This window comes from Oncorhynchus masou, chromosome 24 (assembly GCF_036934945.1).
Source record: "Oncorhynchus masou masou isolate Uvic2021 chromosome 24, UVic_Omas_1.1, whole genome shotgun sequence".
NCBI classification, from domain to species: domain Eukaryota; kingdom Metazoa; phylum Chordata; class Actinopteri; order Salmoniformes; family Salmonidae; genus Oncorhynchus; species Oncorhynchus masou.
The window spans coordinates 113,212,897-113,284,985 of NC_088235.1; the positions used below are offsets into that span (position 1 = coordinate 113,212,897).

At 45.4% G+C, this 72,089-nt stretch overlaps 1 protein-coding gene across 1 annotated transcript; it reads left to right on the forward strand.

Annotated features, from left to right (window-relative positions):
• The first annotated feature begins 2,093 nt into the window (after positions 1–2,093).
• On the forward strand, positions 2,094–47,356 carry LOC135511779 (espin-like protein). Its single transcript, XM_064933247.1, has 15 exons — positions 2,094–2,393; positions 4,016–4,206; positions 12,675–12,861; positions 14,267–14,449; positions 14,698–14,829; positions 27,949–27,958; positions 35,987–36,147; positions 41,610–41,736; positions 42,243–42,266; positions 43,281–43,306; positions 44,006–44,128; positions 44,976–45,140; positions 45,374–45,640; positions 45,802–46,533; positions 46,627–47,356. The coding sequence occupies exons 1-15, from the start codon at positions 2,094–2,096 to the stop codon at positions 47,107–47,109; spliced, it is 3,111 nt and encodes a 1,036-aa protein (XP_064789319.1). The 3' UTR covers positions 47,110–47,356.
• Positions 47,357–72,089: the final 24,733 nt, after the last annotated feature.

Sequence of the window (72,089 nt, forward strand, 5' to 3'; positions counted from 1 at the left end):
TGTAAATACAATCTACCTCTGTATGTACTGTAAATACAATCTACCTCTGTATATAGTGTAAATACAATCTACCTCTGTATATAGTGTAAATACAATCTACCTCTGTATGTACTGTAAATACAATCTACCTCTGTATGTACTGTAAATACAATCTACCTCTGTATGTACTGTAAATACAATCTACCTCTGTAGAGTGCACTACATATGGAATAAGGGTGCCATTTGGGGCTCGATCCCCTGTCTTCAGTGAAGCATGGGAGCGTGTGGCATGTGTTCAGCTCAGCACAAAGGGAAGTGCTAGGCTGTGAAAGGTGGACCTTTGTTCCTTCTCCCTGTCTTTCATGATCTTTTTAGGTCTCTGGGCTGTTATGACCCTCTCCCCTAACTCCCTGGGCCACTATGACCCTCTGTCCCTCCCTCCCTGGGCCGTTATGACCCTCTCCCCTAACTCCCTGGGCCACTATGACCATCTGTCCCTCCCTCCCTCCCTGGGCCGTTATGACCCTCTGTCCCTCCCTCCCTTCCACTCTCTCTCCCTCGGCCACTATATGTCCCTCCCTCCCTCCCTGGGCCACTATATGTCCCTCCCTCCTTGGGCCACTATGACCCTCTGTCCCTCCCTCCCTGGGCCACTATGACCCTCTGTCCCTCCCTCCCTGGGCCACTATGACCCTCTGTCCCTCCCTCCCTGGGTCACTATGACCCTTTGTCCCTCCCTCCCTCCCTCGGCCACTATGACCCTCTGTCCCTCCCTCCCTCCCTGGGCCACTATGACCCTCTGTCCCTCCCTCCCTGGGCCACTATGACCCTCTGTCCCTCCCTCCCTCCCTGGGCCACTATGACCCTCTGTCCCTCCCTCCCTCCCTGGGCCACTATGACCCTCTGTCCCTCCCTCCCTGGGCCACTATGACCCTCTGTCCCCCCTCCCTACCTTCCTGGGCCACTATGACCCTCTGTCCCCCCCTCCCTCCCTCCCTCGGCCACTATGACCCTCTGTCCCTCCCTCCCTCCCTGGGCCACTATGACCCTCTGTCCCTCCCTCCCTGGGCCACTATGACCCTCTGTCCCTCCCTCCCTCCCTGGGCCACTATGACCCTCTGTCCCTCCCTCCCTCCCTGGGCCACTATGACCCTCTGTCCCTCCCTCCCTGGGCCACTATGACCCTCTGTCCCCCCCTCCCTACCTTCCTGGGCCACTATGACCCTCTGTCCCCCCTCCCTCCCTCCCTGGGCCACTATGACCCTCTGTCCCTCCCTCCCTCCCTCCCTCCCTGGGCCACTATGACCCTCTGTCCCCCTCCCCTCCCTCCCTCCCTGGGCCACTATGACCCTCTGTCCCTCCGTCCCTGGGCCACTATGACCCTCTGTCCCTCCCTCCCTCCCTGGGCCACTATGACCCTCTGTCCCTCCCTCCCTGGGCCACTATGACCCTCTGTCCCCCCTCCCTACCTTCCTGGGCCACTATGACCCTCTGTCCCCCCCCTCCCTCCCTTCCTGGGCCACTATTACCCTCTGTCCCCCCCTCCCTCCCTCCCTGGGCCACTATGACCCTCTGTCCCTCCCTCCCTCCCTCCCTCCCTGGGCCACTATGACCCTCTGTCCCCCTCCCCTCCCTCCCTCACTGGGCCGCTATGACCCCCTCCCTCCCTCTCCCAGCCCTGCCTGCTGGCCAGCTGGCTGCTCCCATGGTGTCACTTTCCCGTGGGCTCCTGGCTGGGAGGAGGCTTGGTGTGTGTGTGTGTGTGATCGAGTGTGCCTATGTGTGTATTCATGTGTGGCTGTATGTGTGTTTGTATGCGGCTGTGAGTGTGTGTGTGTTCGAGTGTGGCCTTTGTGTTTGTGTGTGTGTGTGTGTGTGTGTGTGTGTGTGTGAGCAGGCTAAGTTGACATGATCAGGAGAGAACTCCAGCTCCAGCCTACCTTTGCACCACAGCCACCCAGCAGAGCCAGAAAGACACCCGACGACAGAGACAGACTAGCGTAGGCCAGGCAACAGGGTCCAGGTCCATCTTATTTGTGTAACAGCCACCTGTCAGAGCCAGAATAGGCGATAAGACTATCGTGGGCCAGCCATCAGCCAGGTGTGTATGTATGATGGTGCTGCACCGGGTGATCCAGGCAGCCCGTGCAGGCGATCTCTCAGCCCTGAGGAAGCTGTCCTCCTCTGGGTGCCTCACGGTCTCAGCCTCCATCGCAGACGCCCAGGGGGCAGGCCCGGTGCACCACGCCGCTCGCTGCGGCCGCCTGGAATGTCTGCGCTACCTGGTGGTGGAGGTGGGGCTGGCGGCCGACGCCCGGGCCCTGAACAGAGCCACGCCCGCCCACGACGCTGCTGCTACAGGCCACGCCCGGGAACTGCAGTGGCTAGTGGACCAAGGGGGCTGCAATGTGGAGGTGAGGCTGGAATATCATTCCTCCTGTGTTACTGAGGGTAGACCAAGGAGTCACAACATGATGCTGAGGCTGGTTGAGCCACTGATGTGGCTGGAGAGAGATGGAGATAACTTGGTGTAGTTGTTGTCCTCATATGTGGCTGTTGACTCCTCCTCCCCCCCTTCCTCCCTCTCCTCCCCCTCCCTGCCTCCCTCCCCCCCCCCCCCATTTAGCCAGCAGCCATGTATCAGGGCAAGAGCACTTGGTTTATACGGAGCAGCGTGAAGAGCATTTTAGAATGAGTTCATGTTATCTGGACTTCCCAGGGGTCTTGTCTCATTCACTACACATGATGTGGCGTTTAACCATCAGACTGTAGTGCATGTAACCCAAAGTCACCTGGCTTCTGACTCAATTCAAGGGGCATTATTGGCATGGGAAACATGTGTTAACCTTGACAAAGCAAGTGAGGTTGATAATATACAAAAGTGAAATAAACAATAAAAATTAACAGTAAACATTACACATACAGAAGTTTCAAAACAATAAAGACATTACAAATGTCATATTACGTATATATGCAGACTCTTACGTGTATATATACAGACTATACGATATACAGACTATTATATACAGTCTCTCTCGCTTTCTTGCTCTCGCTCGCTGTCTCTCGACGTGTGCTTTATGAAAGGTGAAGTTGACATATGAAGAGTCCCTAGCTGGTGTGTTGTCATTACTCATGCCCATTTCTTTGTTGTCCTGTCGAATTCTATAATGACTAGGATAATGGGTTATCTTTCTCTCTCGCTCTCTCTCTTTCTCTCGCTCTCTCCCCGTCACTTTCTCTCGCTCTCTTTCTCTCGCTCTCTCCCCCGTCTCTCGCTCCCTCCTAAAAAAAAAACTTGTTTGTTCACGTAGGTTGTAATTCAGTTCTTTCTCACTCTAACTCAAACCGGCCCGTCTCTCAACCTCAACGACCTGTTGATCTCATTTAAATACAGCTGCTCCAAGTTAAAGACCAGGTTCAGAGTTCCTTGTTATCGTTCAGACCAGTGATAACATTTTTCTAAATTGGTAGTCTTTCCAACAGAGGGAACCTGTACGTGCTCCAGCTTATTGTGCTTCATAAAGCAAGGTGAAAAGGGCAATAAGAATATTTAATTAACATTCCCTCAAATGATTGTAAGATGTATTCATCAGATTGTCCTGTACTCAACTCCCAGGGGTGTGAGTAAGTGATCTGTGAGGTTTTTATTTTATTTTTTAGGTTTTTAATTTAACTTAACCTTTAGTTAACCAGGCAAGTCAGTTAAGAACAAATTCTTATTTTCAATGACGGCCTAGGAACAGTGGGTTAACTGCCACTAACTGTCAGGGGCAGAACGACAGATTTGTACCTTGTCAGCTCGGGGGTTTGAACTCGCAACCTTCCGGTTACCAGTCCAACGCTCTAACCACTAGGCTACCCTGCCGCCTATGGTTGTATGCGTAGATGTACAAGTTAAAAAGAACTTGGTAACACTGTACTTAAAGGTGTATACTGCATTCTAATGCCTTTTATAACACAGTATACGACTGCCATGATAACGTATGTCTTTTAATGGTCTAATACCGATCCTGATTTAATGATGCCTGTTTTGTAGGACCAGGATGTAGCCGGGGCAACAGCGCTCCATCTCGCAGCTCGGTTCGGACGGGTGGAGGTCGTCCATTGGCTGCTGTTGGTTGGTAGCGTCGCCGAGGAGACGACAGACTGTGGGGCCGTCCCCGCCCATTACGCTGCAGCCAAGGGAGACCTCACCTGTCTGAAACTACTGGTCCACCATGCACCTGGGTAGGACCAAAGATGAACAACGTGTATGGACTGTTACCTTTACACCTCAATCCAGTCAGTATGCTGATGGTTGTCACTGCTTGTCTTACGGTGGTCATAGTGGAGAATAATGTGCTCATTTTATTACAGTGGTCATAGTGGAGAATAATGTCCTCATTGACTTATAGTGGAGAATATAGTCCTCATTTTATTACAGTGGTCATAGTGGAGAATATAGTCCTCATTGTTTTACAGTGGTCATAGTGGAGAATAATGTCCTCATTACAGTGGAGAATAATGTCCTCATTGACTTATAGTGGAGAATATAGTCCTCATTGTTTTACAGTGGTCATAGTGGAGAATAATGTCCTCATTGACTTATAGTGGAGAATATAGTCCTCATTGTTTTACAGTGGTCATAGTGGAGAATATAGTCCTCATTGTTTTACAGCGGTCACAGTGGAGAATATAGTCCTCATTTGATTTACAATGGTCATAGTGGAGAATAATGTCCTCATTGACTTATAGTGGAGAATAATGTCCTCATTTTATTACAGTGGTCAGGGTGGAGAATATAGTCCTCATTGACTTACAGTGGTCATAGTGGAGAATATAGTCCTCATTGTCTTACAGTGGAGTATAATATCCTAATTGACTCAGTGGTCATAGTGGAGAATATAGTCCTAATTGACTCAGTGGTCATAGTGGAGAATACAGTCCTCATTTTATTACAGTGGTCATAGTGGAGAATATAGTCCTCATTGACTTACAGTGGTCATAGTGGAGAATAATGTCCTCATTGTCTTATAGTGGAGAATATTGTCCTCATTGACTTATAGTGGAGAATAATGTCCTCATTGACTCAGTGGTCATAGTGGAGAATACAGTCCTCATTGACTCAGTGGTCATAGTGGAGAATATAGTCCTCATTGTCTTACAGTGGAGTATAATATCCTAATTGACTCAGTGGTCATAGTGGAGAGTACATTCCTCATTGACTCAGTGGTCATAGTGGAGAATATAGTCCTAATTGACTCAGTGGTCATAGTGGAGAATACAGTCCTCATTGACTCAGTGGTCATAGTGGAGAGTACATTCCTCATTGACTCAGTGGTCATAGTGGAGAATAATGTCCTCCTTGATTTACAGTGGTCATAGTGGAGAATATTGTAGTCCTCATTTTATTACAATGGTCATAGTGGAGAATAATGTCCTCAGTGTCTTATAGTGGAGAATATAGTCCTCATTTTATTACAGTGGTCAGGGTGGAGAATATAGTCCTCATTGACTTACAGTGGTCATAGTGGAGAATAATGTCCTCATTGTCTTACAGTGGAGTATAATATCCTAATTGACTCAGTGGTCATAGTGGAGAATACAGTCCTCATTGACTCAGTGGTCATAGTGGAGAATACAGTCCTCATTGACTCAGTGGTCATAGTGGAGAATACAGTCCTCATTGACTCAGTGGTCATAGTGGAGAATATAGTCCTCATTTTATTACAGTGGTCATAGTGGAGAATATAGTCCTCATTTTATTACAATGGTCATAGTGGAGAATAATGTCCTCATTGTCTCATAGTGGAGAATATAGTCCTCATTTTATTACGGTGGTCATAGTGGAGAATAATGTCCTCATTGACTCAGTGGTCATAGTGGAGAATACAGTCCTCATTGTCTCAGTGGTCATAGTGGAGAATACAGTCCTCATTGACTCAGTGGTCATAGTGGAGAATACAGTCCTCATTGACTCAGTGGTCATAGTGGAGAATACAGTCCTCATTGACTCAGTGGTCATAGTGGAGAATACAGTCCTCATTGACTCAGTGGTCATAGTGGAGAATACAGTCCTCATTGACTCAGTGGTCATAGTGGAGAATACAGTCCTCATTGACTCAGTGGTCATAGTGGAGAATACAGTCCTCATTGTCTCAGTGGTCATAGTGGAGAATACAGTCCTCATTCCTTACTAATATCTGTTCAGAGGTGATGGATGTTCATGCTTAGTTTATCCTTTTAGTTGTAGTTTTTTTATTTCATCTTTATTTAGCCGGGTAGTCTCGTTGAGAACAAGTTCTCATTTGCAACTGCGACCTGGCCAAGATAAAGCAAAGCAATTCGACACATATAACAACACAGAGTTACACATGGAATGAACAAAACATACAGTCAATAATACAGTAGAAAAAAGAAAAGAAAAATCTATATACAGTGAGTGGAAATGAGGTAAGTTAAGGAAATAAATAGGCCATGGTGGCGAAGTAATTACAATATAGCAATTAAAAAAACACTGGAATGGTAGATCGGCAGAAGATGAATGTGGAAGTAGAGATACTGGGGTGCAAAGGAGCAAGATAAATAAATACAGTATGGGGATGAGGTAGATAGATGGGCTGTTGACCAGTGAGCTGAGATAAGGTGGGGCTTTACCTAGCAAGGTCTTGTAGATGACCTGGAGCCAGTGGGTTTGGCGACGAGTATGAAGCGAGGGCCAGCCTATGAGAGCGTACAGGTCGCAGTGGTGGGTAGTATATGGGGCTTTGGTGACAAAACGGATGGCACTGTGATAGACTGCATCCAATTGGTTGAGTAGAGTGTTGGGGGGTATTTTATAGATGACATCGCCGAAGTCGAGGATCAGTAGGATAGTCAGTTTTACGAGGGTATGTTTGGCAGCATGAGTGAAGGGTGCTTTGTTTGCGAAATAGGAAGCCGATTCTAGATTTAATTTTGGATTGGAGATGCTTAATGTGAGTCTGGAAGGAGAGTTTACAGTCTAACCAGACACCTAGGTATTTGTAGTTGTCCACGTATTCTAAGTCAGAGCCGTCCAGAGAAGTGATTCTGGACGTGCGGGCAATGATCGATTGAATAGCATGCATTTAGTTTTACTTGCATTTAAGAGCAGTTGTAGGCCACGGAAGGAGAGTTGTATGGCATTGAAGCTCGTCTGGAGGTTAGATAACACAGTGTCCAAAGAGGGGCCAGAAGTATACACAATGGTGTCGTCTGCGTAGGGGTGGATCAGAGACTCACCAGCAGCAAGAGCGACATCATTGATGTATACAGAGGAAATAGTCGGCCCGAGGGGAATCCTGTGGCACCCCCATATAGACTGCCAGAGGTCCGGACAACAGGCCCTACGATTTGACACACTGAACTCTTATCAGAGAAGTAGTTGGTGAACCAGACGAGGCAATCATTTGAGAAACCAAGGCTATCGAGTCTGCCGATGAGGTGATTGACAGAGTCGAAAGCCTTGGCCAGGTCGATGAATACGGCTGCACAGTAATGTCTCTTATCGATGGAGGTTATGATGTCGTTTAGGACCTTGACCATGGCTGAAGTGCACCCATGACCAGCTCTGAAACCAGATTGCATTGCGGAGAAGGTACGGTGGGATTCAAAATGGTCGGTGATCTGTTTGTTAACTTGGCTTTTGAAGATCTTAGAAAGACAGGGTAGGATAGATATAGGTCTGTAGCAGTTTGGGCGTAGAGTGTCTCCCCCTGATGGGTGTTCATGCTTAGTTTATCCTTTTAGAGCACACGGGTGATTGTTGACCCTTGGAGCTTCATGTACATTTCCAGCGTGTATTTGTTGATTGAACAGGAAGCAGTGGTGGTAAGACGTGATGAGCCCTAAGATGTGATGAACCTGACCCAGAGAGATAACCCTAACTTTAACCTGACCCAGAGAGGTAACCCTGACTCTAAAACCTTAACCTGACCCAGAGAGAGAACCCTAACCTTAACCTGACCCAGAGAGAGAACCCTAACCTTAACCTGACCCAGAGAGAGAACCCTGACCCTAACCTTAACCTGACCCAGAGAGGTAACCCTAACCCTGATCCTAACCTTAACCTGACCTAAAGAGATAACCCTGACCCTAACCTTAACCTGACTCAGAGAGGTAACCCTAACCTTAACCTGACCCAGAGAGGTAACCCTGACCCTAACCTTAACCTGACCCAGAGAGGTAACCGTAACCCTGACCCGACCCAGAGAGATAACCCTAACCCTGACTCGAACCTGCCTCTCCTGACCCAGAGAGGTAACCTTAACCCTGACCCTAACCTTACCCTGACCCAGAGAGGTAACCCTAACCCTGACCCTACCCTTAACCTGACCCAGAGAGGAAAAACCCTAACCTTAACCTGACCCAGAGAGGTAACCCTGACCCTAACTGTAACCTGACCCAGAGAGGTAACCCTAACCCTAACCTTACCCTGACCCAGAGAGGTAACCCTAACCCTGACCCTACCCTTAACCTGACCCAGAGAGGAAAAACCCTAACCTTAACCTGACCCAGAGAGGTAACCCTGACCCTAACTGTAACCTGACCCAGAGAGGTAACCTTAACCTGACTCAGAGAGCATCCCTGACCTTAAACTTAACCTGACTCAGAGAGATAACCCTGACCCTAACCTTAACCTGACCCAGAGAGTTAACCCTGACCCGACCCAGAGAGGTAACCCAAACCTTAACCTGACCCAGAAAGGTAACCCTGACCCTAACCTTAACCTGACCCAGAGAGGTAACCCTGACCCGACCCAGAGAGGTAACCCTAACCCTGACTCTAAACTGCCTCTCCTGACCCAGAGAGGTAACCTTAACCCTGACCCTAACCTTAACCTGACCCAGAGAGGTAACCCTGACCCTACCCTTAACCTGACCCAGAGAGGTAACCCTAACCCTGACCCTACCCTTAACCTGACCCAGAGAGGTAACCTTAACCCTGACCCTAACCTTAACCTGACCCAGAGAGGTAACCCTAACCCCGACCCTACCCTTAACCTGACCTAGAGAGGTAACCTTAACCTGACCCAGAGAGGTAACCCTAACCTTAACCTGACCCAGAGAGGTAACCCTAACCTTAACCTGACCCAGAGAGGTAACCCTGACCCTACCCTTAACCTGACCCAGAGAGGTAACCCTGATCTTAACCTGACCCAGAGAGGTAACCCTAACCTTAACCTGACCCAGAGAGGTAACCCTGACCTTAACCTTACCCAGAGAGGTAACCCTAACTCTGACCCTGACCCTAACCTGACCCAGAGAGGTAACCCTGACCCTAACCTGACCCAGATAGTTAACCCTGACCCTAACCTTAACCTGACCCATAGAGGTAACCCTAACCTTGACCCTAACCTTAATCTGGCCCAGAGAGGTAACCCTAACCCTGACCCTGCCTCTCCTGACCCAGAGAGGTAACCACAGGGTATCCCATGACTCCTCTCACTCTACCCCGCTGACATGTGATCGCCAGGGCAACGGGACCCATCCAGGTCAGCCACCTGGAAACCCCACAGAGATTCACACACGATGGGTGATGGCACCATGACAATCATACCACTCTACTTTGTTTCATTCAGGGGGTGAGGTTAGGGCCAGGTGAGGTTAGGGCCAGGTTAGGTGAGTTTAAGGCCAGGTTAGGTGGGTTTAGGGCCAGGTTAGGTGAGGTTAAGTCCAGGTTGGGTGAGGTTAGGGCCAGGTTGGGTGAGATTTGGGCCAGGTTAGGTGGGTTTAGGGCCAGGTTAGGTGAGGTTAAGGCCAGGTTGGGTGAGGTTAGTACCAGGATAGGTGAGTTTAGGGCCAGGTTGGGTGAGATTAGGGCCAGGTTGGGTGAGGTTAGGGCCAGGTTGGGTGAGGTTAGGGCCAGGTTAGGTGAGGTTAAGGCCAGGTTGGGTGAGGTTAGGGCCAGGTTGGGTGAGGTTAGGGCCAGGTTGGGTGAGGTTAGGGCCAGGTTGGATGAGGTTAGGGCCAGGTTGGGTGAGGTTAAGGCCAGGTTGGATGAGGTTAGGGCCAGGTTGGGTGAGGTTAGGGCCAGGTTAGGTGAGGTTAAGGCCAGGTTGGGTGAGATTAGGGCCAGGTTGGATGAGGTTAGGGCCAGGTTAGTTGAGTTTACGGCCAGGTTAGTTGAGTTTAGGGCCAGGTTAGGTGAGTTTAGGGCCAGGTTAGGTTAGTGCCAGGTGATGTTAGGGCCTGGTTAGGTGAGGTTAGTGCCAGTTTAGTTGAGGTTAGTACCAGGTTAGGTGAGTTTAGGGCCAGGTTAGGTTAGGTTAAGGCCAGGTTGGGTGAGATTAGGGCCAGGTTGGGTGAGGTTAGTGCCAGGTTAGGTTAGTGCCAGGTGTGGTTAGGGCCTGGTTGGGTGAGGTTAGTGCCAGTTTAGTTGAGGTTAGTGCCAGGTTAGGTGAGGTTAGGGCCAGGTTGGGTGAGGTTAGGGCCAGGTTGGGTGAGGTTAGGGCCAGGTTAGGTGAGGTTAGGGCCAGGTTGGGTGAGGTTAGGGCCAGGTTGGGTGAGGTTAGGGCCAGGTTGGGTGAGGTTATGGCCAGGTTGGGTTAGGTTAGGGCCAGATTAGGGGAGGTTAAGGCCAGGTTGGTGAGGTTAGGGCCAGGTTGGGTGAGGTTAGGGACAGGTTGGGTTAGGGCCAGGTTTGGGCAGTTTAGGGTTAACCTGTCCCTACCCTAACCTGAACCTAACATTATCATTACTTTAGAACTGTAGCATACTGTATTATCAGCCACTAACATCACTGTGTAACTATAGTTGTATAATGTAACTATAGTTGTATAATGTAACTATAGTTGTATAATGTAGTATCAGCCACTAACATCACTGTGTAACTGTAGTTGTATAATGTAACTATAGTAGTATAATGTAACTATAGTTGTATAATGTAACTATAGTTGTATAATGTAGTATCAGCCACTAACATCACTGTGTAACTATAGTTGTATAATGTAGTATCAGCCACTAACATCACTGTGTAACTGTAGTTGTATAATGTAGTATCAGCCACTAACATCACTGTGTAACTGTAGTTGTATAATGTAACTATAGTTGTATAATGTAACTATAGTTGTATAATGTAGTATCAGCCACTAACATCACTGTGTAACTATAGTTGTATAATGTAGTATCAGCCACTAACATTACTGTGTAACTATAGTTGTATAATGTAGTATCAGCCACTAACATCACTGTGTAACTGTAGTTGTATAATGTAACTATAGTTGTATAATGTAACTATAGTTGTATAATGTAACTATAGTTGTATAATGTAGTATCAGCCACTAACATCACTGTGTAACTATAGTTGTATAATGTAGTATCAGCCACTAACATCACTGTGTAACTGTAGTTGTATAATGTAACTATAGTTGTATAATGTAACTATAGTTGTATAATGTAACTATAGTTGTATAATGTAACTATAGTTGTATAATGTAGTATCAGCCACTAACATCACTGTGTAACTGTAGTTGTATACTGTAGTATCAGCCACTAACATCACTGTGTAACTATAGTTGTATAATGTAACTAGTTGTATAATGTAACTATAGTTGTATAATGTAACTGTAACTAGTATCAGCTACTAACATTAATGTGTAACTGTAGTTGTATCAGCCACTAACATCACTGTGTAACTATAGTTGTATACTGTAGTATCAGCCACTAACATCACTGTGTAACTATAGTTGTATAATGTAACTAGTTGTATAATGTAACTATAGTTGTATAATGTAACTGTAACTAGTATCAGCTACTAACATTAATGTGTAACTATAGTTGTATCAGCTACTAACATCACTGTGTAACTATAGTTGTATCAGCCACTAACATTACTGTGTAACTGTAGTTGTATAATGTAACTATAGTTGTATAATGTAACTATAGTTGTATAATGTAACTATAGTTGTATAATGTAGTATCAGCCACTAACATCACTGTGTAACTATAGTTGTATAATGTAACTATAGTTGTATACTGTAACTATAGTTGTATAATGTAGTATCAGCCACTAACATCACTGTGTAACTGTAGTTGTATACTGTAACTATAGTTGTATACTGTAACTATAGTTGTATAATGTAGTATCAGCCACTAACATCACTGTGTAACTGTAGTTGTATACTGTAACTATAGTTGTATACTGTAACTATAGTTGTATAATGTAGTATCAGCCACTAACATCACTGTGTAACTATAGTTGTATAATGTAGTATCAGCCACTAACATCACTGTGTAACTATAGTTGTATAATGTAGTATCAGCCACTAACATTACTGTGTAACTGTAGTTGTATCAGCCACTAACATCACTGTGTAACTATAGTTGTATAATGTAGTATCAGCCACTAACATCACTGTGTAACTATAGTTGTATAATGTAACTAGTTGTATAATGTAACTATAGTTGTATAATGTAACTGTAACTAGTATCAGCTACTAACATTAATGTGTAACTATAGTTGTATCAGCTACTAACATCACTGTGTAACTATAGTTGTATCAGCTACTAACATTAATGTGTAACTATAGTTGTATCAGCTACTAACATCACTGTGTAACTATAGTTGTATCAGCCACTAACATTACTGTGTAACTGTAGTTGTATCAGCCACTAACATCACTGTGTAACTGTAGTTGTATACTGTACATTTTGGAGTCCTCTTTACGATGCCTCCCTGTTTGTTTCTTCCACCAGGTGTGTGAACCGTCAGACTGGCATCGGTGCCACCCCTCTGTACCTGGCATGTCAGGAGGGCCACCTGCACGTAGTGGAGTACCTGGTGAAGGACTGTGGGTCAGATGTCCACCTCAGGGCCCATGATGGCATGACCGGCCTGCACGCTGCTGCACACATGGGGCACCATGCCCTGGTCATCTGGCTGGTCAGTGGACTGGATGCCAATATGCTGTAGAACCGTTGTTTCCCAACCACTTGCACTTATTTGATATTTTCCAGCACACCTGGGAAACAGGGTCTGCAGGGTAAATTTGATTTGTTTAACACTATATTGTTTTTGTTTTTTATATATTTTATTTTACTAGGCAAGTCAGTTAAGAACAAATTCTTATTTTCAATGACGGCCTAGGAACAGTGGGTTAACTGCCTGTTCAGGGGCAGAACGACAGATTTTGTACCTTGTCAGCTCAGGGATTTGAACTTGCAACCTTTCGGTTACTAGTCCAATGCTCTAACCACTAGGCTACACTGCCGCCCCAGACATGATTCAATGTGTGTTTTTTCATAGTTTTGATGTCTTCACTATTATTCTACATTGTAGAAAATAGTACAAATTAAAAATAAAATAAAATGTCTTTCTCTGAATCCCATTCAGTTTCATTTATATTTTGCCATATATATTTTTTTAACTGTGCTGTTTCGCCAGATTTCTGAACCTATATACATTTTACGGACACAGTATATTTTACATTAGTTATCTTGTTTTTTCCCACCCTTCAGATCCACCACAGATGGTATCAGTTTACTATGTTGAGTTATAAGTTGCTGCGACAGACAAGCTTCACTTCCAGGGGCTGTTCTTGTTCAGACCAGAATGTTAAGGTGGCCTGCGAGGGACAAATGTAAGACCAGGATGTTAAGGTGGCCTGCAAGGGACAAATGTAAGACCAGGATGTTAAGGTGGCCTGAGAGGGACAATTGACAACAGACCAGAATATTAAGGTGGCCTGTAAGGGACAAAGACAGAGGAGGAGAAGGTTTCAACATAAGAAAGTAATCCTTCTGAGGCAGCTGACATTTGTCCCTTGCAGGCCACCTTAACAATCTGGTCTTACATTTGTCCCTCACAGGCCACCTTAACAACCTGGTCTTACATTTTTCCCTTGCAGGCCACCTTAACATCCTGGTCTTACATTTGTCCCTTGCAGGCCACCTTAACATCCTGGTCTTACATTTGTCCCATGCAGGCCACCTTAACAACCTGGTCTTACATTTGTCCCTTGCAGGACACCTTAACATCCTGGTCTTACATTTGTCCCTTGCAGGCCACCTTAACATCCTGGTCTTACATTTGTCCCTTGCAGGCCACCTTAACATTCTGGTCTGTTGTCATTTGTCCCTTGCAGGCCACCTTAACATCCTGGTCTTACATTTGTCCCTTGCAGGCCACCTTAACATCCTGGTCTTACATTTGTCCCTTGCAGGCCACCTTAACATTCTGGTCTGTTGTCATTTGTCCCTTGCAGGCCACCTTAACATTCTGGTCTGTTGACATTTGTCCCTTGCAGGCCACCTTAACATTCTGGTCTGTTGACATTTGTTCCTCGCAGGCCACCTTCACAGACCTTAGCCTGCAGTGCCAGGACAGGGAGGGAGCGACTGCTCTTCACTTTGCGGCCAGTGGAGGGCACCATCGCATCCTGGAGAGGCTGCTCCGCATGGGGGCAAAGGTCATCAGAGACGACTGGGGGGGCACCCCTCTTCATGATGCTGCTGAGAATGGAGAGCTGGAGGTGAGAGATATGACAAGATCGTGGGGCTGTATTTTATTTCAGAGTTTCAGAGCGGGAGTGCTGATCTAGGATCTGGTGCCCCTTTGTCCATGTGATCTTATTCACAGTGGTCTAAAAGGTTTTAAAACTGATCTTAAATCAGAACTCCTAAGTATCTACAGTATATTAAAGTCATGTTAAGTCATAGTAACAGAGGTTTCTTAATTCATTCTGTTTGCTACCTGTTACCCCCCCCCCCCCCTTTCTAGTGCTGCAGGATCCTGTTAGCCAATCAGGTGAGCCCATCGGAGCAGGACATAGATGGGTTCACAGCAGCAGACCTTGCGGAGTACAACGGACACTACGACTGTGCCGGCTACCTCCGAGCCGTGGAGACACGCGTAAGACCCAAAACCTCCGGCTACCTCCGAGCTGTGGAGACATGCGTAAGACCCAAAACCTCCGGCTACCTCCGAGCCGTGGAGACATGCGTAAGACCCAAAACCTCCGGCTACCTCCGAGCTGTGGAGACATGCGTAAGACCCAAAACCTCCGGCTACCTCCGAGCCGTGGAGACATGCGTAAGACCCAAAACCTCCGGCTACCTCCGAGCCGTGGAGACATGCGTAAGACCCAAAACCTCCGGCTACCTCCGAGCTGTGGAGACACGCGTAAGACCCAAAACCTCCGGCTACCTCCGAGCCGTGGAGACATGCGTAAGACCCAAAACCTCCGGCTACCTCCGAGCCGTGGAGACATGCGTAAGACCCAAAACCTCCGGCTACCTCCGAGCCGTGGAGACATGCGTAAGACCCAAAACCTCCGGCTACCTCTGAGCCGTGGAGACATGCGTAAGACCCAAAACCTCCGGCTACCTCCGAGCCATGGAGACATGCGTAAGACCCAAAACCTCCGGCTACCTCCGAGCCGTGGAGACATGCGTAAGACCCAAAACCTCCGGCTACCTCCGAGCTGTGGAGACACGCGTAAGACCCAAAACCTCCGGCTACCTCCGAGCCGTGGAGACATGCATGAGACCCAAAACCTCCGGCTACCTCCGAGCCGTGGAGTCATGCGTAAGACCCAAAACCTCCGGCTACCTCCGAGCCGTGAAGACATGCGTAAGACCCAAAACCTCCGGCTACCTCCGAGCCGTGGAGACATGCGTAAGACCCAAAACCTCCGGCTACCTCCGAGCCGTGGAGACATGCGTAAGACCCAAAACCTCCGGCTACCTCCAAGCCGTGGAGTCATGCGCAAGACCCAAAACCTCCGGCTACCTCCGAGCCGTGGAGACATGCGTAAGACCCAAAACCTCCGGCTACCTCCGAGCCGTGGAGACATGCGTAAGACCCAAAACCTCCGGCTACCTCCGAGCTGTGGAGACACGCGTAAGACCCAAAACCTCCGGCTACCTCCGAGCTGTGGAGACATGCGTAAGACCCAAAACCTCCGGCTACCGAGCCGTGGAGACATGCGTAAGACCCAAAACCTCCGGCTACCTCCGAGCTGTGGAGACATGCGTAAGACCCAAAACCTCCGGCTACCGAGCCGTGGAGACATGCGTAAGACCCAAAACCTCCGGCTACCTCCGAGCCGTGGAGACATGCATGAGACCCAAAACCTCCGGCTACCTCCGAGCCGTGGAGACATGCGTAAGACCCAAAACCTCCGGCTACCTCCGAGCCGTGGAGACATGCGTAAGACCCAAAACCTCCGGCTACCTCCGAGCCGTGGAGACATGCGTAAGACCCAAAACCTCCGGCTACCTCCGAGCCGTGGAGACATGCGTAAGACCCAAAACCTCCGGCTACCTCCGAGCCGTGGAGACATGCGTAAGACCCAAAACCTCCGGCTACCGAGCCGTAGAGACATGCGTAAGACCCAAAACCTCCGGCTACCTCCGAGCCGTGGAGACATGCGTAAGACCCAAAACCTCCGGCTACCTCCGAGCCGTGGAGACATGCGTAAGACCCAAAACCTCTGGCTACCTCCGAGCCGTGGAGTCATGAGTAAGACCCAAAACCTCCGGCTACCTCCGAGCCGTGGAGACATTAATGAGACCCAAAACCTCCGGCTACCTCCGAGCCGTGGAGACATGCATGAGACCCAAAACCTCCGGCTACCTCCGAGCCGTGGAGACATGCATGAGACCCAAAACCTCCAGCTACCTCCAAGCCGTGGAGACATGAGTAAGACCCTGTTACGAATACCTTTTGGTCCGACAGTCTAGGGGGGATGGTAATGAGACCCGTAACATAACTCATGCAAATTATAATAGTGACAAAGTAAAAGTGTGAACGAAATAACCACGACAACTGAAATCTACCGTCAAACTCAAGCTTTATTTGAAAACACACGGTAATGGGGTGGGTGGGGGGGGGGCAGGAAAAGGGTCTGAGCTTGACCCAAGGAAAGACACAATAAGTATTCAAAAACACCCTAACCCTAAGCTAGACTAGCCTACTTTAACAACAGCTAACTAACTAACCAAAAATACAGTGGGTGGTCCGCCCAGTTCTAACTAGTGTATTTAACAAAGTTTACCTACGGGTAGTGTATGCCCATGGGCGACTTGTCTTGGTTCCCCCTTTTCCCACCAGCAGACAAACACAAACACCATAACCAAAAACAATACTCACAGGTGAGGACAAAGTGCTATGGAGGTGCTCAAACAAAAGAGAGGTTAATACACAGAGAGTGAAACACAGAGACCTACAGACATGGCATTTACAGAGAGATTGAGCTCTAGAGCAAACAACTGAAAGGGTTTTTAAACCAAGGGAAAGGAACTGTGATAGGGTAGGAAACAGGAGGAGGTGTGTCTTCTGATTGATGATTGGATTGGTGACTGATTGGGGAGTGATGATTTTCACCTGTGAGGGGAGAAGGAGAGAAAAGAACACAGGATACACATACACACACACACACACAGGATACACACACAGGATACTGGTATCCGTAACAGACCCAAAACCTCCGGCTACCTCCGAGCCGTGAAGACACGCATAAGACCCAAAACCTCCGGCTACCTCCGAGCCGTGAAGACACACGTAAAGACCCAAACCTTTTCACTTTACATCGTCTTTTCTTAGTTCAGATATTATATATTCTTGTTTGGTGGCCCTCTGTAACGATCTATTGTTCCCAAGCATCTTTTTGCGTTATAATCCAAGTCAGATCAAACTTTAAAACATCTAAAAATAGTAAAACTGTTTTGCCTCTTACTGTCATATTGTGATTTGATTGTCCATTTATTGATTTTAGTTTTTATTTAATTAGGCAAGTCAATTAAGAACAAATTCTTATTTACAATAACGGCCTACTTGTAAGCCCCCCCCCCCCCCCGGCCAATCCCCTTCTCTAACCCTAACCACGCTGGGCCAATCCCCTTCTCCAACCGTAACCATGCTGGGCCAATCCCCATGGCAACCATGACAACCATGGACTTGTCCCAGTTGCTTTGAATGTTCCAAATCATAGTGTAAGAGCACTTTTTAAGCCTCAAAACAAGTCATTTTTTTGGTGTGTGGATGTGTGTATTGCTGCGTGGATGTGTGTATTGCTCTGTGGATGTGTGTATTGCTCTGTGGATGTGTGTATTGTTGTGTGGATGTGTGTGTTGCTCTGTGGATGTGTGTATTGCTCTGTGGATGTGTGTATTGCTGCGTGGATGTGTGTATTGCTGCGTGGATGTGTGTGTGTGTGTGTGTGTGTGTGTGTGTGTGTGTGTGTGTGTGTGTGTGTGTGTGTGTGTGTGTGTGTGTGTGTGTGTGTGTGTGTGTGTGTGTAGTGTGTGTGTGTATTGTGTGTGCTCGCCTCTGTCAACCACGTCCACAGTTATTCACACCCATAAATACACAGTACCAGCAGCTCTACCTGACAGACCATAGTCACCCAGTGATGTGTCCCCTTCACAGTACCAGCAGCTCTACCTGACAGACCATAGTGACCCAGTGATGTGTCCCCTTCACAGTACCAGCAGCTCTACCTGACAGCCCATAGTGACCCAGTGATGTGTCCCCTTCACAGTACCAGCAGCTCTACCTGACAGACCATAGTCACCCAGTGATGTGTCCCCTACACAGTACCAGCAGCTCTACCTGACAGCCCATAGTGACCCAGTGATGTGTCCCCTTCATAGTGACCCAGTGATGTGTCCCCTTCACAGTAACAGCAGCCCATAGAAACATTAATTAGTCATATATAGGGAATAGGGTGCCAGCCCTGGTCAGAGGTAGTGCACTATATGGGGAATAGGGTGCAAGCCCTGGTCAGAGGTAGTGCACTATATTGGGAATAGGGTGCCAGCCCTGGTCAGAGGTAGTGCACTATATGGGGAATAGGGTGCCAGCCCTGGTCAGAGGTAGTGCACTATATTGGGAATAGGGTGCCAGCCCTGGTCAGAGGTAGTGCACTATATAGGGAATAGGGTGCAAGCCCTGGTCAGAGGTAGTGCACTATATTGGGAATAGGGTGCCAGCCCTGGTCAGAGGTAGTGCACTATATGGGGAATAGGGTGCCAGCCCTGGTCAGAGGTAGTGCACTATATGGGGAATAGGGTGCCAGCCCTGGTCAGAGGTAGTGCACTATATAGGGAATAGGGTGCCAGCCCTGGTCAGAGGTAGTGCACTATATTGGGAATAGGGTGCCAGCCCTGGTCAGAGGTAGTGCACTATATAGGGAATAGGGTGCCATTTGTAGAGTACCCAACGAGGCTTGGCTGACGGGGTTAGCTTCACCTCCCCCTCCACCTAAAATAACCCTCCTTCCTCTTGTTAACAATGGGACAGCTAATTAACTGTGGAGCATGTTGGCGCTGCAGTGTTGCAGCTGTGGATTGGAGCCGCCGTGAGCCCCTGGGACCTATCAGTTACCCCAGATAGGAAGCTCAGGTGGCGGGGAGAGGGCCTGGCCTAGGGGCCTGAGCCGGTTATGAGATCTGAGGGCTTCGGGTTTCATCGTTTTTACAGTGGTTGTGGAAGCCTGGAACCGAAAACTCGATCCCTCGGGAGCAGGATGTCATGTTGGCTTCAAACACACGTCGTTCTCGGTTTGATCATGTGTCACGTTCTGTTTCCAGATCACACATTACACATAGCATATCATATTATGATAGAATTTATTTTTTTTTTTTTACTCGGCAGATTAGTTTAGATTAAAATAGGGCTTTGGTGAAGTATTCTCAACAAAGACTCTAAAATCTTGTGTAAAAATGTAAACTCTCAAGGATAATGCTTGTACTTTTTAATCTATTTAATCCCATGAAATTGAAGGCATTGCGAACAGTAGTTCTGTGAAAAACCTTGCAGCATAAATCCACTACGTCATTTTAATTACACGTCCCTTAGTGTCACGCGTTCACGGAGCACTGTGTAATTCACGGCGTTGTAGGGTTTCTGTCCGTTCTAAAGTGTCTGTCCGTCACTTGGTCTCGTTTCCTGATCGGCAGCTTTAACAGGCCTGGTGGCCAGAGTGTTGCGTGCTCGGTATTTCCTGATGTTTGGTTTTTAAACCCTAAAGAGGTCACCTTCCCTCCTCCTTATTTAGCTAGCATTCTGCTACAGCCGTCCAGTCAGTCAATCAGTCAGCCATCCAGCTATCCAGTCAGCCAGCCATCTAGCTATCCAGCCAGCCATCCAGCTATCCAGTCAGTCAGCCAGCCAGCCAGCCATCCAGCTATCCAGCCAGCCATCCAGCTATCCAGTCAGGCAGCCAGCCAGCCAGCCATCCAGCTATCCAGTCAGCCAGCCATCCAGCTATCCAGTCAGCCAACCAGCCAGCCAGCCAGCTATCCAGTCAGCCAGCCAGCCAGGCAGCCAGCCAGCCATCCAGCTATAGATTTTATTGATGGATTATATTAGTTTAAAATAAGTGTTCATTCAGTATTGTTGTAATTATCATTATTACAAATAAATTAAAAAAACGGCTGATTAATCGGTATCGGCGTTGAAAAATCATAATCGGTCGACCTCTAGTTTATAGTCGACCTCAACCATCCAGCTATCCAGTCAGCCAGCCAGCCAGCCATCCAGCTATCCAGTCAGCCATCCAGCTATCCAGTCAGTCAGCCAGCCAGCCAGCCATCCAGCTATCCAGTCAGCCATCCAGCTATCCAGTCAGTCAGCCAGTCAGCCAGCCATCCAGCTTTCCAGTCAGCCAGCCATCCAGCTTTCCAGTCAGCCAGCCACCCAGCTTTCCAGCCAGCCAGCCAGCCACCCAGCTATCCAGTCAGTCAGCCAGCAGCTCTGCTCACCTCTTACCGGCAGTAGTGCCTCTCCTTCAGAAACAGCTGCAATCAAATAAACAACCTTGTGGTGTTGGGTTTATTTTAGAGGTCGACCGATTAATCGGAATGGCCGATTTCAAGTATTCATAACAATCGGAAATCTGTATTTTTGGACGATTTTTTGAAACTTTTTTTTTTTACACACCTTTATTTAACGAGGCAAGTCAGTTAACACGTTCTTATTTTCAGTGATGGCCTAGGAATGGTGGGTTAACTGCCTCGTTCAGGGGCAGAACGACAGATTTTCACATTGTCAGCTCGGGGGATTCAATCTTGCAACCTTACAGTTAACTAGTCCAATGCTCTAACACCTGATTATATTGCACTCCACGAGGAGCCTGCCTGTTACGCGAATGCAGTAAGCCAAGGTAAGTTGCTAGCTAGCATTAAACTTATCTTATAAAAAACTATCAATCAATCATAACCACTAGTTAACTCCACATGGTTGGTGATATTACTAGTTTAGCTGGCGTGTCCTGTGTTGCATATAATTGATGCAGTGCGTATCGTTGCTCCAATGTGTACCTAACCATGAACATCAATGCCTTTCTTAAAAATCAATATACAGAAGTATATATTTTTAAACCTGCATATTTAGCTAAAAGAAATCCAGGTTAGCAGGCAATCTTTACCAGGTGAAATTGTGTCACTTCTCTTGTGTTCACTGTACACAGATTCAGTGTATATGCAACATTTCGGGTATCCTCATTTGCCATAATTTTACGTAATTATGATATAACATTGAAGGTTGTGCAATGTAACAGGAATATTTAGACTTATGGATGCCACCGGTTAGATAAAATACGGAACGGTTCCGTATTTCACTGACAGAATAAACGTCTTGTTTTCGAAATGATAGTTTCCGGATTCGACCATATTCATGACCTAAGGCTCGTATTTCTGTGTGTTATTATGTTATAATTAAGTCTATGATTTGATAGAGCAGTCTGACTGAGCGGTGGTAGGCAGCAGCAGGCTCATAAGCATTCATTCAAACAGCACTTTCGTGCGTTTTGCCAGCAGCTCTTCGTTGTGTGTCAAGCATTGCGCTGTTTATGACTTCAAGCCTATCAACTCCCGAGATTAGACTTGTGTAACCGATGTGAAATGGCTAGCTAGTTAGCGGGGTGCGCGCTAATAGCATTTCAAACGTCACTCGCTCTGAGACTTGGAGTAGTTGTTCCCCTTGCTCTGCATGGGTAACGCTGCTTCGAGGGTGGCTGTTGTCGTTGTGTTCCTGGTTCGAGCCCAGGTAGGAGCGAGGAGAGGGACGGAAGCTGTACTGTTACACTGGCAATACTAAAGTGCCTATAAGAACATCCAATAGTCAAAGGTTAATGAAATACAAATGGTGTAGAGAGAAATAGTCCTATTATTCCTAAAATAACTACAACCTAAAACTTCTTACCCTCAAATATTGAAGACTCATGTTAAAAGGAACCACCAGCTTTCATATGTTCTCATGTTCTGAGAACATATGAGCAAGGAACTTAAACGTTAGCTTTCTTACATGGCACATATTGCACTTTTACTTTCTTCTCCAACACTTTGTTTTTGCATTATTTAAACCAAATTGAACATGTTTCATTATTTATTTGAGGCTAAATAGATTTTATTGATGGATTATATTAGGTTAAAATAAGTGTTCATTCAGTATTGTTGTAATTGTCATTATTACAAAGAAAATAAAATAAAACGGCTGATTAATCGGTATCATCTTTTTTTGGTCCTCCAATAATCGGTATCGGTATCGGCTTTGAAAAATCATAATCGGTCGACCTCCAGTTTATTTTACACGCATTGAGGGCTTTGTCCCAAATCACACCCTATTCTCTTTATAGTGCACTATATAGGGAATTGGGTGCACTATATAGGGAATAGGGTGCCATTTGGGACACAGCCTAGAACTTCCGCTCTTCATTCACACACAAAGACAGTGGACTTCTTGAAATGTGTTTTATTTATTTTTTACATTGGAAAGTCAAGGAAGGACCTTCACATCCATCAGCTGAAACATTAGCTGAAACGGGGATGAGGATCAGCTGAAACAGGGATGAGGATCAGCTGAAACAGGGATGAGGATCAGCTAAAACAGGGATGAGGATCAGCTGAAACAGGGATGAGGATCAGCTGAAACAGGGATGAGGATCAGCTGAAACAGGGATACGGATCAGCTGAAACAGGGAAACGGATCAGCTGAAACAGGGATGAGGATCGGCTAAAACAGGGATACGGATTAGCTGAAACAGGGATGAGGATCAGCTGAAACAGGGATATGGATTAGCTGAAACAGGGATGAGGATCAGCTGAAACAGGGATACGGATTAGCTCAAACAGGGATACGGATCAGCTGAAACAGGGATACGGATTAGCTGAAACAGGGATGAGGATCAGCTGAAACAGGGATACGGATTAGCTGAAACAGGGATGAGGATCGGCTGAAACAGGGATGAGGATCAGCTAAAACAGGGATACGGATCAGCTGAAACAGGGATGAGGATCAGCTGAAACAGGGATACGGATTAGCTGAAACAGGGATGAGGATCAGCTGAAACAGGGATACGGATTAGCTGAAACAGGGATACGGATCAGCTGAAACAGGGATACGGATTAGCTGAAACAGGGATGAGGATCAGCTGAAACAGGGATACGGATTAGCTGAAACAGGGATGAGGATCGGCTGAAACAGGGATGAGGATCAGCTAAAACAGGGATACGGATCAGCTGAAACAAGGATGAGGATCAGCTGAAACAGGGATACGGAATGGCTGAAACAGGGATGAGGATCAGCTGAAACAGGGATGAGGATTAGCTGAAACAGGGATGAGGATCAGCTGAAACAGGGATACGGATCAGCTGAAACATTTATGAGGATCAGCTGAAACAGGGATGAGGATCGGCTGAAACAGGGATGAGGATCAGCTGAAACAGGGATACGGATTAGCTGAAACAGGGATGAGGATCAGCTGAAACAGGGATGAGGATCGGCTGAAACAGGGATGAGGATCAGCTGAAACAGGGATACGGATCGGCTGAAACAGGGATGAGGATCAGCGATACGGATTAGCTGAAACAGGGATGAGGATCAGCTGAAACAGGGTTACGGATCGGCTGAAACAGGGATGAGGATCAGCTGAAACAGGGATACGGATTAGCTGAAACAGGGATGAGGATCAGCTGAAACAGGGATACGGATCAGCTGAAACAGGGATGAGGATCAGCTGAAACAGGGATACGGATTAGCTGAAACAGGGATGAGGATCAGCTGAAACAGGGATACGGATTAGCTGAAACAGGGATGAGGATCAGCTGAAACAGGGATACGGATTAGCTGAAACAGGGATGAGGATCGGCTGAAACAGGGATGAGGATCAGCTAAAACAGGGATACGGATCAGCTGAAACAGGGAAACGGATCAGCTGAAACAGGGATGAGGATCGGCTAAAACAGGGATACGGATTAGCTGAAACAGGGATGAGGATCAGCTGAAACAGGGATATGGATTAGCTGAAACAGGGATGAGGATCAGCTAAAACAGGGATGAGGATCAGCTGAAACAGGGATGAGGATCAGCTGAAACGGGGATAGTGATCAGTTGAAATGGGGATAGTGATCAGCTGAACCGGGGATAGTGATCAGTTGAAACGGGGATAGTGATCAGTTGAAACGGGGATAGTGATCAGTTGAAACGGGGATAGTGATCAGTTGAAACGGGGATAGTGATCAGCTGAAACGGGGATAGTGATCAGTTGAAATGGGGATAGTGATCAGCTGAAACATGTTTCCACTTCAAAATAACAGCACTTACAGTTGACCGAGGCAGAAATTTGTTGAACTGACTTGTTGGAAAGGTGTCATCCTATGACTGTGCCACTTTGAAAGTCACTGAGCCCTTCAGTAAGGCCATTTTACTGCCAATGTTTGTCTATGGAGATTGCATGGTTGTGTGCTCAATTTTATAAACCTGTCAGCAACGGGTGAAGGCTGAAATAGCCGGTCCACTCATTTGAATTCATGTCCAAATACATTTTCTGTATAAAATGTCTCTTTTCCAGCAGCTTTGACAGATATAGGGCATCGTACCAAATGACACCCTATTCCCTATATAGTGCACTACTTTAGACCAGGGTCCACAGGGCTCTGGTCAAAACTAGTGCACTATAAAAGAAATAGGATGCCATTGGGACAGTTCTCATCCTTTGTTCGGTGCCACAACAACATAGCTATTGGTTAGTCCTGCATTAGGGACATTACCGGCCATCCCATCCTACACCTTAATAATTAACACCGCCATCTGCGATCAGTGTTATTGTTTATTGGCTGGCAGAGCGGCCCTCGGGGCAGTGTGGAGGCTAGCTGTCTGTTCATGGGGGTGTCAAACACCTACCTGTATGACTGGCTGCCTGGTTACCTGGCTGGATGGCTGGCTGACTGACTGGGTAACTATCGGCAGATTCTGTCACATCTTCATCATTGAGGGCTGACTGACTGGATAACTGACTGACTGACTGACTGAAGGACTCACTCGGGCCGTAAGTTACTTATTGATTTTGTTGATTGGATTTATTTGATACAATGCTTTTAACCTGTCAAACGCTTGTCAATAGTGTTGATTAACTAGGCCAGGGGTAGGATACTATACTGGCGCAACATGCAACAATTTTGAACATTTTACTGAGTAACATTTCATATAAGGAAATCAGTCAATTGAAATAAATAAATGAGGCACTAATCTATGAGTTTCACGTGACTGGGAATACAGATATGCATCTGTTGGTAACAGACACCTTTAATAAAAGGTAGGGGCGTGGATCAGAAAACCAGTCAGTATCTGGTGTGACCACCATGTGCCTCATGCAGCGAGACACATCTCCTTCACATAGAGTTGATCAGGTTGTTGATTGTGGCCGGTGGAATGTTGTCCTACTCCTCTTCAATGGCTGTGAGAAGTTGCTGGATATTAGTGGGAACTGGAGCGTGCTGTCGTACACGACTATCCAGAGCATTCTAAACATGCTCAATTGGTGACATGTCTGGTGATTACATAGATCATTGAAGAACTGGGACATTTGTATCTTCCAGGATTTGTGTACAGATCCTTGCGACATGAGACTGTTAATTATCATGCTGAAACGTGGAGCGATGGCGGTGGATAAATGACACGGCAATGGGACTCAGGATCTCGTCAAGATATCTTTGTGCATTCAAATTGCCATCGATAAAATGCAATTGTGTTCATTGTCCGTAGCTTATTCCTGCCCACATCATAACCCCACCTCCACCATGGGGCACACCATTGACATCAGCAAAACTCTCGCCCACACATCACCATAAATGTCTGCGGTTTTGAGACCGGTTAGATGTACTGCCAAATTCTCTAAAACGACATTGGAAGCAGTGTTATTCATTGGAATCTAGGCTTCACCAAAATAATTTACCAAGAAAAACATTCTAAAACATTAAATGTATCTTTCGTTTCATCATTTTCCTTCAATTCGCAAGGGGCTAAATGTACACGACATGACCAAAAGTATGTGGACACCTACCATGGGCATTAATATGGAGTTGGTCCCCCCCTTTGCCTCCACTCTTCTGGGAAGACTTTCCACTAGATGTTGGAACACTGCTGCTATAACAGCCTCCACTCTTCTGGGAAGGCTTTCCACTAGATGTTGGAACATTGCTGCGGGGACTTGCTTCCATTCAGCCACAAGAGCATTAGTGAGGTCGGGCACTGATGTTGGAAGATTAGGCCTGGCTCGCAGTCGGCGTTCCAATTCATCCCAAAGGTGTTCGGTGAGGTTTAGGTCAGGGCTCTGTGCAGGCCAGTCAAGTTCTTCCACATCGATCTCAACAAACCGTTTTGTCTGGAACTCGTTATGTGGACGGGGGCATCAAGGCAAAGGGTGGTTAATCTAAAATACATGTGGTCAGTATGTGTTATTTCAAATCAAATCAAATTTTATTTGTCACATACACATGGTTAGCAATGTTAATGCGAGCGTAGCGAAATGCTTGTGCTTCTAGTTCCGACAATGCAATAATAACCAACGAGTAATCTAACCTAACAATTCCACAACTACTACCTTATACACACAAGTGTAAAGGGATAAAGAATATGTACATAAAGATATATGAATGAGTGATAGGCAAGATGCAGTAGATGGTATCGAGTACAGTATATACATATGAGATGAGTAATGTAGGGTATGTAAACAAAGTGGCATAGTTTAAAGTGGCTAGTGATACATGCATTACATAAAGATGCAGTAGATGATATAGGGTACAGTATATACATATGAGATGAGTAATGTATGGTATGTAAACATTATATTAAGTAGCATTGTTTAAAGTGGCTAGTGATATATTTTCAATTCCCATTATTAAAGTGGCTAGAGATTTGAGTCAGTATGTTGGCAGCAGCCACTCAATGTTAGTGGGTGGTTTTTGTCCTTGATGATCTTTATGGCCTTCGGGTGACATCGGGTGGTGTAGGTGTCCTGGAGGGCAGGTAGTTTGCCCCCGGTGATGCATTGTGCAGACCTCACTACCCTCTGGAGAGCCTTACGGTTGTGGGCGGAGCAGTTGCCCGTACCAGGCGGTGATACAGCCCGCCAGGATGCTCTCGATTGTGCATCTGTAGAAGTTTGTGAGTGCTTTTGGTGACAACCCGAATTTCTGCGCCTTCTTCACGATGCTGTCTGTGTGAGTGGACCAATTCAGTTTGTATGTGATGTGTATGCCGAGGAACTTAAAACGTACTACCTTCTCCACTACTGTCCCGTCGATGTGGATAGGGGGGTGCTCCCTCTGCTGTTTCCTGAAGTCCACAATCATCTCCTTTGTTTTGTTGACGTTGAGTGTGAGGTTATTTTCCTGACACCACACTCCAAGGGCCCTCACCTCCTCCCTGTAGGCCGTCTCGTCGTTGTTGTTGGTAATCAAGCCTACCACTGTACTTTTGATGTCTTCACTATTATTGTACAATGTTTAACATTAAGAAAAACCATTGAATGAGTAGGTGTGTCCAAATGCTTGGCTAGTACGCTAAATTCAAATCAAATCAAATGTATTTATATAGCCCTTCGTACATCAGCTGATATCTCAAAGTGCTGTACAGAAACCCAGCCTAAAACCCCAAACAGCAAGTAATGCAGGTGTAGAAGCACGGTGGTTAGGAAAAACTCCCTAGAAAGGCCAAAACCTAGGAAGAAACCTAGAGAGGAACCAGGCTATGTGGGGTGGCCAGTCCTCTTCTGGCTGTGCCGGGTAGAGATTATAACAGAACATGGCCAAGATGTTCAAATGTTCATAAATGACCAGCATGGTCAAAAAATAATAAGGCAGAACAGTTGAAACTGGAGCAGCAGCACGGCCAGGTGGACTGGGGACAGCAAGGAGTCATCATGTCAGATAGTCCTGGGGCATGGTCCTAGGGCTCAGGTCCTCCGAGAGAGAAAAAGAAAGAGAATTAGAGAGAGCATATGTGGGGTGGCCAGTCCTCTTCCGGCTGTGCCGGGTGGAGATTATAACAGAACATGACCAAGATGTTCAAATGGTCATAAACGACCAGCATGGTCGAATAATAATAAGGTAGAACAGTTGAAACTGGAGCAGCAGCACGGCTAGGTGCACTGCGGACAGCAAGGAGTCATCATGTCAGGTAGTCCTGGGGCATGGTCCTAGGGCTCAGGTCCTCCGAGAGAGAGAAGGAGAGAATTAGAGAACGCACACTTAGATTCACACAGGACACCGAATTGAAAATTAATGGTAAATAATGAATTGTTTCACTTTTATTGTGAATATATTTTTTTGCACACTTCTACATTAATGTGGATGCTACAATGATTACGGATAATCCTGAATGAATCTTGAATAATGATGAGTGAGAACGCTACAGACGCACAAATATCATACCCCCAAGACATGCTAACCTCTCACCATTACAATAACAGGGGAGGTTAGCATTTTATATCATACCCCCAAGACATGCTAACTTACCATTACAATAACAAGGGAGGTTAGTATTTTATATCATACCCCCAAGACATGCTAACTTCCCATTACAATCACAGGAGAGGTTAGCATTTTATATCATACCCCCAAGACATGCTAACGTCCCATTACAATAACAGGAGAGTTTAGCATTTTATATCATACCCCCAAGACATGCTAACCTCTCACCATTACAATAACAGGGGAGGTTAGCATTTTATATCATACCCCCAAGACATGCTAACTTACCATTACAATAACAAGGGAGGTTAGTATTTTATATCATACCCCCAAGACATGCTAACTTCCCATTACAATCACAGGAGAGGTTAGCATTTTATATCATACCCCCAAGACATGCTAACGTCCCATTACAATAACAGGAGAGTTTAGCATTTTATATCATACCCCCAAGACATGCTAACTTCCCATTACAATCACAGGAGAGGTTAGCATTTTATATCATACCCCCAAGACATGCTAACCTCTCATTACAATAACAGGGCAGGTTAGCATTGTATATTATACCTCAAGACATGCTAACCACTCATTACAATAACAGGAGAGGTTAGCATTTTATATCATACCCCCAAGACATGCTAACCTCTCATTACAATAACAGGGGAGGTTAGCATTTTATATCATACCCCCAAGACATGCTGACTTCCCATTACAATAACAGGGGAGGTTAGCATTTTATATCATACCCCCAAGACATGCTAACTTCCCATCACAATCACAGGGGAGGTTAGCATTTTATATCATACCCCGAAGACATGCTAACTTCCCATTACAAACACAGGAGAGGTTAGCATTTTATATCAGACCCCAAGACATGCTAACTTCCCATTACAATCACAGGAGAGGTTAGCATTTTATATCATACCCTCAAGACATGCTAACTTCCCATTACAATCACAGGAGAGGTTAGCATTTTTCTGGGGTGGGTATGATATTTGTGCATCTGTAACTTTCTCACTCATCATTATTCACAATTCATTCAGGATTGTCCAACAAATTTGTAGAGTCACAACCCTGATATAGCCTTTGCGTGAAATGAATATGGGACCAAATACTTCACTTTTTATTACTTTAATACACATACGTGAATTTGTCCCAATGTTTTTGGTCTCTTAAAATGGGGGGGGGGGGGGGGGGGACTGTGCAAAAACTGCTGCACTTTATAAATGCTTCACCCAATATGGATGAGAATACCTTCAATTTTATGCTGACTGTCAGGCATAGGTTTAGAACAAGGCTGTAACGTAACAAACTGTGGTGCAAAAAGTCAAAGGGTCTAAATCGAAACGGAACGCATCAACAGAACATTGTTGCAAATGTTAAAGACACTAACTGAGACACAAAATTCAAATTGGAAGGAGTCTCTGTGTCAGGCGTAGGTGTAATAGGTTGCAGGGAAGTCAGGCGCAGGAGAGTCAAACGGAGTGTAAAATGGAGTCTTTTAATAAAGTCCACGTAACATGCTCCATAAGACTAAAAGGTACATAAACAAACAAACATGGGTACAAGGACCCGACGCGCACCTATATAACATAAAACTACACTGACAATAAATCAATCTCTGACAAAGACATGAGGGGAAACAGATGGTTAAATACACAACAGGCAATGAATGGGATTGAAAACAGGTGTGTGGGAAGACGAGACAAAAACCAATGGAACGTCAATGGTGACGAATGATGACGTCGAACAACGAGCACCGCCCGAACAAGGAGAGGCAACGACTTCGGCAGAAGTCGTGACACTGACAGTCTGCACTTTTACCTCATAGTCATTGAGTTTGATTTTATTTTTTATTTTTACAGGGACAGTGCACTTTAATCAACGTTTCAGTAAAAGTGCCGGTTTTAGCCAACCGGGCTAATTTTCAACCTCAGTCCCTGGGCAGGTTATTGAAAACAATTACAATATAGACAGTCATTGAGCAGTGATCACATGCAGAGCAACATAGGACATAGGACAAGCAAGATGTAGCATACAGACAGAGCAACATAGAACAAAAAGCAACAAGACAAAATCCATTAAAGCAACACATTTCATTTCATATCCAAAGTGCTGGAGTACAGAGCCAAGAACAGCAACAGATGTATGACTGTTTGTCTCTTTTTATTTCACGTTAGTCAATTAAGAGACGCTCTTTTCCTTAGCCTTGCTCAAGGGCACATCAATCGGCTTTTTCACATAGTCTTCTTGGGGATTCAAAACAGCAACCTTTCAGTTACTGCCCCCCTCCATTTTTTAAAAATACTACAAAAAAATTACCCCAAAACATATATACAGTATGTACACTGACTATACAAAACATACCTGCTCTTTCGATGACATGAACTGACCAGGTGAATCCAGGTTAAAGCCATGATCTTTTATTGATGTCACTTGTTAAATCCACTTCAATCAGAGTAGATAAAGGGGAGGACACAGGTTAAAGAAGGATTTTTAAGCCTTGAGATATGGATTGTGCATGTGTGACATTCAGAGGGTGAATGGGCAAGATGAAAAATTTAATTGCCTTTGAACGGGGTATGGTAGAAGGTTCCAGGTGTACCGGTGTGAGTGTGTCAAGAACTGCTATACTGCTGAGTTTTTCACATTCAACAGTTTCCCGTGTGTATCAAGAATGGTCCACCACCCAAAGGACATCCAGCCAACTTGACACAACTGTGGGAAGCGTTGGAGTCAACATGGCCCAGCATCCCTGTGGAACGCTTTCGACACCTTGTAGAGTCCAAGTCCCGACAAATTGAGGCTGTTCTGAGGGCAAAAGGGAGTGGTGCAACTCAATATTAGGAATGTGTTCATTAATAATTCCTTGTTCAAGTGTGTGTGTGAGAGCCATGTAACAAGGTGTTCTGAATTAGATGTACTTATATATTTCAGCTACTCTCACATACGACACACTTGGCTTTGGAGAGTTTAACGATTTTCCAGAGACCTCAGAGCCAGTGTATATATATATATATATATATATATATATATATATATATATATATATATATATATATATATACAGGACACACCACAGAGGGATGGACCGCAGAGGGATGTTAAAGCAGCCAAGTGCTCAGCATATGTGGGAACGCCTTCAAGTCTGTTGGAAAATAATTCCTCATGATGCTGGTTGAGAGAATGCCTAGAGTGTGCAAGACTGTCATCAAGGCAAAGGGTGGCTACTTTGAATTATCTCGAATCTATTTTGATTTGTTTAACCTGTTGAAACTCCCCATCCCGGATCCGGGATCGTGACTAAAGCCTCAGGCTCATTAGCATAACGCAACGTTAACGATTTCTGAAAATCGCAAATAAAATGAAAATAATGCGCCTGCTCTCAAGCTTAGCCTTTTCTTAACAACACTGTCATCTCAGATTTTCAAAATATGCTTTTGAACCATAGAAATTGACTAATTTGTGTAAGAGTATGCTAAGCTAGCTTAGCATTTTGAGTAGCATTTAGCACGCAACATTTTCACAAAAACCTGATAACCAAATAAATAAAATCATTTACCTTTGAAGAGCTTCGGATGTTTTCAATGTTTTGAATGAGTAGGTGTGTCCTGTATATATATATATATATATATATACAGGACACACCTACTCATTCAAGGGTTTTTCTTTATTTACTGTTTTCTATATTGTAGAATATATATATATATACTCTTTCAAGACTGTTGGAAAAGCATTCCTCATGAAGCTGGTTGAGAGAATACCAAATAGGACTGTCTTCTGTATACCACCCCTACAACACAACTGATTGGCTCAAAAGCATTAAGAAGGAAAGACATTCCACAAATGAACTTTTAACAAGGCACACCTGTTGATTGAAATCCATTCCAGGTGACTACCTCATGAAGCTGGTTGGGAGAATGCCAAGAGTGTGCAAAGCTGTCAACAAGGCAAACGCTCAGGAAGGAAACGCGTTCTGTCTCCTAGAGATAAGCGTACTTTGGTGCGAAAAGTGCAAATCAATCCCAGAATAACAGCAAAGGACCTTGTGAAGATGCTGGAGGAAACAGGTGCAAAAGTATCTATATCCACAGTACAACGAGTCCTATATCGACATAACCTGAAAGGCCGCTCAGCAAGGAAGAAGCCACTGCTCCAAAACCGCCACAAAAAAAGCCAGACTACGGTTTGCAACTCCACATGTGGACAAAGATTGTACTTTTTGAAGAAATGTCCTCTGGTCTGATGAAACAAAAATGGAACTGTTTGGCCATAATGACAATATTTATGTTTGGAGGAAAAAGGGGGATACTTGCAAGCCGAAGACACCATCCCAACCATGATGCACTGGGGTGGCAGCATCATGTTGTGGACGTGCTGCAGAAGAGACTGGTGCACTTCACAAAATAGATGGCGCCATGAGGTTGGAAAATTATGTGGATATATTGAAGCAACATCTCAAGACATCAGTCAGGAAGTTAAAGCTTGGTCGCAAATGGGTCTTCCAAATGGACAATGACCCCAAGCATACTTCCAAAGTTGTGTCATAATGGCTTAAGGAAACAAAGTCAAGGTATTGGAGTGGCCATCACAAATCCCTGACCTAAATCTTATAGAACATGTGTGGGCAGAACTGAAAAAGCGTGTGCGAGCAAGGAGGCCTACAAACCTGACTCAGTTACACCAGCTCTGTCAGGAGGTATGGGCCAACATCCACCCAACTTATTGTGGGAAGCTTGTGCTTCCGACTTCAACTGTACATAGAGCAGCGCTGGGCAGGGTACTGGGCGGAGGCCAGCTAGTAGGTACTATCTCCGCCGGGAAGCGGGGTGAACAAGCCATTGCTCAGGTCCTTGATTATCTTTTTGGGCTTCTTGTGACACCTGGTGCCTTAGATGTCCTGGAGGGCAGGCAGTGTGCCCCCGGTGATGCATTGTGTTGACCACACCACCCTTTGAAGAGCCCTGCGGTTGCGGATAGTGCAGTTTCCGTACCAGGCGGTGATACAGCCGGACAGGATGCTCTCAATGGTGCATCTGCAGAAGTTAGTGAGGGTGTTAGGGGCCAGGCCCAAATTTCTTCAGCCTCCTGAGGTTGAAGAGGTGCTGTTGCGCCTTCTTCACCACACTGTCTGTGTGGATGGACTATTCCAGGTTGTCATTGATGTGCTCACTGAGAAGACTGAAGCTTTTCTATGTGGATGGGGTCGTGCTCTCTCTGATACATCCTGAAGTCCACGATCAGCTCCTTCATTTTGTTGACTTTTTTAATTTTTTACCTTTATTTAACTAGGCAAGTCAGTTAAGAACGAATTCTTATTTTCAATGATGGCCTAGGAACAGTGGGTTAACTGCCTGTTCAGGGGCAGAACGACTTGTACCTTGTCAGCTCTGGGATTTGAACTTGCAAACTTTTGGTTATTGGTCCAACGCTCTAACCACTAGGCTACCCTGAGAGAGAGGTTATTTTCCTGGCACCACTTCGCCAGGGCCCTCATCTCCTCCCTGTTGGCTGTCTCATCGTTGTTTATAATCAGGCCTGCGATTTCAGTTTTGCGTGAATGCTGGCACCTATCCAGAAGGTTTTAGTTAGAATAATCCTCACACTGGGAATAACATCCTCTATACCACTTCCTGATGAACTCTGTCACCGAGTCAGTGTATACGTCAATGTTATTCTCAGAGGCAACCCGGAACATATCCCAGTCCGCTTGATCAAGACAATCTTGAAGCATAGATTCTGATTGGTCAGAACAACATTGAACAGACCTTACCACGGGAACTTCCTGTTTAAGTTTCTGCCTATAGGAAAGGAGGAGCAGAATGTGGAGGCGTGATCTGATTGGCCAAAAGGAGGGCAGGAGAGGGCTTCTTAGCCGTCCCGGTAGGGGGAGTAGCAATGGTCAAGAGTTTCTTGATGAACAAGAAGTGCAAGCGATGTGCTGATAAAATTTTGGTAGCATTTTACTATGATTTGCTTTATTGGTCCCAAGCTACAATACATGCGGCCTCAGGATATGCGGCTTTCCAGTTTGCACAAAGTCCAATGTAGTTCCTTGAGAGCCGTCGCAGTGTCAACTTGAGGGGGAATATACACGGCCGTGACAAGAGAATTCTCTCGGGAGAGACAAAAGATAAGTCTGCATTTTATATTGAGATATTCCAGATTGGGAGAATAGTTCCTGTACGTTAACACAATCACACCAGGATAGTTAATCATGAAACAAACACCTCTGTCTTTCTTCTTCCCGGAGAGTTCTATCTTTCTTCCTGTCCGCATGAGAGAACCCCGCTTGCTGTATGGACAGGGACAGTATATCCGGAGAGAGCTATGATTCCGGAAACAGAGTATGTTACAGTCCCTGATGTCTCCCTGGAAGGAGATCCTCGCTCTGAGCTCGTCTACTTTATTGTCCATGGACTGAACATTAGCAAGTAATGCGTATGCGGTGAATAGTATGAACGCCCCCTGAGTCGGACTAAAAGCTCACTCCGTATTCCTCTTCTTTGTAGGCGGTGTCTTGGAGCAGCCCCTGAGATGAGTGAAAATGCCTCTGGGGGTATGAACAAAGAATCCACTTCAGGAAAGTCACATTTTTGGTCGTTACGCTGGTGACCGCCAATCTAATAACCATAAATTGTTTTCGGCTATAGGTAATAATGCAAGAAAACGTTCTGAGCAAATAATGTAAGAAATAACACAACAACAAAAATACAGTAAAGTCGGTTAGGAGCTAGGGACAGGGTGACCTTGTCTGTCCGCGCCATCTGGAAGTTAACGCCGCAGCGAAAGCGATGCCGTAATGTCACAGCGTCAAAGTGGCGTGAGTGTGGAAATGGCTGGGTCCTTGGAGACAAAGCACAATAGTGTTCTGCAGCTTATCCGCCCTGCCTTTGATGTGTAGTGTGTTCCAAATGGCACCCTATTCCCTATACTGTACACTAGAGCCTTAGGGGCTCTGGTCAACAGTAGTGCACTATATAGGGAATTAGGGTCCCCTTTGGAACACAGAAGTTGTGGGTTTTATTCCTGTCCTTTGAGAGCAGAATTTGATCTGCATTCTGCATGGCCTCCATTAGGACATCACAGGTTCATTAGGGGAGATCTAAACGCTTCCATATATCCTGCATCCTCCCCACAGGGGTTGAAATCCTGCCAATACATGCAAGGTTTGTTTCTTTCTACTCCACTCCCTTATCCTCTATTTCTTTATTTTCCTCTCCTCTCTACTCTGTTCTGAACTCATTGTACCTCACCGATCTGAGCTTCTTTCTCTCTCTCTCTCTCTCTGTCCCCCTCCCAGCCCTTCTCAGCAGACCAGCCAATAGAAGAACTAGGTCCGGTGGAGGAGGATGTGAGGGGGAGACAGGCTGTGGCGTGGCAGCCCAGTAAAGAGGACTACTACCGTCGCCTTAGTGACCCAGGCCGCTACTACTTCCACAATAACAACAAAACAAATATGGAGAGCTTAAAGGTGATTGGCTGACATACTGACAGTATGATACTGAGCTGATGGTTGGCATCTGAGTCTGGATCCTCTCCAGATGGGCTTCCCATCTGAGTCTGGTTCCTCTCTAGGCTTTGTCCTCCCACTTCACAGGGTGGTGAATGTGCAAGGTGATGAGCTTGATGCTGCTTTCAAATAAATATTGAGGGTCTTATTTTTGTGACGCGATGATCGATGTTTGCTGCCATTTGACAAGTAAAAGTAATATTCTCTTATCCATAATAATCTCATAATGTAGCTAGCCTACCCGTACTGTGTCTGCCAGATGTTGGCTAGAGCGCACGTACCAAGACCAGAGTGAGCACATTTGCTATATAACAAAACTATCAGAAAACTATTTTTCATTCAGTACATGGGATTCTAACCGCAAACATTATCTTTATGTGCACTATGTCATCACACAGACTTTTATAAGCAAAAAAATCTGTTTGATGGAAACACATCTCTGGTGGGAAAATGTGCATATTATTTTATGCAAATTTGATGGAAACCTAGCTTCTAACCTAGCTACTAAACTAGCTACTAACCAAGCTTCTAATTTAGCTACTAATCTATCTTCTAATCTAGCTACTAATCTAGCTACTAACCTAGCTTCTAACCTAGCTACTAACCTAGCTCTTCTAACCTAGCTCCTCTACCTAGCTTCTAACCTAGCTACTAATATAATTTATAACCTAGCGTTTTACCTAGCTTCTAACCTAGCTACTAACCTAGCTCTTCTAACATAGCTACTAATCTAGCTTCTAATCTAGTTTCTGACCTAGCTTCTAATCTAGCATCTAACCTAGCTTCTAACCTAGCTACTAACCTAGCTTCTAACCTAGCTTCTAACCTACCTACTAACCAAATACAATTTATTTAAATAGCCCTTCTTACATCAGCTGAGAGAGAGAGAATACTTAAATTTACACAGGACACTGGATAAGACAGGAGAAATGCTCCAGATATAACAGACTAACCCTAAACCCCCGACACATAAACTACTGCAGCATAAATACTGGAGGCTGAGACAGGAGGGGTCAGGAGACACTGTGGCCCCATCCGATGATAACCTCGGACAGGGCCAAATGTAACGGATGTGAAATGGCTAGCTAGTTAGCGGTGGTACGCGCTAAATAGCGTTTCAATTGGTGACGTCACTTGCCCTGAGACCTTGAAGTAGTAGTTCCCCTTGCTCTGCAAGGGCCACGGCTTTTGTGGAGCGATGGGTAACGATGCTTCGTGGGTGACTATTGTTGATGTGTGCAGAGGGTCCCTGGTTCACGCACGGGTATGGGCGAGGGGACGGTCTAAAGTTATACTGTTACACAAACAGGCAGGATATAACCCCACCCATTTTGCCAAAGCACAGCCCCTACACCACTAGAGGGATATCTTCAACCACCAGCTTACCATCCTAAGACAAGGCCGAGTATAGAGGCCATGATTATTTTCATCATTGTCAAGAGATGTAGTACTAAAACACTTGAGTGTCTCCCTTGATCCTAGGTCCTGGCAGAGTTGTGCAGACTCAGGACAGCTGAGCTTTGGAGGAATACTCAGATTTAAAGAGGTGTCCGTAATTTGCTTTCTAATGATCATAATCTTTTCCTCAAAGAAGTTCCTGAATGTATTACTGCTGAAGTGAAAGCCATCCTCTCTCGGGGAATGCTGCTTTTTAGTTCGCCTTGCGACAGTATCAAAAATACATTTTGGATTGTTCTTATTTTCCTCAATTAAGTTGGAAATCGAGCAGCTGAGTGGGCATTCTATTTTGGATGTCTTGTTTGTCTATTTCTGTGTTTGGCCTGATATGGTTCTCAATCAGGGGCAGGTGTTAGTCATTGTCTCTGATTGGGAACCATATTTAGGTAGCCTGGGTTTCACTGTGTGTTTGTGGGTGATTGTTCCTGTCTCTGTGTTTTGCACCAGATAGGGCTGTTTAGGTTTTCGCACGTTTGTTATTTTGTTAGTTTATTCGTGTATAGTCTCTCGTCTCTCGATTTAAATAAAATGAATCACAACCACGCTGCATTTTGGTCCGCTCCTTCTTCCCACAACGAAAACCGTGACAGAATCACCCACCACAACAGGACCAAGCGGCGTGGTAACAGGCAAAAGCAACAGCAGGAGCAACAAAAGAAGGAATGGACATGGGAGGACGAATTAGACGAAGAAGGACCCTGGGCTCAGCCTGGAGAATATCGCCGTCCCAAGGAAGAACTGGAGGCGGGGAAAGCGGAGAAGCGCCGGTATGAGGAGGCAGCACGGCGACGCGGATGGAAGCCCGAGAGTCAGCACCAAAAATTTCTTGGGGGGGGGGCTCAGGGAGAGTGTGGCAGAGTCAGGAGTCAGACCTGAGCCCACTCTCCCTGTTTATTGTGAGGAGCCAAGGAGGAGACCAGAACCAGAGCCGGTGTTGGAGGTGAGCGAAACAGAGACTGTGAAGGAGTTAATGGGGAAATTGGAGGAGAAAGTAATGAGGGAGTTGCTGTGTTGGTGCTTTAAATATGGAATTCGCCCGACGGAGCGTGTCGGGGATTTGATGGCACCTGGGTCAGCGCTCCATACTCGTCCTGAGGGGCGTGCTAGTCGGCTGGTGAAGTTGGTGCCAGCCTCACGCACCAGGCCTCCTGTGCACCTCCCTAGCCTTGCATGTCCTGTGCCAGCACTGCTCTCAAGATCTCCAGTACGCCTTCACGGTCGAGCCCATCTTGTGCCACCTCCACACACCAGCCCTCCGATGGCAGCTCCCCGCACCAGGCTTCCTGTGCGTGTCCTCGGCCCAGTACCACCAGGACCACTCATCAGGCCTACAGTGCGCCTCGCCTCTCCAGCGCTGCCGGAGATTTCCTCCTCTCCTGCACTGCCGGAGTCTCCCGCCTGTTCAGCGCTGCCCGAGTCTCCAGCTTGTTCAGCGCAGCCAGAGCCTTCCTCCTCTCCTGTGCTGCTGGAGTCTCCCGCCTGTTTAGCGCTGCCAGAGCCTTCCACCTCTACAGCGTTGCCGGGGTCTCCTGCCTGTTTAGCGCAGCCAGAGCTGCCAGCCTGCATGGAGCAACCAGAGCTGCCAGCCTGCATGGAGCAGCCAGAGCTGCCAGCCTGCATGGAGCAGCCAGAGCTGCCAGCCTGCATGGAGCAGCCAGAGCTGCCAGCCTGCATGGAGCAGCCAGAGCTGTCAGTCTGCATGGAGCAGCCAGAGCTGTCATTCTGCATGGAGCTGCCAGTCTGCATGGAGCTGCAAGTCTGCAAGGAGCTGCCAGTCTGCAAGGAGCTGCCAGTCTGCAAGGAGCTGCCAGTCTGCAAGGAGCTGCCAGTCTGCAAGGAGCTGCCAGAGCTGCCAGTCTGCAAGGAGCTGCCAGAGCTGCCAGTCTGCATGGAGCAGCCAGAGTCGCCAGTCAGCATGGAGCAGCCAGAGCCGCCAGTCAGCCAGACTCTTCCAGATCTGCCAGTCAGCCAGACTCTTCCAGATCCGCTAGTCAGCCAGACTCTTCCAGATCTGCCAGTCAGCCAGACTCTTCCAGATCTGCCAGTCAACCAGACTCTTCCAGATCTGCCAGTCAGCCAGACTCTTCCAGATCTGCCAGTCAACCAGACTCTTCCAGATCTGCCAGTCAGCCAGACTCTTCCAGATCCGCCAGTCCGCCAGACTCTTCCAGATCCGCCAGTCAGCCAGACTCTTCCAGATCCGCCAGTCAACCAGACTCTTCCAGATCCGCCAGTCAACCAGACTCTTCCAGATCCGCCAGTCAGCCAGACTCTTCCAGATCTGCCAGTCAGCCAGACTCTTCCAGATCTGCCAGTCAGCCAGACTCTTCCAGATCTGCCAGTCAGCCAGACTCTGCCGGAACCGTCAGTCAGCCAGGATCTGCCGGAACCGTCAGTCTGCCAGACTCTTCTGGATCCGCCAGTCAGCCAGATTCTTCCGGATCCGCCAGTCAGCCAGGATCTGCCAGAGCCTTCCTCCTCTCCTGTGCTGCCGGAGTCTCCCGCCTGTCCGGCGCTGCTGCCGGAGTCTCCCGCCTGTCCGGCGCTGCTGCCGGGGTCTCCCGCCTGTCCGGCGCTGCTGCCGGGGTCTCCCGCCTGTCCGGCGCTGCTGCCGGGGTCTCCCGCCTGTCCGGCGCTGCTGCCGGGGTCTCCCGCCTGTCCGGCGCAGCTGCCGGGGTCTCCCGCCTGTCAGGCGCTGCTGCCGGAGTCTGAAGAGCCCCTCTGTCCCGAGCTGCCCCTCTGTCCCGAGCTGCCCCTCTGTCCTGTGTTGTTAAGTAGGGTTGCCGTGTCTGGGAGGTCACGGAAGCGGACAATGTGGGGGAAGACTGCTGTGAAGTGGGGGCCACGTCCAGCACCAGACCCGCCACCGCGGACAGATGCCCACCCAGACCCTCCCCGATAGGTTCAGGTTTTGCGGCCGGAGTCCGCACCTGGGGGGTACTGTCACGCCCTGGCCATAGTTTACTTTGTATGTTTCTATGTTTTGATTGGTCAGGGAGTGATCTGAGTGGGCATTCTATGTTGGATGTCTTGTTTGTCTATTTCTGTGATTGGCCTGATATGGTTCTCAATCAGGGGCAGGTGTTAGTCATTGTCTCTGATTGGGAACCATATTTAGGTAGCCTGGGTTTCACTGTGTGTTTGTGGGTGATTGTTCCTGTTTCTGTGTTTTGCACCAGATAGGGCAGTTTAGGTTTTCGCACGTTTGTTATTTTGTTAGTTTATTCGTGTATAGTCTCTCGTCTCTCGATTTAAAGTACAATGAATAACAACCACGCTGCATTTTGGTCCGCTCCTTCTTCCCACAACGAAAACCGTGACAATAGGTTAGTAGATAGCTACTAACCTAGCTTCTAACATAGCTACTAACATAGCTTCTAACATAGCTACTAACCTAGCTTCTAACATAGCTACTAACCTAGCTTCTAACATAGCTACTAACATAGCTACTAACATAGCTACTAACCTAGCTTCTAACATAGCTACTAACCTAGCTTCTAACATAGCTACTAACCTAGCTTCTAACCTAGCTACTAACATAGCTACTAACATAGCTACTAACCTAGCTTCTAACATAGCTACTAACCTAGCTACTAACATAGCTTCTAACCTAGCTTCTAACATAGCTACTAACATAGCTACTAACCTAGCTTCTAACATAGCTACTAACATAGCTACTAACATAGCTACTAACCTAGCTTCTAACATAGCTACTAACCTAGCTTCTAACATAGCTACTAACCTAGCTTCTAACCTAGCTACTAACATAGCTACTAACCTACCCTCTAACCGAGCTTTTGTCAGTGAGTATTTGTCTCTATATATCACATAGCCTCAAGGTTTGAGAGGCCAGTACCCAGTGGGTTGCCAATTCAAATTCCAGGGCTGTTGGGGAAATGTTGTATATCCCATGTAGGCATATCCTATATCCCAAAGATTCACCATCTCTTTGTTTTCCTGCCCAGCAACCAGAGACAGAGGAGTACCCTCAGGCTCAATACCCTGCTCCTCTGCCTGAACCCACCTCATCCTCCTCTCAACCACAACCATCTGCCATCTACAGTGTACAACATGTTATAGTGGCATCAAAAGGTGAGGGTTAACACCAGTTAGTGATGATACCAGTATCCCAATATGTTTGACATGGCAAAAAAAATGAAAACACAAAGCAGACCAAATACTTCAGTTCTTTGAAAACAAAAACAAATATTGTGTGCTGTAGCTCGGGAAATAAATACATGTGATTCTGGATGACAACATAATGATGATTCCTTCCTACAGAAGGAAAATCTGCTTCATGTTTTGTTTCCTTGACACGATACTAACGACTATCACAATAATGGCATCGTCCCGACCAGTTTAGTGTCATACCAGTATTGCACTCTATTTCTACTTTATTGATTTATTTAACAATTGTTTTTACGAAGCAAGTCACTAAATGTAATAGTTGGTTTGGGAATTGATTTCACCATTGGTTCAGTTCAATCATTGGTCAATCCATGACGTTTGGAATTGATGTTTTGTGTCTGTTGACATGTGTTAACACGAGTAGGACACTGCATACACTAACAAACACATCTGTCACTGTTTTATTTCAGTTGTGAAAACTTTAACTCAAAGCAGCGAGGAGGTGAAAACTGTCCATCTGACCGAGGTTTCAGACAAAAACCTCCTGGCTGGTAAAATCAACGGAGATCAAGGGCTCCTGACAGAAATGAAACCATCAGAGCTCGTATCAACACGAGCAGTAAGCATCACTTTCCCTCCCCCTTTGATATGTCTCTTCCTGTTTTTTAGGATGATATACCAGGCTGTTATACTTATAAATAGTTGGTCTTCTTTGTCTTCTACAGAATAAGGTAGTAGCGGAAGAGATGACTGTTGATCTCACCAAAGTTCAGCTGGGTGGAAACAAGATCCTTTGTGAATTGAAATCCTCACCAACTGCAGTAGTTAGTTCTTCCTCAGATATTTTTTTGTTTTGTTGTTCTTGAACTAATACAGAAAAATGATGCTGATGAAAGCCATTGCATTGGATTTCCTCTTTGCTCTTCCTCAGCTACAGTGCCTTGCGAAAGTATTCGGCCCCCTTGAACTTTGCGACCTTTTGCCACATTTCAGGCTTCAAACATAAAGATATAAAACTGTATTTTTTTGTGAAGAATCAACAACAAGTGGGACACAATCATGAAGTGGAACGACATTTATTGGATATTTCAAACTTTTTGAACAAATCAAAAACTGAAAAATTGGGCGTGCAAAATTATTCAGCCCCCTTAAGTTAATACTTTGTAGCGCCACCTTTTGCTGCGATTACAGCTGTAAGTCGCTTGGGGTATGTCTCTATCAGTTTTGCATATCGAGAGACTGAAATTTTTTCCCATTCCTCCTTGCAAAACAGCTCGAGCTCAGTGAGGTTGGATGGAGAGCATTGTATTTGTGTTTTTGTATTAATACTCCTTATAATTATAATTCATTATTAATCTGTTATTATTATCGTGACCGTATTAGGACATCCTGATGATGAAACAAGTCCTGCTGTGTCTGTGGTTGTCCTAATATGGACACCGTATGTGAATGATGAATGATATGGCTTTGTCTTCAACAGAGTAAGATGGTGTCGTTTTCCACAGAAGAGGTCAAACCTTCTGAACAGTCTTCTGTTGATCCGACCCAAAATGTCCTTGGGCTCGGTGACAAAAAACTCCTCTGTGAAATCAAGTCTCCAGAAGATTCAACCAATGCTGTAATTACTCGTCACTCTCTGATATCTTGTTTCTGTTCTTGGACTAATAGGTCTATTTGACCAAGTTTTTTTTTTTAAATGATGTGCGGTATTTTCCTTTGTCTATTAACAGAGTAAAATGGTGGTGAGACATACATTTTCGGCAGACGGAATCAGTCCGAACAAACCTTCTGAAGAAGTGATTACAGTTGATCTGACCAATAACATTACACTTGGTGGCAAAAAGCAGTTGATCTGACCAATAACGTTACACGTGGTGGCAAAAAGCCGTTGATCTGACCAATAACGTTACACTTGGTGGCAAAAAGCAGTTGATCTGACCAATAACGTTACACGTGGTGGCAAAAAGCCGTTGATCTGACCAATAACGTTACACTTGGTGGCAAAAAGCCGTTGATCTGACCAATAACGTTACACTTGGTGGCAAAAGCCCCTCACTGAAATGAAGACTTCATCTGACGCAGTAAACACTGACATCAGATTTCCTCTTCTGTTGTTTCACTTTATGTTCTTAGACTTATACCGCCAAGCTGTCATAACGGAATGAATGTTAACTTTCTTTGTCTTAAACAGGGTAAGATAAAGGCGGAGGTAAAAACTGTTGATCTGGCGAAGGCTTCTGACAAGAATCTCCTGGCTGGCAAAAACCTGCTCGGTGACAAAAAGTTCCTCGACAACATGAAATCCATCACATCTCTGAAACAGACAGAAATATCCACAGTAGCTGTAGCACAAGCAGTAAGCATCACATCACTTCTCTTTAAAAATATATATATTTTCTCTACTTGGGCTAATACTTACTTACTTAGTCCTCTTTGTCTGGTGTGTGACATAAGGCAACAAATATTCTGCTACTGGAGGCTGTCTTTGGCCACAGTTTCTGCCCTGTCCCATGAGAGACCCATCTCGTCCACTGGAGTCTGTCTTTGGCCACAGTTTCTGCCCTGTCCCACGAGAGACCCATCTCGTCCACTGGAGGCTGTCTTTGGCCACAGTTTCTGCCCTGTCCCACGAGAGACCCATCTCGTCCACTGGAGTCTGTCTTTGGCCACAGTTTCTGCCCTGTCCCATGAGAGACCCATTTCGTCCACTGGAGGCTGTCTTTGGCCACAGTTTCTGCCCTGTCCCACGAGAGACCCATCTCGTCCACTGGAGGCTGTCTTTGGCCACAGTTTCTGCCCTGTCCCACGAGAGACCAATCTCGTCCACTGGAGTCTGTCTTTGGCCACAGTTTCTGCCCTGTCCCACGAGAGACCCATCTCGTCCACTGGAGGCTGTCTTTGGCCACAGTTTCTGCGCTGTCCCACGAGAGACCAATCTCGTCCACTGGAGTCTGTCTTTGGCCACAGTTTCTGCCCTGTCCCACGAGAGACCCATCTCGTCCACTGGAGGCTGTCTTTGGCCACAGTTTCTGCGCTGTCCCACGAGAGACCAATCTCGTCCACTGGAGTCTGTCTTTGGCCACAGTTTCTGCCCTGTCCCACGAGAGACCAATCTTGTCCAGCTCAGTCTCCATATTGGACTAATACAACAAGCTGTTATACTGATGGTAAATTGGTGTTGATATTGTTTTGTTCACCAACAGAACAGGATGGTAGTTCTGCCCACGGAAGAGGCCAACCTATCAGACATTGACTATCTGGTTCCCACCCATGACGAGCGGGGTCGGCCAATCGCTGAGTGGAAGAGACAGGTCATGGTGCGTCAGCTACAGGCCAGGCTATTGGACGAGGAGGACCAGAGGAGGAAGGTGAGGCACTCTGATTTCATATTCCAATACGGTCACAGCCCTGATTGGATAACTCATGATGCTGTATGGTCACATCAATAGAGCTGGCATGTACTTCGTAGTCATTACACCAATCAGGACATAAAGAGACGGATTCTCAGACCCAGATTAAGTCTAAGTTGTGTGTATGTCAGTGATATGACGTGTACTGTATACTTAAAAACCTCTGTACTGTGTCTCCTCAACCTTTGTAGGAGAATGGGAACAGCACTTCCAAAGCGGTGAACTGGAGGTACTCACAGGCCCACAACGCGATCCTGGGCCCGTTTGGAGAGCTGCTGACCGAGGACGACCTGATTTACCTGGAGAAGCAGATCCAGAGCGTGTCCAACCAGAAAAACTGTGAAGGCTATGAGACAGAGCTAGCTCGTCTGGCTGAGGAGCTCAGGACCATCCTGCCAGCTCCCATCGTCAACATCACAGCCCACACTCAGTTCAGAAACCCCAACCAGGAGTCTCAGGTTTCAGTTTATTTGACAACAACAACAAAAATTCAACAGTGTATATACCACAGAGATCCTATTAAATTATATATGTAATTCTATTTTACAAACATGAACAATGTTTCTAGAATCACACAATGAAGTCAATGACTTATTTCCATTGTAATCCCTTAATTAAGGTCCCTCTGCCCGTGTGGTGCAACCGCATCTCAGGCATCGTAAAGAGCATGTCCCTGCTGATGGCCAACCTGGCAGACGGGCCATACTCTAAGATGCCCAACACAGAGCTATCCACTGTGTTCTCCCAGAGCCCAGACAGACCCACCTCTACCCGAGGGCGCAGGGAGCAGATAGAGTCCGAGATCCAACAGTTTGGGGTTTCTGTCCGGAATCTGAAGTCCAACTTTGAAGGTCATGAACAAGAAACAGAAGAAGAGGTCCACACGATGTCAGCCACACAGGAGGAAGGCCTGGGGTCAGAGGTCAGAGGAACACAGGAACAGCCCAAAGAGATGAACCCAGCCCCCGAAGCTGACCGGAACAGTGACTCAGGCATAGTCTGCGATGACGACATGACCGACGTTAGGGAAACCACCAGTCTACGGAAGGAACGTATCGTGGTGCTGTTCCTGGGCCACTGGAAGAAGTCCGCCTACACGGTGACTCTGAAGACCAGAGAGGCCGAGAGGAGAGCCAGTGTGGAGGAGGTTGGTGGTAAACCTGGGGGGACAGATGGCAGGGGACCACAGAAGGGATCTCAGATGCCTCTGGGACATTTCTTCAAACAGAGGAGTGTCATCAACAAGATGATTGGTGATTGGAGGAGCATGATCTCCAGCGTTCCGTCTCGCCAGATCCGCCGTCTCCACCGGCAGCAGGCACCATACTCCCCTGAACAGTTCCTCCCCAAGGTCATTCTGCACTTTATACACACACACAGACACTTTCTACACACACACACACACTGATTGTGATTCTGAATCTGATTCTAATTCCTCCACAAGGTGGACGGGGCGATGGTGGACTATGACAGCCTGACCCTTGACCTCTTTATGCTGGGGTACTTCCACATCCTGGAACTCGAACTCCCCGCGGACGAGAGGAAGATGAGACACCTGCTGTGCTTTGAGGTGTTTGACCACGTTGGTCGTTTCACCTGGGAGAGCATCCGGGAGTTCCACAAGGCCGTCATGATGGACATCGAGGCCGGGAACCGTGAGTGGAAGGACGGCTTCGAGGACATTAAGGCCAAGTTCTTTGGGAACGTGTCAACGACTCGGTCTGAACTGCCAGAGGAACAACAGTTTCCACCAGAGGTCAGGTCTGTGCCCATAGTCATCCTCCAAACCCCGACACCAGATGAAGGGGCTCTGATTAAACAAGGAACAGACATTTCCAGTTTCAGCAATGATGAGATTTGCAAATACATAGACAGGAGTTTCACTTTCTGGAAAGACAAGGAGGCAGAGATTTTTGATTTTGAGTAGTAGTTGTTTTCACTTGACCTTCTTTAAAAAAAATTTTTTTTTTTTAAATAATTGGTAGTCTTCCGAAGTCAAGTTATAGTTATGTAGTCTGCTGATATCAAGTTATAGTAAGGGATGAGTCTACTGTAAGTGCATTTTATTCTGGGTGTGAATACCTTTGTGTTTTTTGTGAATAGTTGTAACAGCTCTTATTATTTAAAGAGAAAAGTAAGCCTACCGTAAACTTTCCAACCTTAGAAACAGGTCGTCAGATGTATAGTACTATAACAATAAAGAAGCATAAAGGACATGCTAGTGTCACGTGATTTCCTCTGAGAAGAGCCAGTATTGTCTGTACACCTATTGATAACATGGGTTTTTCATATCAGTATCGATACTATTAGCATGATGTAACCTTGTACCATGATGTTACATAGTGTAAAAGGAAAACTTTGAGATTCTGGCAATGATGTGTAACTCCACCAAAGTCAGACTAACTTCCCGGACACTATTTTTATGTCTCCGTGTTCAGTATGAAGAAAGTTAAGAGGTAGTTCCGCAAGCCAATGCTAACTAGCGTTAGCGCACTGACTGGAGGTCTTGGTATCTGCTACCATAGTCTTCCAGTCATTGCGCTAACAGTAGTTAGAAACTGCGCTAACGCTAGGTCAGCAACTTTCTTCAAACTGCATGCAGAGACATACAAAATGGTATCCACAAGTTCATCTGACTCTGGGGAAGGAGATAAAAGGGACTCATTGCCAAAAATCCTTTTAAGCATGAAGTTTACTACAAGCTTCAGCTTGCCTAGTTAAATAAAAGGTCAAATTTATAAAATAATAATTATAAATTCACTCCTTAGAGTGCAGAAAACACCTTTTGGTAACATGATATCATCGCCGGCAAACATTTGTTTTTGTTTTTTTGTCTTCTCATTTTGTGAAAGCAAGGAAGAGTCACCTACCCTTGCTAGTAGTTGCAAGCTGGCTTTAGCCTGGCTAAAAACATAGCCTTTTTAGCTTTCCATGTGAAATAATCCAATTTATAATAACAAAAAATATGTCCTGGGAAATAATTGTTAAACTTGCCTGTGTAATCTAAAACATAATCCCAGTTTAATATTACATTTACATTTACATTTAAGTCATTTGGCAGACGCTCTTATCCAGAGCGACTTACAAATTGGTAATATACTGCTTGTGTATTCACATCCCAGCGAATAATAGAACACCATATTTTGTTCATGTAGAAAAAAAGCACATGGTTAGCCAGCTGGCTACAGCAGGTTCTAGCATTTCACAATAGCCTGTAATCATTAGTTATTACCGCTAAACAAAATGCCTTTTTGGTGGATTCTTGTGGTTTGGTTTACCTTTTGAACAGTCACTGAGATTATATTTGGTAATCAATGGGTTACTTTAAAATAGGTTACTTTGATGAATAGCCTATGTAGCCTATAGGTCATATACAAGAACCAAGGGAAATCACACGGTCCCACGGCTGCGTAGTGAATGATACGGCGTGTCTCAATTTTCACGTAGTAAAAAATAAGTACGAATGACCAGACTGTATTACAAGGTCCCTGTGTGAGGAAAACGCAGCGCTCCGAGCTTGGAGTAAGCCTCTCACATCTCTACCCCAAAAGGCAAGGGTATTACTGTATCTCCTCTCTACTGCTGTCAGCTCTGACTCTCCTGCTGTTAGCTCTGACTCTCCTGCTGTTAGTTCTGACTCTCCTGATGTTAGCTCTGACTGACTCTACAGCTGTTAGCTCTGACTCTCCTGATGTTAGCTCTGACTCTCCTGCTGTTAGCTCTGACTCTCCTGCTGTTAGCTCTGACTCTCCTGCTGTTAGATCTGACTCTCCTGCTGTTAGCTCTGACTCTCCTGCTGTTAGTTCTGACTCTCCTGCTGTCAGCTCTGACTGACTCTACAGCTGTTAGCTCTGACTCTCCTGCTGTTAGCTCTGACTCTCCTGCTGTTAGATCTGACTCTCCTGCTGTTAGCTCTGACTCTACAGCTGTCAGCTCTGACTCTACAGCTGTTAGATCTGACTCTACAGCCTTTAGCTCTGACTCTACAGCTGTCAGCTCTGACTCTCCTGCTGTTAGCTCTGACTGACTCTACAGCTGGTAGCTCTGACTCTCCTGCTGTTAGCTCTGACTGACTCTACAGTTGTTAGCTCTGATTGACTCTACAGCTGTTAGCGCTGTCTGAATCTCCTGCTTTTTGCTCTGAATCTCCTGCTGTTAGCTCTGACTGGCTCTACAGCTGTCAGCTCTGACTCTCCTGCTCTTAGCTCTGACTGACTAGCTGCCAGCTCTGACTCTACAGCTGCCAGCTCTGACTCTACAGCTGCCAGCTCTGACTCTACAGCTCTGACTCTACAGCTGCCAGCTCTGACTCTACAGCTGCCAGCTCTGACTCTACAGCTGTCAGCTCTGACACTACAGATGTCAGCTCTGACTCTACAGCTGTCAGCTCTGACTCTCCTGCTGTTAGCTCTGACTGACTCTACAGCTGTTAGCTTTGAGTCTACAGGTGTTAGCTCCTCTATACTGCTGTTAATTTTTGACTCTACAGCTGCTAGCTTTGACTCTCCTGCTCTTAGCTCTGACTGACTCTACAGTTGTTAGCTCTGAATCTCCTGCTGTTAGCTTTGACTCTCCTGCTCTTAGCTCTGACTGACTCTACAATTGTTAGCTCTGACTCTACAGTTGTTAGCTCTGACTATACAGCTGTCAGCTCTGACTCGACAGCTGTCAGCTCTGACTCTCATATTCTTAGCTCTGACTGACTCTACAGTTGTTAGCTCTGACTCTACAGCTGTCAGCTCTGACTCTCCTGCTGTTAGCTCTGATTGACTCTACAGCTGTTAGCGCTGTCTGAATCTCCTGCTTTTTGCTCTGAATCTCCTGCTCTTAGCTCTGACTGACTCTACAGTTGTTAGCTCTGACTCTACAGTTGTTAGCTCTGACTCTACAGCTGTCAGCTCTGACTCGACAGCTGTCAGCTCTGACTCGACAGCTGTCAGCTCTGACTCTCATATTCTTAGCTCTGACTGACTCTACAGTTGTTAGCTCTGAATCTACAGCTGTCAGCTCTGACTCTCCTGCTGTTAGCTCTGATTGTCTCTACAGCTGTTAGCGCTGTCTGAATCTCCTGCTTTTTGCTCTGAATCTCCTGCTGTTAGCTCTGACTGGCTCTACAGCTGTCAGCTCTGACTCGACAGCTGTCAGCTCTGACTCTCATATTCTTAGCTCTGACTGACTCTACAGTTGTTTGCTCTGACTCTACAGCTGTCAGCTCTGACTCTCCTGCTGTTAGCTCTGATTGACTCTACAGCTGTTAGCGCTGTCTGAATCTCCTGCTTTTTGCTCTGAATCTCCTGCTCTTAGCTCTGACTGACTAGTTGTTAGCTCTGACTCTACATCTGCCAGCTCTGACTCTACAGCTGTCAGCTCTGACACTACAGATGTCAGCTCTGACTCTACAGCTGTCAGCTCTGACTCTCCTGCTGTTAGCTCTGACTGACTCTACAGCTGTTAGCTCTGACTGACTCCACAGCTGTTAGCTCTGACTCTACTGCTGCTAGCTCTGACTACTGTTCCCACGTTAACAGATCATTGTGGTCTGCATTACAATTCAAGAGGTTATGAATGTGTCTTGGTCAAACAACAATGTTTGAGTTTGATGAAATCTTTTCATGGCAGCTCTCCTAGGATAGAAAAAAAATGACTTTGTGAAATAACACAGTTTCCACTTTACACAATATCAGGTTTTCACAAATCTTTCACTGCGTCACTCTACATTTAAATTGTGCATGAGGCCTAGATGTTAAAGCTTACCAACTATTTTGTTTCATAAACGGTTCATTATTTCCAAATAACTTGTGATTACTTGGTGTTTTTCCATTATGTTCTCTGGTAGTCAGATTTGAACGCTGTAAAAACATCTCTACAACACTCTAGGGGTCGGAAATAATTTCCATTCATTTATTATTAGAAAATCATTTTCTAAGTAACAACTTTTTATTATAATTATTATTCTATATATATATATATTTTTTTTTTATATAGACCTTTTATTTAACTAGGCAAGTCAGCTAAGAACAAATTATTATTTACAATGGCGGCCTACCCCGGGCCAAACCCGGACGACACTGGGCCAATTGTGCGCCGCCCTATGGGACTCCCAATCACGGCCGGATGTGATGCAGCCTGGAATATAAATTAAAAACAGTAATTGTTGTAAGTGTCCTATAATATGATTCATATTGCTACACGGCTCAACATGATTTGATTGTTGTGTATTTGAGGCGATTTATTATGTTGTTACTAACTGTATGGACTTGGATGATTTGGCAAAAACAATCTCTGGCCACTGCTATCACTCTGTAGGAATAATGGATGTTGTTCTGGAGATTGCTGGATCCGTATTGCTGATCTAGGATCAGTTTTGCCTTTGAAATCATAATGAATCAGAGGGGGAACCTGATCCTAGATCAACGCTCCTACTCTGTGATTCTGTGTGAATCCTGGCCCCTGGAGATGCTGCGACTTGCCCTGCCACCGGGCCGTCATGGCTCTCTGCAGCGTCTACATTCACTCCATGTTCTACGGAGACTTTGTGGAGAGCATCGCTGTCCAGGTGTAGACACTGGGCCGTCATGGCTCTCTGCAGCGTCTACATTCACTCCATGTTCTACGGAGACTTTGTGGAGAGCATCGCTGTCCAGGTGTAGACACCGGGCCGTCATGGCTCTCTGCAGCGTCTACATTCACTCCATGTTCTACGGAGACTTTGTGGAGAGCATCGCTGTCCAGGTGTAGACACCGGGCCGTCATGGCTCTCTGCAGTGTCTACATTCACTCCATGTTCTACGGAGACTTTGTGGAGAGCATTGCTGTCCAGGTGTAGACACCGGGCCGTCATGGCTCTCTGCAGCGTCTACATTCACTCCATGTTCTCCTGGGACTTTGTGGAGAGCATCGCTGTCCAGGTGTAGACACCGGGCCGTCATGGCTCTCTGCAGCGTCTACATTCACTCCATGTTCTCCTGGGACTTTGTGGAGAGCATCGCTGTCCAGGTGTAGACACCGGGCCGTCATGGCTCTCTGCAGCGTCTACATTCACTCCATGTTCTACGGAGACTTTGTGGAGAGCATCGCTGTCCAGGTGTAGACACCGGGCCGTCATGGCTCTCTGCAGCGTCTACATTCACTCCATGTTCTCCTGGGACTTTGTGGAGAGCATCGCTGTCCAGGTGTAGACACCGGGCCGTCATGGCTCTCTGCAGCGTCTACATTCACTCCATGTTCTACGGAGACTTTGTGGAGAGCATCGCTGTCCAGGTGTAGACACCGGGCCGTCATGGCTCTCTGCAGCGTCTACATTCACTCCATGTTCTCCTGGGACTTTGTGGAGAGCATCGCTGTCCAGGTGTAGACACCGGGCCGTCATGGCTCTCTGCAGCGTCTACATTCACTCCATGTTCTCCTGGGACTTTGTGGAGAGCATCGCTGTCCAGGTGTAGACACCGGGCCGTCATGGCTCTCTGCAGCGTCTACATTCACTCCATGTTCTACGGAGACTTTGTGGAGTGTGGAGAGCATCGCTGTCCAGGTGTAGACACCGGGCCGTCATGGCTCTCTGCAGCGTCTACATTCACTCCATGTTCTACGGAGAGGTCCTAGCCTCTCCCAGCTGCATGGAGGCAGTGTAGTCTTAGAAAAAAAGGGGTCCCAAAAGGTTCTTTGGCTGTCCCCATAGGAGAACTCTTTTGGGTTCCATGTAGAACCCCATAAGGTTCTAACTGGAAACAAAAAGGGTTCTTCAAAGGGTTATCCTACGGGGACAGCTGAAGAACTCCTTTAGGTTCTAGATACCAACTTTTTTTTTCTACGAGTGTAGAGAGGGTATACAGAGAGGTATGTGAATAAAAGCAAATCAAGTATCAATGTTTTAGTCTTTTATCGTTTATGGGCCTGCTTTTTAGCCTTGACTAAAAAGCACTTTCAATGGAGGGTTCTCCGTTGAGTTTAAATTTAAATCCAGGAGTAGGCTTAAAGGAAAAATACCCCCCCCCCCCGTTTTGGCTGTTTTTTAATTTAATTAGTCCACTGTTGAAACAGTCCTAAAATGTTTTGTATCTCAGCAGTCAAGTTTTCAAGACATAGGATTTTCAAGAAGCAAAGTGTCACTTGCAATCATCATCAGGATTTTAACTTTAATCTGTGCCTGGGAAACCGGCCCTTAAGGTTTATCAGGAACATATTACCTGGCTCTAGTCTGCTGTACATGATGGAGGAACATATTGTCTGTAGTCTACTGTATATGATGAAGGAACACCAAGGAAAGGAAGCCCAAGATGGCGTAGTAGTACAGATGTTGTTTGTCGTTCTCCCGTTTAAATGTTGTTTTTTTGTCTTTTTTTGTATATATTTCAATATATTTTTAAATCTCTTTTTCCATTTTTCAATTAAATATACCTTCCGGCATCCCAGAAATCTGCTCTTTTTATTCTCTGTCCCCAACGCACTAGACGACCAGTTTTGCTAGCTTTTAGCCGTACCCTCATCCTACTCCTCCTCTGTTCCTCGGGTGATATAGAGGTTAACCCAAGCCCTGTGTGTAATCAGGCACTCTCATTTGTTGACTTTGTAATCGAAAAAGCCTTGGTTTCATGCATGTTAACATCAGAAGCCTCCTCCCTAAGTTCGTTTTACTCACTGCTTTAGCACACTCCGCCAACCCTGATGTCCTTGTCGTGTCTGATTCCTGGCTTAGGAAGGCCACCAACAATTCTGAGATTTCCACACCCAACTACAACATTTTCCATCAAGATAGAACTAACAAATGGGGAGGAGTTGCAATCTACTGCAGAGAGAGCCTGCAAAGTTCTGTCATACTTTCCAGGTCTATGCCCAAACAGTTTGAGCTACTAATTTTAAAAATGAATCTCTCCAGAAATAAGTCTCTCACTGTTACCGCTTGTTATAGACCCCCCTCAGCTCCCAGCTGTGCCCTGGACACCATATCTGAATTGCCCTGAATTGATTGCCCCCCATCTATCTTCATAGTTCGTTCTGTTTGGTGACCTAAACTGGGATATGCTTAACACCCCGGCAGTCCTACAATCTAAACTAGATGCCCTCAATCTCACACAAATTATCAAGGGAACCACCAGGGACAACCCTCATATATATTATCCTAACCAACTTGACCTCCAAATACACAAATGCAAATTAATTACTTAAAAATCATACAATGTGATTTTCTGGATTTTTGTCTTAGATTCCATCTCTCACAGTTGAAGTGTACCTATGATAAAAAATTACAGACCTCTACATGCTTTGTAAGTAGGAAAACCTGCAAAATCGGCAGTGTATCAAATACCTGTTCTCCCCACTGTAAATCCATCCTGCCCTGCTTTTCTAAATGCTTCGAAAGCCAAGTTAATAAACAGATCACTGACCATTTCAAATCCCACCGTACCTTCTCCGCTCTGCAATCCGGTTTCCGAGCTGGTCATGGGTGCACCTCAGCCACGCTCAAGGTACTAAACTATATCATAACCACCATCGATAAAAGACAGTACTGTGCAGCCATCTTCATCAACCTCGCTTTTGACTCTGTCAATCACCTCATTCTTATTGGTTCACCAACTACTTCTCTGATAGAGTTCAGTGTGTCAAATCAGAGGGCCTGTTGTCCGGACCTCTGGCAGCCTCTATGTGGGTACCACAGGGTTCAATTCTCTGGCCAACTCTTTTCTCTGTATACATCAACGATGTCGCTCTTGTTGCTGGTGATTCCTTGATCCACCTCTATGCAGACGACACCATTCTGTATACATCTGGCCCTTCTTTGGACTAACCTCCAAACGAGCTTCAATGTCATACAACTCTCCTTCCATGGCCTCCAACTGCTCTTAAACGCTAGTAAAACCAAATGCATGCTTTTCAACTGTTCACTGCCTGCACCTGCCCACCCGACTAACATCACTACTCTGGACGGTTCTGACCTAGAATACGTGGACAACTACAAATACCTAGGTGTCTGGTTAGACTGTAAACTCTCCTTCCAGACTCATATTAAACATCTCCAATCCAAAATCAAATTTAGAATCGGCTTTCTATTTCGCAAACAAAGCCTCCACTCACTCTGAAAAAAAACATACCCTCGTAAAACTGACTATCCTACCAATCCTCAACTTCGGCACTGTCATTTACAAAATACCTTCCAACACTCTACTCAGCAACCTGGATGCAGTCTATCACAGTGCAATCCGTTTTTTCACTAAAGCCCCATATACCACCCGCCACTGCGACTTGCACATCTATCACTCCAATGTTAATTGCTAAATTGTAATTACTTTGCTACTATGTCCTATTTTTTGCCTACCTCCTCACAACATTTGCAAACACTGTATATAGACTTTTTCTATTGTGTTGTTGACTGTACGTTTGTTTATTCCATGTGTAACTCTGTGTTGTTGTTTTTGTCGCACTGTTTTGCTTTTATCTTGGCCAGGTTGCAGACGTAAACGAGAACTTGTTTTCAACTAGCCTACCTGGTTAAATAAAGGTTAAATAAAAAAATATTTAAAAAACACTGTGGAAAGCATTGGAGTCAACATGGGCCAGCATCCCTGTGGAACACTTTCAACACCTTGTAGAGTCCATGCCCAACAAATTGAGGATGTTCCAAAGGAAAAAGGGGGTGCAACTCAATATTAGGAAGGTGTTCGTAATGTTTTGTACACTCCGTGTATGTGCTACACTGCCTTTCAGCACCGAGCCCATGGCCATGACAGACTTATCTCAGGGGTCACAGACACTTATCTCAGGGTCACAGACACTTATCTCGGGGGTCGCAGACACTTATCTCGGGGTCACAGACACTTATCTCGGGGTCACAGACACTTATCTCAGGGGTCACAGATACTTATCTCAGGGGTCACAGACACTTATCTCAGGGTCACAGACACTTATCTCAGGGTCACAGACACTTATCTCGGGGGTCACAGACACTTATCTCGGGGTCACAGACACTTATCTCGGGGTCACAGACACTTATCTCAGGGGTCACAGACACTTATCTCAGGGGTCACAGACACTTATCTCTCATTTGTTCCTGTTTGGACTGTCATTTGTTCCTGTCCGGACTGTCATTTGTTCCTGTCCGGACTGTCATTTGTTCCTGTCCGGACTGTCATTTGTTCCTGTCCGGACTGTCATTTGTTCCTGTCCGGACTGTCATTTGTTCCTGTCCAGACTCTCATTTGTTCCTGTTTGGACTGTCATTTGTTCCTGTCCGGACTGTCATTTGTTCCTGTCCGGACTGTCATTTGTTCCTGTCCGGACTGTCATTTGTTCCTGTCCGGACTGTCATTTGTTCCTGTCCGGACTGTCATTTGTTCCTGTCCGGACTCTCATTTGTTCCTGTCAAGATTCTCATTTGTTCCTGTCCGGACTGTCATTTGTTCCTGTCCGGACTGTCATTTGTTCCTGTCCAGACTCTCATTTGTTCCTGTCCGAACTTTCATTTGTTCCTGTTTGGACTGTCAGTAACCTAGAATGTTGAACATTAGTTTATGAGGGATGCTTTTGTGTCCTAGAATAGCTTACTTGATCTCTGGTATGCTGCAGTGCCCAATTGTTTTTCTCCTGTGTTTGTAATGTTAGACTCATATGTGTTTATTTATGCTGTTGCTTCTTATGCTGTTCCTTCCTGACAATAAAACAAATAGAAATATCTGTTTGCATTTGTAATAGTTTGCATGTTTGTTGAATTATTAAATCGTTAAAATGTGCTGTGAATCTTTAAACTCAATATTTGTAGAAATGTTTTTAATGGTGGAAAACATGGAATATTGAATTATTTACAGTACTTTTGGTGCTATTATGGAGCAGTGTTTTTCAACCTGTGTTTGTTGGCTTGTCAGATCTATTACAACACTATTCCTCTCCCAGGGAGGTCTTCAAATAGCCTCGCGATATCCTGCTGAAATTCGAGGTTAAGCAACACAAACATATTATTTATTCTGTTCTATTGTTTGTAAATCGTTGTATTTTAAATTTGTTTGACTGTCCTTGTTAGTGTTTTGTTACTTGTCATGTTTTGTGGGTTTATTTTTGTTAACCCCAGGAAGAATAGCTGCTTCCTCTACAAAACATACTGGGGATTCAAATAAACAAATAGTTTATGTATTGCAATGCTTTTACAAAGTGTTTTTTCATTTTCTCCTTTGACAAACTTGGGTGTTTTTTGTGTTAATCATCTCTTGTCAGTAAAGTAAGAGTGTATAGTTCTTGTAAATTTTCTCATATTGAATCTCATGGAGATCAACGTGAACAAACATTGCCTGGACTTGGTGCTGTGATTGAGGTTTGTGCAACAGTAGTCTCATCTTGAACATGATCCTAAACATGATAGATTTGCATGAAATCAAATCAAACTCTATTCGTCCCATGCTTCGTAAACAACTGGTGTAGATTAACAGTGAAATGCTTCCTTACTGGCCCTTCCCAAAAATGCAGAGATACATTTTTTTTTATCATAGAAAAATTACACAAACAATAAATACACAATGAGTGACGATATCTTGGCTATATACAATAAATACACAATGAGTAATGATAACTTGGCTATATACAATAAATACACAATGAGTAACGATAACTTGGCTATATACAATAAATACACAATGAGTAACGATAACTTGGCTATATACAATAAATACACAATGAGTAACGATAACTTCGCTATATACAATAAATACACAATGAGTAACGATAACTTGGCTATATACAATAAATACACAATGAGTAACGATAACTTCGCTATATACAATAAATACACAATGAGTAACGATAACTTGGCTATATACAATAAATACACAATGAGTAACGATAACTTCGCTATATACACTACACGGGGTACCAGTACCGAGTTGATGTGCAAGTGTACGAGGTCATTTAGAAAGTATTCAGACCCCTTAACTTCAGACCCCTCAAAATGCTATTACATTACAGCCTTATTCTAAAATAGATTAAATAGTCCCCCCCCCCTATCTACAAACAAACCCCATAACCAAAACAGGTTTTTAGAAATATCTAATTTACATACTGTATGCCTGAAATAACATTGCAGGAATGCGGTTGGATTTGGGGCCAGTTCTTGTGGTAGCGGGTGGGAGTCTGGGTGTGGTATGAAAAAACTGGAATGAAGAAATCTTTCTTACACAGACCATTAGACTGAATCTCAACCATTGGAAAACGTTTTCAAGATAACATTATTATTTTATATTTTATTTGAGTTCCTGGTTGTGTCCATAAACCAGTGTATTAGTTTCTGGGATTTTTTTTCTGATACTAAGACCCCACTCAATGAGCTGTGTAAGGCCATAAGTAAACAGGAAAACACTCATCCAGAGGCGGCGCTCCGAGTGGCCGGGGACTTGAAAACTTGAATCCGTTTTAACAAATTTCTATCAGCATGTTAAATGTGCAACCAGAGGGGTAAACAACTCTAGACCACCTTTACTACACACACAGAGACGCAGACAAAGCTCTCCCTTGCCCTCCATTTGGCCATTTCTGACCATAATTCTATCCTCCTGATTCCTGTTTATAAGCAAAAACTAAAGCAGGATGCACCAGTGACTCGGTCAATAAATAAAGTGGTCGTGTGAAGCAGAAGCTAAGCTACATGGCTGTTTTGCTAGCACAGACTGGAATATGTTCTGGGATTCTTCCAATGGCATTGAGGAGTACACCACATCAGTCACTGGCTTCATCAATAAGTGCTTCGATGATGTCATCCCCACAGTGACTGTACGTACATACCCTAACCAGAAGCCATGGATTACAGGGAACATCAGCACTGAACTAAAGGGTAGAGCTGCCACTTTCAAGGAGCGGGACTCTAACTTTATTAGAAATCCCGCTACGCCCTCCGACGAACCATCAAATACAGGATTAAGATCGAATCATACTACACCGGTTCCGATGCTCGTCGGATGTGGCAGGGCTTGTAACCTATTACAGACTACAAAGGGAAGCACAGCCGAGAGCTGCCTAGTGACATGAGCCTACCAGACATTCTAAATTACTTCTGCTCGCTTCGAGGCAAGTAACACTGAAACATGCATGAGAGCACCAGCTGTTTCGGATTACTGTGTGATCACACTCTCCATAGCTGATGTGAGTAAGACCTTTAAACAGGTCAACATTCTGTAGGGCCAGACGGACTCGCATGCAGACATGTTGAATAAACAATGGTTTAACAGTCCAAGGGGCAGGCTAGAGACAGGTCAAAGGAGGCAGGGGTCAATAATCCAGAGATGGGGCAAGGGTTGTCAGGCGGAGTTGTCAGGCAGGCTCAGGGTCAGGGGCAGGTAGAGTTGTCAGGCAGGCGGGTACAGAGACGAGACAGGCGAGGGTCAAGACCAGGAGGGCGAGAAAAAGAGAGGCTGGGAAAAGCAGGAGCTGACAGGACAAACACTGGTTGACTTGACAAACAAGACAAACTCGCAACAGACAAACAGAGAACACAGGTATAAAAACACAGGGGATAATGGGGATGATGGGCGACACCTGGAGGGGGATGGAGACGAGGACAAGACAGGTGAAACAGATCAGCGCTTGACAAACCTTCCTAAATGACTACTGACTCGTAGCACTCACCACTGCTGGCTTGCTTCTGAAGCTAAGCAGGGTTGGTCCTGGTCAGTCCCTGGATGGGAGACCAGATGCTGCTGGAAGTGCTGTTGGAGGGCCAGTAGGAGGCCTAAAAAGGTCTAAAAAGTATCCCAATGCCCCAGAGCAGTGATTGGGGATACTGCCCTGTGTAGGGTGCCGTCTTTCGGATGGGATGTTAAACGGGTGTCCTGACTCTCTGAGGTCATTAAAGATCCCATGGCACTTATCGTAATAGTAGGGGTGTTAACCCCGGTGTCCTGTCTAAATTCCCAATCTGGCCCTCAAACCATCACGGTCACCTAATAATCCCCAGTTTACAATTGGCTCTTTCATCCCCCTCCTCTCCCCTGTAACTATTCCCCAGGTCGTTGCTGTAAGTGAGAATGTCTTCTCAGTCAACTTACCTGGTAAAATAATAGATATAAATCTGTAGCCAAGAAATTCTTTGAAAGGCTGGTCATGGCTCATATCAACACCATAATCCCAGAATCCCTAGACCCACTCCAATTTGCAAACCGCCGCGACAGATCCACAGATAATGCAAAATATATTACACTTCACACTGCCCTTTCACACCTTGACAAAAGAAACACCTACGTCAGAATGCTATTCACTGACTACAGTTCAACACCATAGTGCCCACAAAACTCATCACTAAGCTAAGGACCCTGGGACTAAACACCTCCCTTTGCAACTGGATCCTGGACTTCCTGATGGGCTGCCCCCAGGTGATAAGGGTAGGTTGCAACACATCCGCCACGCTGATCCTCAACACGAGGGCCCCTCAGGGGTGCGTGCTCAGTCCCCTCCTGTACTCCCTGTTCACTCATGACTGCATGGCCAGTCACAACTCCAACACCATCATTAAGTTTGCCGATGACACAACAGTGGTAGGCCTGATCACCGACAACGATGAGACAGCCTATAGGGAGGAAGTCAGAGACCTGGCCGTGTGGTGCCAGGACAACAACCTCTCCCTCTACGTGATCAAGACAAAGCAGATGATTGTGGACTAAAGGAAAAGGAGGACTGAGCACTCCCCCATTCTCATTGATGGGGCTGTGGTGGAGCAGGTTGAGAGCTTCAAGTTCCTTGGTGTCCACATCACCAACAAACTAACATACCTTAAGGGAACATTTTGACATTTGGTTAGTGAGAAAGTCCACATTCCAAATGTATGGTCCCTTACGAGAAGTCCGACAACATTTCTAAAATTGGAGGACAGCGTCGGGCCGTGCAGCAGGGCCGGATCTTCCTGGAAGTCATCAAACAAAGTCTCTCGGACATTCGGTTTTCGTTTAATAAAACTTTCAAGTTCTGGTCATTTTTTTGCTGTCCCGGTAAATCCCACAAGAGGGCGAGTGGAATCATATTGCAAATGTACAAAACACCACCAATCACGACGTGGCCTTATCTCCTAAAAGGAAAAGACTTCGAAGATGAACTTGGTGAGCATAGGTTTGGCATAATGGGCAGTTGGCCCCGAACAAGATGGCGTCCAGGCCTCAACGGGATTAAAGGTCAAAAATGAAAATAGAGCAATAATTTCTCCGCTTCACGTCAAAGTAAATGAACCTACGGTGTCAAAAAAAAGAACCACCCATTTATCCAGCCAGAATTTTTTTTTTGAGTTACATATCCAGTTGCAGCTTGTTCAGACAAATCTTTTTGAATCGTATTTCCGAGCTATGCGAGATTTCTGTGATTTTCTGTGATTTTCTGAAATAACACACACTCATTCAACCCTCTGTAAATAAGTCAGTTCTTCACATAAAGACTTAAAACTCAATATTCTATAAGTGCCTACCCCAAGGAGGGTATGTGTTTACTTTCAGCTTCCTGTGTAAACCGGAAGTGCCTTAAAATGGTGTCAAAGGTGCTGTTTCGAAGGGTTAAAAAGGTCTGATATTTTCAAAACCTCATATGGGTTATTAGGCAACCCTCATGAACTGTAAATCAGTCATTACCCCAACAGATATCAAAGAAAAGCTCTGTCACACACACACACACACACACACACACTTTTAGCTTCCTGTGCAAACTGGAAGTGCCTTTAATTGGGGTCACAGTGTCTGTTTCAAAGGGTTAAAAAAGTCACATCTTTCCAAAACTTCATATGTGTGACTAGGTAACCCTCATAAACTGTAAATCAGTCATTCCTCCCAACAGATGTCAATGAAAGCTCTCTCACACACACACACACACACACACACACACACACACACACACACACACACACACACACACGCAAATGAACAAAACATATGCCTCATGCACAAGTAAAAAAAATATATTAAAAAATGATGACTAAAGTATGTTGATACAGTTCTTATACATGTGTAATTGACACAAATATCGAAAGAATTTCGATAAACGGTCCAGAAAGCACTTTTTGAGGGGGTGATAAGTTTTTGAAAAATGTTGACTTGACTTGTGTTACTTTTGCAATATGAAAAATCACAGTGGAGCGCACTCGCCATCTGTTGGATTTTTGAAGTGTTACACTTGGCATTTGCAATCAACTTTGATTGAAACAACGCCGAATTGAGTGGTATTGGACACCGTGTATATGTTTCGTACGGTGCCAATGACTTCCCATTCATTTTTGTCCATTTCAGGGGGTTGTTCACTTACATAGAGAGGCTGCTGCCAACATACAGACTCAAATCTCTGGCCACTTAATAAATAAACTGACTTAATAATAAAGGTATCACTAGTCACTTTAAATAACGCCACTTTAATCATGTTTACATATCCTACATTACTCATCTCATATGTATATACTGTATTCTACACCATCTACTGCATCTTTCCTATGACGCACGCCATCGCTCATTCATATTTTTATATGTACATATTCTTATTCATCCCTTTACATTTGTGTGTATTTGTGTGTATAAGGTAGTTGTTTTTGTATAAGGTAGTTGAAATTGTTAGATTTTACTGCATAGTCGGAACTAGAAGCACAAGCATTTCGCTACACTCGCATTAACATCTGCTAACAATGTGCATGTGACCAATAAAATTTGATTTTCTTTTTTGCAAACAATGAACAAAACAAACAGATTCTGTCAAGAGAATAAATTGTACAAGTTAAATCACGTAAAAGCCAAGAGAGAAATTACACAACATATTTCACAAGCAGCAACTTTTCAGGAGATATGAAACACTTTTTCCCCAAACATTGTAACCAAAATGTATTCCAAAAGCTATATTTAAATGAAGTACTACAGAACCCACAGAGGAGACAACGCAATGGCTGCCAGCTCGCTAACTTAGGCTGCTTTTACACAGGCAGACCAATTCAGATTCTTTTTTTACTCATTTATCTTTTGACCAATCACATCAGATCTTTTCAAATCAGCTCTTTTTCAGAGCAGATCTGATTTGTCAAAAGACTAATTAGTGAAAAACAAGATCAGAATTGTGCTGCCTGTGTAAACGCTGCCTTACTGCCTTGAGTTGTTGATATATCAGCTGAGTGTATATTTATAGCCTGAACAGCCAGTTGTCATCACTGTTTGATTGATTGATCATGTTCATCTGCATGTCATTGTGGTGTCATAACGTTAGCCCTCTTTGTGTGAATTTCAAAAGTCTTTCCTTAACTCTCCGTGTCCTCTGTCCTCACCTTGGTTGTTTTAAAATCTGTCTGCTCCACAAAGACATACAGCTGAGAATGATCAATCAATAAGCCAGTGATTGGATGGCAACTGCAGGTTCAGGCAATAAATAAACACCAAGCTGGTACGTCAACTAAGCATGGCAGTAAGGCACTGAGAGTTTTGGAGTATTGCTTTGGCTGGGCTGTTGGTGGGTTAAGGCTTTGATATGGCTTTTGGAATTCATTTGGGGTAAGAGTCTTTGACCAATGTGTTTCAGGTCAAGTGCAAGGTTGCTGCTTGTATTTGGAGTGTTGATGTGTAATGGCAACTTCTTTTCTTGACAGGATTGTGTTCATTTGCTCATTGTTTGCAGAACACTCAAGTTTTACATGGGCTCCACGTGGTAAGGCATGAACACAAAACGTTGCCACTTTTGTCAGACCAACCTTTGAGTTTGGCACTGAATCTATAACTTCCCTTCTGTTTAGATGCCCAGAGAGTAAGAGGCTATGGGTTTTCTGGCTCTTCCAGAATGGAAGTTGAGCACAGGCAAACAGGTGGCAGCTATCCCCAGGATCAATTCAGACCAGCCTCTCACACTTCTGGTTGGGTCCAGAGTGAAGTTTCTTACCGCGGGACTGGATACAACACACTTGGAGGCTTTGCTCCAGCCCCAAGGGGCTCTGGATCTATCCCCAGCAGCTTTACCTCCGCCCAGACAAAGGGTAAGAGGACCCGTGCCAAGAGTACTGACATTAGCCTCTCTGGTTCTATAGCCAGTGGATCCTCTGTCACCCACAACAAGCATCCAACCAAGGCCAGCAGAACCTATGGTCAAAGTGTCACTGACCCCAGTGCATTAAGGCCAGTTTCAAGTTGGGCGGTAAAGAGAATCCAGGCCAACACTCTTCGTACTGTACAACCTCACTCCGGCAGCTCTGGACTAGTCCAGAATCCTGATGTTGTGTTTAATGTCCAGAGTAGAACTGCCTCTAACCTGAAACCATCTACTCCTAACTATGGCTCTACCCAGAGTGAATTCAAGTTCTCCACCTCCAGACAACCCAACCAAGGCCTTGTCCAGACTTGGAGTAGAGGAGCCCCCAGCCTCTATGGTCAAACTGCCACCCACACCACCTCCCTCACCCACTATGTCCAGGACCTGAAGCAAGGGAGCAGCTTCCCTTCCCTGGCTTTCAAGGGACCAATGGAGATCTCTGCACGGTCAATTTCCACTCCTGCCCATGAAGTTCCCTCAAGTGGTTCTTCACAAACTTCATTTAGACCAGTTCCTCTGAGTTTTGGTTCTACTGAAGGTGGGAGTGCAACAAAAAGCTACAAGCCTAGCTTCGCCCAAGATGTCATGCAATACCAGAGCAACTCTGCCAGTAGAAGTGTTTCAACTTCCAATCAATATGCCAAAACCTCTGGCCAGAGAATAGATGGAGCCTCTACCTCAAGTCGCGGCATACCCACTTCTAGCCTGGTGTCTCGCTCCAGTCTTTTTCACCCCAGCTCTACAGCTAGTGGAAACTCCTATGGCACCTACAAGCCTGGCTCTGACCTTGGTGCAACACCAAGCCAAAGCCTGTTTACCTCTAACCAAGGTGGAAGGGGTTCAACATACAGCCAGAATCTCCTTGCAAAACCTGCCCAAGGGAAATACGGACAAATGTCTGCTCAGTGGGTGAGCTACCAGCCCAGCTATGCTGCCAGTAGTGGGCCAGTCTCCAGCCTCTTCAATTCTACCCAGGCTGCCAGTTCTTCAAAATTCATCCAGAATGCTCCTGCCACAGCCCAGAAGCCAAGTGGCTCTAAACCTGTCCCCAGTGAACGCTCTTTGTTCAATGCAGTGAAGTCCAACACTGGCTCTGCCAGACGTCCCACCCAGAGCCTCTTGTCTAGCAGCTATGACCCTACCCAGAGCAGGACCAGCAGTGCCAGCTCGATCAACCCTCGCCACTTTGCCCTGACCATCATGCACAGCATCCCAGAATTGTATGGCGGATCTACAATCCACCGGCTCAAAGACCCTACTCGGTAGGAGTAGTGCCTCCCCTAGCCACTCAACCCAGCTCTTCAAGAGTCAGCAAGCCATAGCCAAACCACTATCTGCCAAGCTGAAAGGCCGTAGCACAACCTAAATTGAGTCCAGAGCTTTAGGGGAGTCCAGAACATGACAAAGTGGGATCTGTAGCCACCGGTTGAGGTGAGATTTCAGTTTCTCTGTATTTTTATACCATTTGGGCTGTTTAGGTTTACATAGGTAGTTCATTGATCTTTTTGCAATTGGCCTAGTCAAAAGATCAACATTTGGCAGCCTTGGCACCTGTCTTTGCTTTCATGTATGCTTGTTACTAATCGTTCTGTCTTCTAGGTGCTGTGACCTGGAAGTGTTGTCAGGACTTCTCTACTTCAATTGTTTAAAATAAAATTTACTAATAAAGACTATGTATCTAAGTGTTTTCAGAAATGTTTTGAATGCCTTCAACGGGATGTCAGTGTTGTGTTAGATTGCTTGTTCCAGTAGAAGAAATGTTGGTGCTCTAGCATTTGACAGGATCTTTTGCATCACTGGACCTCTGCAATCAATGACCCTGAATCAGAGTTTTGGGCCTGATGCCCTTAATATTAATGGTGACTCTAATGCACTTGCTTTTTATCTCACTAAACCCTCCTGAAAGTTCACTGAAGTATTTCATTAACCCTCTCTCCAAAAAAGTAAATTAATGTTTTTTCCTGTGTGGCTCAGTCGGTAGAGCATGGCGCTTGCAACGCCAAGCGTCGTGGGTTCGATTCCCGCTGGGGCCACCCATATGTAAAAAAGTAGTGGCCCCAGCCGACTTGTAAGTCGCTTTGGACAAAAGCGTCTGCTAAATGGGATTTATTATTATATTATTCCATTGTCCGATCATCCAGAAAGTGACAAATTACACTGACTACAAGTGTGAATTTTGCCATAATGTTTACTTGCAAGCCCCTTTAATTTTTTTTAAATGAATTGTTCAGTAGTCTTATAGCTTGAGATGCCATTAAGCTGTTGAGGAGCCTTTGGGTCCTAGACCTGGCACTCTGGAACCGCTTACCGTGCGGTAGCTGAGGTTTAACTTGGACTGCAACCGATCAGGATGCTCTTGATGGTGCAGCTGTAAAACCTTCTGGGGACCCATGCCAATTCTTGTCAGTCTCTTGGGGGGGGGGGGGGTGGTGGTTGTACCCTGTTCACGACTGTCTTGGTATGTTTGACCCATGGGAGCTCATTGGCGATGAGGACACCAAGGTACTTAACTCTCGACCTGCTCCATTACAGGTCTGGCTTTTTCCTGTAGTCCATGATCAGCTCCTTAGTCTTGCTCACGTTGAGGGAGGTTTTTCTGGTACCACTCTGCCAGTTCTCTGACCTCCCGAAAGGCCGTCTCGTCGGTATCAGGCCAAACATTCCTGTTACAGAGCTCAGCTCCATGTTTCAAAATGAGCTGTACATCTTGCCTCATCGCTTGTATATTGGCTATGCTGACATCTAAGAATATGACTGTCTGAAAGGAAACAGGAATAGCAGCATTGTCATTGGATTTTTTGCACGTGTGGGTTCTATAATGGAATTTCACCTTGCAAACCTTGTACCCAGAATGTCACTAACTGCTTGTTTGTGCCTGCTTGACCAATCTGAATCAAACCTCACCAGGTATGCTCCATATGGAGACACATAGGGCACTTCTTCTCTCTTGCTCTTCCCCACCAGTCTGGCAGGTGTGAATTTTGGGCCTGCTCTGAAATATGTGATAGTTGGCTTCTAAACGAGTTGGAAAAAGTGGGTGTGGTGTGAGTTTGTATCAGTTGGGTGTCAGAATGACATCTAATTGACTGATGGAAGGTGACTTGCTGACTGACTTTCGTCCATTTTCAATATGTTTAAACAGTGAGGTACCATCACCAAAATGACATTCCGAGTTCATTGGGCCAGTCAATTTCGCATTCCTGCAGTATTTTTGAGCATGACAAATTCGTGATGGTAAATGCCCATTGAAACATATTGCAAATGCACAGTGCATTTGCAACATGATTCAACAGTGAAATAACTTCACCAAATGAACGTGATGAAATCAACACAACGAGCGATGGAGAGGAACCACTATCACTGCCCGGCCATCCCGAGTTCATCAGGCCAGTCAATTTCGCATTTCTGCAGTATTTTTGAGCATGACAAATTCGTGATGGTAAATGCCCATTGAAACATATTGCAAATGCACAGTGCATTTGCAACATGATTCAACAGTGAAATAACTTCACCAAATGAACGTGATGAAATCAACACAACGAGCGATGGAGAGGAACCACTATCACTGCCCGGCCATCCCGAGTTCATCAGGCCAGTCAATTTAGCATTTCTGCAGTATTTTTGAGCATGACAAATTCGTGATGGTAAATGCCCATTGAAACATGGACATCACAAATTTGTGATGGTAAATGCACATTGAAACATACTGCAAATGCACAGCCGTGCACCTGGTGATTGGAACGGGTTACCAGGAGCACATTTTTTAAATGGTTTTAAATGCCATTACGGGGTAGCAAGGGGTCCACGGTTGGGTAGGGAGCAACCCCCACCCGTGCCCATCCAATAGAGGGCGCCCCTCGTCATTTTGGATGTTTTTCAAAAAATAATTAAAAAACAACAGTCCCACTTCTCCCTCATCATACATGACAAATAGACCATCTCGGATGATTCATGGCTTAACATAGTGGTATATATCATTTTGGCAGTATAAATGCCTTTTGGACATGGTTCACTGACTTTTGGGTTTGTAAACCGACTTCCATTTATCATACATGGCAAATGGACACAACATCCTGATTTGCCACTTTCGAATTTTTAATATTGCATTTGGACATTTCTTATGGCATTTGGCAAACAAAAAAACCAGTGACTTTTGACTTCCTATGAAATCATATTGTAAATGGACAAAAAATATGCCCTATGGACAAGTAAAAAAAAATGATAATGAAATTTGACAAAAGTGTATTCATACAGTTCTTATACATGTGTAATTGACACAAAAATCGAAAGAATTTCGAAAAACGGTCCAGAAAGCACTTTTTTTAAGGGGGTGGTAAGTTTTTTTTTAAATGTTCAATTTTTCAAAATTTTACTCTTGGGTCTTGACTTGTGTTACATTTGCAATATGAAAAATCACAGTGGAGCGCACTCGCCATCTGTTGGATTTTTGGAGTGTTACACTTGGCATTTGCCATATGGCATTTGCAATCAACTTTGATTGAAACGACGCCAAATTGAGTGGTATTTGACACCGTGTATATGTTTCATACGGTGCCAATGACTTCCCATTTTCATTTTTGTCCATTTCAGGGGGGTGTTCACTTACATAGAACATGTTCGAAGCACACCAATAAAGTCGTGAAGAGGGCACGACAAAACCAATTCCCCCTCAGGAGACTAAAAAGATTTGGCATATGGGTCCTCAGATCCTCAAAAGGTTCGACAGCTGCACCATCGAGAGCATCCTGAATGGTTGCATCACTGCCTGGTATGGTAAATGCTCGGCCTCTTACCACAAGGCACTACAGAGGGTCGTGCGAACTGCCCAGTACTTTACTGGGGACAAGCTTCCTGCCATCCTGGACCTCTATACCAGGCGGTGTCAGAGAAAGGCCCTATAAATTGTCAAAGACTTCAGCCACCCTCGTTATAGACTGTTCTCTCTGCTACCGCACGGTAAGCGGAGCACCAAGTCAAGGTCCAAGAGGATTCTTAACATACCAAGCCATAAGACTCCTGAACATCTAATCAAATGGCTAACAAGACTACTTATATTGCCCCTCCCTCTCTTTTATGGTATTTTTCTTAAAAATGCATTGTTGGTTAAGGGCTTGTAAGTAAGCATTTCGGGGCCTGTGACAACTAAAATTTGATATGATTTGATATGTGGCTCGTGCTAAAATATCATGCAAAACAGGCAAAAAAGTATTATAATATACACTACCAGTCAAAAGTTTTAGAACACCTACTCATTCAAGGGATTTTCTTTATTTAGACTATTTTCTACATTGTAGAATAATAGTGAAGACATCAAAACTATGAAATAACACATATGGAATCATATAGAAACAAAAAAAAGTGTTAAACAAATCTAAATATATTTTACGTTTGAGATTCTTGAAAACCCACCCTTTGCCTTGACAGCTTTGCACACTCTTGGCATTTTCTCAACCAGGTAGTCACCTGGAATGCATTTCAATTAACAGATGTGCCTTGTTAAAAGTTAATTTGTGGAATTTCTTTCCTTCTTAATGTATTTGAGCCAGTCAGTTGTGTTGTGACAAGGTAGGGGTGGTATACAGAACATAGCCTAAATTGGTAACAGACCAAGTCTATATTATGGCAAGAACAGCTCAAATAAGCAAAGAGAAACGACAGTCCATCATCACTTTAAGACATTAAGGTCAGATGCTGTTGATAACATTTACATTTACATTTAAGTCATTTAGCAGACGCTCTTATCCAGAGCGACTTACAAATTGGTGAATTCACCTTCTGACATCAGTGGAACAGCCACTTTACAATAGTGCATCTAAATAATTTAAGGGGGGGGTGAGAAGGATTGCTTTATCCTATCCTAGGTATTCCTTGAAGAGGTGGGGTTTCAGGTGTCTCCGGAAGGTGGTGATTGACTCCGCTGTCCTGGCGTCGTGAGGGAGTTTGTTCCACCATTGGGGGGCCAGAGCAGCGAACAGTTTTGACTGGGCTGAGCGGGAACTGTACTTCCTCAGTGGTAGGGAGGCGAGCAGGCCAGAGGTGGATGAACGCAGTGCCCTTGTTTGGGTGTAGGGCCTGATCAGAGCCTGGAGGTACTGCGGTGCTGTTCCCCTCACAGCTCCGTAGGCAAGCACCATGGTCTTGTAGCTCTAATATATGGATTTCACTTGACTGGGAATACAGATATGCATCTGTTGGTCACAGATACCTTTAAAAAAAAGTTGGGGCGTGGATATGAAAACCAGTCATTATCTGGTGTGACCACCATTTGCCACATGCAGCATGACACATCTCCTTCGATAGAGTTGATCAGGCTGTTGATTGTGGCATGTGGAATGTTGTCCCACTCCTCTTCAATGACTGTGCAAAGTTGCTAGATTTTGGTGTGAACTGGAACACACTATCTCCCTGGGCTGGCATGGCTACACATGGTCTGCGGTTGTGAGGCTGGTTGGACGTTCTGCCAAAAATGACGTTGGAGGTTAACAGCTCTGGTGGATATTCCTGCACTCAGTCAGCATGCCAATTACACGCTTCCTCAAAAGAGACATCTGTGACATTGTGTTGTGTGGCAAAACTGTACATTTTTAGAATGTCCTTTTCTTGTCCCCAGCACAAGGTGCACCTGTGTAATGATCATGCTGTTTGATCAGCTTATTGATTATATAGCAGAGAGAAAGCATTTCTTCCTCACATTAATCATACTGGGTGTGTTTCTCAAAATATGGACTAGCCAATAGCTAGCTAACTCTTCACACAGCTCTCTACCTCCAATGGGCCATAGCTCTGCTACATTAACCAGAGCTAAAGACTGTACAAGACAATGTCAAATTACTTTTGGACTGTGCTGAAGTCATGTTGCTTTTCTCAAGGACCCTGCTTTATCATGGGGAGGCAGGGTAGACTAGTGGTTAGAGTGTTGGACTAGTAACCGGAAGGTTGCAAGTTCAAACCCCCCCCAGCTGACAAGATACAAATCTGTTGTTCTGCCCCTGAACAGGCAGTTAACCCACTGTTCCTAGGCCATCATTGAAAATAAGAATGTGTTCTTAACTGACTTGCCTCGTTAAATAAAGGTTAAAAAAAATCAACAACAAAAAAAATCATCTAGGATTACTGTCTCTGGCTGAGGATAAGGCTTTAGAAGCAGTTTTGTGGTTTGAGGTAACATGAAGCAGTCTTTGTAGTTCTAGGGTTGCAAAATCCATCTAAACTTTGCCAAATTCCCTTGGTTTCCCATAAATCCTTGTTGGAGGATTCCGTATTTCCTGCTAATTCCCACCTGATTCCCAAACTCCTCCAACCTGGGTTTCTGGGAAACCTGAGATTTTGGGAAAATAGTAGCATTTTGAGGTTAAGTGAAGCAGTCTTTGTAGTTTGAGGTAACATGGGTTCTTCCCTTTTGACCTCCTCCTCTGTTAGAGGGTGTCTTCATGCCAAAAGGGTTCTTCGGCTGTCCACATAGGAGAACCCTTTCTGAAACCATCTTGGCCATGTACTGTTATAATCTCCACCAGCACAGCCAGAAGAGGACTGGCCACCCCTCAGAGACTGGTTCCTTTCTAGGTTTCTTCCTAGGTTCTTGCCTTTCTAGGGATTTTTTCCTAGCCAATGTGCTTCTACACCTGCATTGTTTAGGGGTTTTAGGCTGGGTTTCTGAATAGCACTTTGTGACATCGGCTGATGTAAAAAGGCCTTTGGAAATACATTTGATTGATTGATTTTGGTTCTAAGTAGAACCCTTTGGGATTCCATGTTGAACCCTCTGGAAAGGAGGACCCAAAAATGTACCTGGAACCAGAAAGAGTTCTTCAAAGGGTTCTCCCGAGGAGACAGCCGAAGAACCCTTTTAAGTTCAAGATAACACCTTTTGTTTCTCAGTGTGTAGAACCTGTCCTCTTCTGATGTTTTCTC

Excerpts from the sequence above, each read along its gene's own strand:
- LOC135511779 (XM_064933247.1), top strand. The coding sequence starts at position 2,094 with ATGGTGCTGCACCGGGTGATCCAGGCAGCCCGTGCAGGCGATCTCTCA. Across the intron at positions 12,862-14,266 it reads ATGCCCTGGTCATCTGGCTG|GCCACCTTCACAGACCTTAG; the intron begins GTCAGTGGACTG and ends TGTTCCTCGCAG. Across the intron at positions 36,148-41,609 it reads CAAATATGGAGAGCTTAAAG|CAACCAGAGACAGAGGAGTA; the intron begins GTGATTGGCTGA and ends TTTCCTGCCCAG.